General features: G+C 46.4%; 1 protein-coding gene and 1 long non-coding RNA gene across 3 annotated transcripts; both read left to right on the forward strand.

The window, feature by feature from the left end:
- The first annotated feature begins 225 nt into the window (after positions 1-225).
- Positions 226-35,817, forward strand: VAPA (VAMP associated protein A). Of its 2 annotated transcripts, XM_015103658.4 has the most exons (7): positions 226-555; positions 18,831-18,983; positions 22,048-22,151; positions 22,566-22,646; positions 29,169-29,303; positions 33,054-33,227; positions 35,038-35,817. In XM_015103658.4, exons 1-7 carry the CDS (start codon positions 477-479, stop codon positions 35,194-35,196), a joined length of 885 nt encoding a protein of 294 aa, XP_014959144.1. In that variant the 5' UTR covers positions 226-476; the 3' UTR covers positions 35,197-35,817. The 2 variants fall into 2 exon arrangements, with proteins under 2 accessions (XP_014959144.1, XP_014959145.1); XM_015103659.4 differs by lacking the exon at positions 29,169-29,303.
- Positions 35,818-44,566: 8,749 nt separating this feature from the next.
- On the forward strand, positions 44,567-61,206 carry LOC114110457 (uncharacterized). Its single transcript, XR_009598158.1, has 2 exons — positions 44,567-47,120; positions 48,370-61,206. It is a non-coding gene; the product is annotated as an uncharacterized LOC114110457 (long non-coding RNA).
- The last annotated feature ends 9,611 nt before the right edge of the window (positions 61,207-70,817 follow it).

Raw genomic sequence — 70,817 nt, forward strand, 5'->3', positions numbered from 1 at the left:
CTAAACGTGACCGAGGATTGCGCCCTCCCGCTCTGCGGTGCGCGCCGCGTCAGTCCCAGGGAGCTGAGCTCCGCCCCGTCCACGCCCGCTCCCTTGACAGCTGGGCTAGGCTCAGAGCGCGGCGGGCCAGGGACGCGCAGGCGCAGCAGCCGGTCGCGCCTGGCGGCGTGGAGGGCGGGCCAGGCGCGAGAAATCGCGGCCGCCGGGGCGCGCACGTAGGCACGCAGAGGCGTCACGTGGGGCGCCGAAGATCGCAGTGCGCGTGGCCGCGGCGGCTGGTGTGGGGTTGAGTCAGTTGTGAGACCCGGGGCTGCGGACCGGCGAGCGGCCCAGCTAGTCGCCGACAGAGCGGCGGGTGTCGGGTTCGGGAGCCGAGCGCTGGCCCTGCGTCGAGCCGGGCCGACCCGCGCCGCCGCCGCCCCCCGCCCTCAGCCAGCGACCCGCCGCGGGCGCGCCCCCGCTCTGCGCTGTCTCCGATGGCGTCCGCCTCCGGGACCATGGCGAAGCACGAGCAGATCCTGGTCCTCGACCCGCCCACAGACCTCAAATTCAAAGGTGGGCCGGGGCGGCCTGCGGGAGCGGCGGGCTTGGGGTGGCGACCGCGCCCGGTGGGCCCCCTCCCCCGCCGCCCGCGCCCGACCCGGCCCCGCCCGCGCGGGCGCGCGCGCCCCTCCCGCCGCCATCTTGCGGCCCGCGGGCGCCTCGCTGCGGCGGCGGCCTCGTCCTTGGCCCGCGGGCCGGGGCGGGGTCCGGGCGTGGGCGGCTGGCCGGGGACTCGGGGCAGGCTGGGCGGTCGTCGGTCTGGCGCGGGCGCGGGCCGGGCTTTGCGTCAGTGGGCCGGAGGCGGCGGGCGACACCTGCGCGGGGCGTCACCTGCGCCGGGACCCGGGGGCCGCGGGAGCGACTCGGGCAGTTCTGCTGGGGATGCTGCGGGCGCGGGGAGCTTGCGGAGCCCGTGACTCGTCCTTGATTCCCGGGGCCCCACGAGCACAGGGGCTTGGGACTGTGAGGCCGCTCCAGTGCTTTAGAGAATCAAACCGAAAGAAGTGGAGTGCGAAAGAAAACACCTTGGTTTCCGTAGGACAGGTTTTAAATAGTTTTAGGAGCTTTAAGATGTTGTATTCTGCCGCTATGAGAGTAGTGTTGTATAAACCCTGTATTTTGCAAGGTCTTCAGTTCATTTGCGAGTTTCTTTGAATGGACATGTCAGTGAGCCGCGTGTTAGGTGAGAATTCGGCTTTTTAGACGACTCCACGAAATACTTAGAGAGGCTTCCTAAGTGCATTTTATTGTAGCAAGTTTATGGGCGTAACGTGAGTTTACAAAGTTTTCGCTGAAAGGGGGAAATAAAAGACTTAGGGGAATCATGAATACCAAAGTTCAGGTAATACCTAACTCTAGCTGTTACCTGAGAATGGAAGAATTTAATGTAAACCTTTATGGTAGGTAGGTCTTCTGAGAATTTAAGTGTTTTGTACTTATTTTGGGGGAGGCTGATTTTACAGAGGAAGTTTTCTCCTTGTTAATCCGTGTGTGTTGCCATTAGGGACTTGGACGCCGTTAAAACTAGTTTTAGGTCAAGAAGTATTTATAAGTCGGACAGTTTCTTCTTAGAGAAGTCAGTGTGAAGTCATACTTCAGTATGTTTCAATGACATGCTTCCTGGCTCAGTCGTCTCTGTCTCTGCTGATTCCATGGACTGTAGCCCGCCAGGCTCGTCTGTCCATGGGATTCTCCAGGCAGGAATACTGCCGTGGGTTGTCATTTCCTTCTCCAGGGGATCTTCCCCACCCCGGAATCGAATCTCCGTTTCTTAAGTCTCTTGAATTGCGGGTGAACTTTTTACCGGCGAAATCTTCCTTGGATTCTTTACCGTTTCAGTAGTAAGAGGCTAATAATAGCAAAGAGGCAAGTTAAAGGAACAACCAAAACCCCGACCCAGAGACTTGCCAGATGCTTATTTTAGGTATTGAAGAATTACTAGCTATGATTACAGAACGGATTCTTGTGTTATGGATGAAAGTAATTCACAAGGCCTATTAAAGTTTGGACATTAGTTGACTTTTTTAAAAAAGGATTTCATGGAAAAGTTTATAGGGACACATAGTCAGCTGGGCCATTTACTTAGCAAACACTATTGAAAGCTTTGTACCATCTCTATATTTGATGAAGAGTATTCAACAATGAATAATTTATTCAGCAAACATCAGCTTATATTTGGGGATTCAGTGCTAAGCAAGGTGGAGAAAAGACCCACAGTTAGTTTGTAGTTTAAGGAGTAAAACATGTTTTTTTCTTAGTGCTTGAACTCCCAGACGGAAGAGGCACTCAGATGCTGTAACAGAGGCAAAACAAGTATGAGGAAAGAAGCCCCTTCTTCCTTCCTCCCCACTTGTTTTCGGAGGAGTTGCTCAGTCGCAAAGTCCTGTATGGCTCTGTGACCCCCATGGGCTGTACTGTAGCGCATTGGGCTCCACCCTCCTGCACTGTCTCCCGGAATTTGCTCATTGTTGGGTGATGCTATTTAACCATCTCATCCTCTGCCACGCCCTTCTTTTTGCCTTGAGTTTTTCCCAACATCAGGATCTTTTCCAATGAGTTGGCTCTTCGCATCAGGTTGCCAAAGTATTGGAGCTTCAGCATCAACATCAGTCCTTCCAATGGCTATTCAGGGTTGATTTTCTTTAGGATTGACCAGTTTGATCTGCTTGAAGTCCAAGGGACTCTGAAGAGTCTTATCCGACATCTTTATTGGCTTGCTTTCAAATGGGGAAGTGGGAGGGCAGGTGATGGGAATGGTTTGCTCCTTTCCTGAGGTGAGAAAAGGTTGGCTTGTGCTTAGGCACCCACGGTGTGCTGTGTGCCTCTGTAAGAGTAGAGGATGGGAAGGATTGGGAAAGCAGAGGGTAGGATGAATTGGGAGGCTACATTTGGTGCCATTTGATTCCTTCCTTCCTTAAAAGTTATTCTTTTAGTCAGAGGTAAATAAGTTCTTGATGGAAACCTCTCTGTATTCCAAAGACCAGTTCAGCATTAAGTGAGGAGACTCATTTGGAATCAGCAATTCTCTTCATACTAATTTGATGATGGTGTGAAAAAAATCTTTAAACTCTACTTTAAATCATCTGTAGTTTTTAGTTGAAGTGGAAGTCTGTTAAAGGATATTTTTTTACAAAATGTCATCTTCTGGTAGATTTATTTGAATTATTTTAACTTTACATTTGATTAAGATAGTTTCTCCAAGAATGAGTCATTTAATCATTCTGAGATTGTATGGTGCATTTTTCTGTTACATGCATAATAAAGTCATCTTGCTATGAATTATTGGCACTTTGCACTATTTTGGAGAAGCAAATAACTGTTTAATACATTTCCTACATTAATATTTTATTCTAGTTTGTTTTATACGATTGTTTATATGAAAGTACTTTTATAATGTCATGAACTCTGAAGTAGTTTTTTCGTTGCATTAGTAAAGAAAAAGATGTAGATATTTTAAAATTCTGTTTTTTGAGCTTTGGCAGTAATTTGACCTAGAATTCAGGTGTGAAATTTGGTATTACATGTGAGACTTTTTTGGGGTGGCGGTCTTTAAAGTGTTTATTTACTCTTGTAAAAATTTTTCCTTTGTATTATACAACATTTTATTTTTCTAGCCTGTTCATTTTGGAGGAAAGTTTGGAGAAGAAAGTTTAGAAAGTGCTGAAATAACTTGTGAATATATTCTTCCTGGCCATGATCAGAGAAAGGAAAATAGATGAAAATCATTGTGTTGAAGGTGGCCCATAGTAATAGCATCAGTAAAGAAAACTAAGCGCTCTGAGTGACCAGGGACCAGTGATGTTCAGACGAAGCATCTTTGGATAGCAGCACATCAGGAGAAAAAGATCCAAGAGAGGATGGAGACTGCGCCTCCTCTTGGTGGGCATGTGGCACAGGTGTAGGTGTTCCAGCTCACTCACATTTCATAGCGGCTACATCAGACCCCTGGCGTGATTCCCCACACCCTGGACATGGATGTCATATCTTCCTTAGCAGTTTTCAGGGAGCTCTCGATTGCCCTCTGGGTGAGAGTGTAACTCTTAGTGTGGCATACACGCCCTCTGGGATGTGCTGTCCCCTCTTGTAACACCTGTTCGTCGGCACACGTCCACACTTCCCTGAGAAGGCAGAGCCCTTCTCATGTCCAAGCTTGTTGGTTCTGCTGGTTTTGCTGGTTAAGGTAGAGATGCTCATGACTCAGACCCTGTTCCAACAGGTATTTTCTCTGTCACATTTTCAACCACTGGCTTCTTCCTTTAAACATACGAACACATACACCTAAGTCTTTCCTTTTAAAAACAAACAAACCAGCAAAATATTGTACTTCCTTGACTCCCAGCTCCCCGTGCTCTCGTGTCTCCTGGGCTTTGTTTCCTTTGCGCTCAGGCTTCTTGGAAAAGCAGTTGGAGTGCCGGGTCTCTTCTGATGGCCCCTGTGGTGGCCACGGTGCTCTCTCTCTCCCTGGCCCTGCCTTTGGCCCTTGCCAGGGTTGACAGCTCACTTTTTAATAATGCGATTCTTCTGACTCCTGTGACACAGTTGTTCTCCCGCCTTCGTTTTGCCTGCATCATTTGTGACCTCCTTTTTCTTAAATGCTCATGTTTTTGAGATTCTGATTTGGTTTCAATTTTATCTCACTCTGAACTTCCCTCGTTCAGTCTTCCTTGTTTTGAGGGCTTCTCTGTCTCCTTCATGCTCTTTTCACACATTGCTACACACCCAAATCTGTGTTGAGTTCAGAGTTAAAATCAGCTTTGGAGGATTCCTAGTGGTACAGTGGTTAAGACTCTGTGCTTTGACTGCAGGGGGCATGGGTTTGATCCCAGGTTGGGAAATTCCTCATGTTGCCAGTGGAGGCGGGGATCCGCTTTGGAGTACATACTGATTGGGTGCATGCATGCTAAGTTGCTTCAGTCATGTCCGACTCTTTGCAACCCCATGGACTGTGGCCCACCGCACTCCTGTCCATGGAATTCTCCAGGCAAGAATGCTGGAGTGGGTCCCCATGTCCCCTCCAGGGGGACCTCCCCACCCAGGGGTCGAGCCTGTGCCTCTTTTCTGTCTCGCTCATTGGCAGGTGGGTTCTGTACCACATACTTATTACTTCTTGACTGTCCTGGACTTGAATGTTGCTCAGGTGGCTCCCTCGGAGAAGTCAGTGGCACCCCACTCCAGTACTCTTGCCTGGAAAATCCCATGGATGGAGGAGCCTGGAAGGCTGCAGTCTGTGGGATCGCTAAGAGTGGGATGCGACTTAACGACTTCACTTTCACGTATTGGAGAAGGAAATGGCAGTCCACTCCAGTGTTCTTGCCTGGAGAATCCCAGGGACAGGGGAGCCTGGTGGGCTGCCGTCTCTGGGGTTGCACAGAGTCGGACACGACTAAAGCGACTTAGTAGCAGCAGCAGCAGCAGCAGGTGGCTCCCTGGTAGCTCACCTGGTAAAGAAACTACCTGCAACGCAGGAGACTGGTTTGATTCCTGGTTTGGCACGGTCCCCTGGAGAAGGGATAGCCTACCCGCTCCATTGTTCTTGCCTGGAGAATCCCCATGGATAGAGGAACTTGGCAGGCAACGGCCCATGAGGTCGTAAAGAGTCAGACACGACTGAGTGACTAAGCACAGCACAAGTGGTGGCTCAGTGGTAAAGAATCCACCTGCAATGAGGGGGACCTGGGTTTGATCCCTGGGTTGCAGGCCCCTTGGAAAAGGAAATGGCAACCGCTCTAGTATTCTTGCCTGGGAAATCCATGGACAGAGGAGCCTGGCGGGCTGCAGTCCATGGGGTCACAATGAGTAGGACTCGACTCAGACATGCACAGACATCTCAAACTCTGCGTATCCTGAACTGTGCTTTTTATGTGCACGCCTGCTTCTCTTCCTATGTTATTAATTTCTTTTTTGTGGCATCTTGATTACTCATTCCAGAAATGCTGTGCACATCTAATGATTAAAATCTGTATTTTTGCATTCAAAAGATAACTTGACTCTCTCCTGTTAAATGCAGCTCAGTTTCTCAATTCATTCAGCTATATAAGAAAGAGTTGAATTTCTGCTATATGTGATACACGTTGGATTAAGTGTTGGAAATACAGTTTTGAGTAAAAGAATCTTTATTTTTAAGAGGTGATTGTCATGGGAGCAGTGGAAGCTAATCAGATCATCAGAAGACAAATAAGCTTTGAAGAGTCTGTGGTGCTGTGAGAACGTGGAATAGGGGTCTTTGATGTGGTCAAGGAAGGCTGCCACAGATTGACTAAGATTCCAAGAGTGAGTGGAAGTTACCTGGGTGAAGAGAAAAGGAGCACTCTCCTGGAGCGGCAGGTGCAAGCATTCTGAGGCAGGAGGGTGTGGTGTTTGGCGTGTTAAATAACCTCTCCTGTGTTTACAAGGCTGCGGGGTCAATACCCCAGTCGCTTGGTCAGCCAGGATGCATGGGTGTTGGCTTAGTAGTTCTGTTTTTATCCTGACCCACTGTTGATCTTCAGTGGGTAGAAGGCAGAGGTGTGGAGGTAGTGGGCTGACACCACGTTTGTGTTGACAGGAGTGTTGTAATCTGGTCATAGTGTGGACTTGTGTTGGAGGGAGCTAGAGATGACCCAGGCTGTGGTTGCCGTCCACGCAGGTGCTGACTGCTGGAGGGGCAGTGGTGGGGATGGTGAGAAGTTTGATGGGGTCTGTTGGGTGTGTGCACGGGGGGAGAGTGTCCAGATAGCGCTGCGGTCTCTGGCTGCACAGCTGGAGAGGGCAGCTGGCAGATGCTGGCCGAATTCAGGGGCGTTGGAGAGCACCTGCGGGAAGGTCGTGACCTCATCAGATAGGGTAGCTGCCTTTAGGTCCTCCAGCTGGACTTACGGAGGGAACCCAGGGGCATTTGGGGGTCCATGTGCCTGACTTGGGAGGGATCTGGACTTGGCTTGTTTCTTCGCTTCAGGTGATTCTCTTTCCTCTATCGGTCAGCAGGCTGGTCTCCTTTCTCCTTGTGTCCCACTTCCTCCAGCCTGTCGTCCTCACGGATGCTGAAAGAACTGCCCTTTGAAAAGTGCACACCTGATCCCATTGCTTCCCTGGTTGAAGAACCTGCAGCATCTTCCTGTTATGCACTTACTGGAGCCGAGATCCAGCCTGCCTCTTCAGTTCACCTCTGCTGTAGCTTTGCTTGCATGCAGCGGTTTCACCAGACACTGTCGGTGCTGCGGACCTCTGCATGCTCTTTTCCGAATGTCGTCCCCTCCTGTCCGGAGGGCTGTCTCCCCTGCAGGAGCCCTACCTCCAGTGCCGTCTCTGGCTCTCCAGGCCCTGGGCCACTGCTGTTTTCTTGACCCTGTCCTCATTGCTGCTCACTGGCAATTACCGCACTCACCACATGGCACAGTACTGATGTTTGCATACTTTTCTCTCACAAGCTGTTTGTGAAGCGCTTGAGGATATGCCCATTTATTTTTATATCTGTGATAACAAGATCTGGCCTGGGGTGATTGCCCAGTCAGTGTTGATGGCGTTAATAAGACTCAGACCATCTCTCTGTCCTGTAGTTGTCGTTGTTTTAGCCTTGCATCTTTCAGCAGATGCTTCATCTGTCTTTGCAGGGAGTGTTTTCAGAGCTTTGTAGTTCCAGAAAAGGGTATTTTGTTAAGAGCTGACTACTGTGCTTCACTTTTTTCATTTGTGAAGTGAGAAGCAGGGGTGGGTGATTTCTCGGTGGTGGTCTGACTGTAAAGGTTTGTGAATGCATAGGATGGTTGCGTGCAGAACGGAAACACAATTCTTGTATGAAATGGAAGAACATAAGAATTGGGAGACCTTGATGAGGTTCTTCTGAGTTTGGTATTTTGTGATTGTTAGTATTGGTAATTTTGTTGTTGTTTTTGTATTGTAATAGTTACCTGTTACTTTTTCTTTCAATAAAGTTTTCCTTAACCATGTGAGGCAAGTCTGTTAGCAAGGACCCCTTTATCATTGCTTTCAGAGGTGCTTGCTAACTCTTTTTCTTGTTGCTTCTGTTATTTTTACTGACCCTGCAGTGAACTCCTGTCTTTTAGAGGATATAGTAGTTAATATAGCATGGATCTTGCTTTCCATAATAAAAAATTGGTTTAAAAGAAAATAATATTTGCCAGTTTATTAAACTTTACAGACCACAAAATGTAATACTGTGTGAGCACTAAAGAAACTTCTTGATTAAGAAAAATTAAAGGTAAAGGGAGGGTTAGTTATTTTTGCAAATGCTTGTTTACTGGGTTTATTATGCTTAAAGTATGACTCAGATTACTCTAAAATTCCTTATGAAAACTTGCAAAACATCCATAAAAAACTTTCTATATACTTAATGAACCTCTGTACTCTTTAATAGCTTCATATAATCTTAAGTTTAATGATTATTAGTATTTTACTGTTTTGGAGAGTAGGATTACTGCAGTATTTTAAACAAATTCTGGCTATCATAACATCTCAAGCCTGAATATTTGAGCTTACATTTCTAATAAAAAAAAGAGGCTTTTTCTTTACATAATCATGACACCATTGTCACTTAATAAAACCAAAAGTAATTCTTCAGTAATCTGATGTCTGGTCTGTTGAAATCTCCCTATAGTGCTAATTTTTGGTTGCTGGGTGTCACGTTGTCCTAATCTTTGGCAGTGCCTTGTCCACCTGCTTTTTATCACACCATTCACTTGTTGAAAAGACCCCGTCGTTGTCCAGTGGAGTGTCCCAGACTTGCGGTATTTCTGGTATGTATTTCCTGTAAGTTTGGAGTTGGGTTTAAGGGCTTGAAGATTCAGGTTTCAGTATTTTTTTGGTGCAGATACTTCATCGATGGAATTGTATCACATCAGGTGATGATGGCTGCTTGTCCCCCTTCTAGTGATGCCGAGTTGATTGGGGATGACACCCTTATCCCGCCTGTGAGAAGTTGCATAAATATGAGTGCATTTATGGTAATATGTGTGAGGAAAAAGATCAGAAAGAAAAGGACGTTAGCAGTCCTCAGATCTACTTTAGGATGCTTTTGTTTTTACTTTTCTGTGTTTTTCAAGATTTCTGCATAAACATTCAGTGCTTTTCATAGTAAGTAAGAGAAAAAATTATTTTATTAGACTTGATACTTTGGGAGATTATATCCAAAGTTTCAGTTGTCCTACAATGAGGTGACTATGTAAGGTCAATAGAAAACAAATCTGTAACCATCCAGTAACAGTTAAAATTAAGGCCTATGAAGACAAGTAGAAAACCATGTTTGTTTGAAAGTGAACCTAATTTATAAATTATAGCTGTCCTGTGACAGCTGACAAATTGAGCTCCCACTGCCAGCATCAGTTGGTGGTCCCTGGTGAGAAGCGTGGCAGATTGTTGAGGGTGTTTATTTCTCAGAGAATCGGCCCTACCCGCAGACTATTTAAGAGCAGTGTGGACGCTCACAGGAGCCCTCCCTCTATGTCCAGACTACTGAACTCATTGGTCTCGTGGTGGGCATCTCCCCCAGGCTGGACCGTGTATGTATGGATGGCTGACAGTCAATATTTTGATGTCTCCTCTTTAAACTTCAGACTTTTGAGGTCACAGAGGCTAGGAGACAGTGGCTGGAGAGGGCCCTGTGCATGCAGAAGAAGCTAGCTGAGAGGAAGGGGAGAGCAGATGACACAGAGCTTGTGGATCCAGGTGGCAGTTTCTCTTGGAAGTAGCCTTTTGTGAGGCCAGCTGTACTTCATTTCCTGTGCCATAGATTGAGTGCATCTTTAGAATCAACTCTTGATATGATTGTATTCTTCCTAGTAAAACTCCTTGCTTAAATAAAATTAGACTACAGAACTTCTGAGAATATGTTCAACTTGATGACTGTGACACGTTTCACTTTACAAAAATAATCTCCACCAACGTCTTAAATTTTATAGCTGCCATCTTTGATGCTGTGTTATTAATATGCTATAGTTTGCTTAGCTGCTTTTCTCTGACATTTGGGATGTTCACTGTGGTAGAGTTACTGCCAACATTTGGTACTGTTTTCAAAATTCATGTTTAAATTAATGAGATGTTTAGTTATTTGTATTTCAACTTTTAAAGGATATGATTGGATTCAGTTGCCATTTTAAAAAATAGATATGTTAAAGAATTGTTAATATGAGAGGACTTTAAAGTACTAGTTTGCAGTATAATTCGACAAGTTTCTTATGGGCTACATTTTGACAGCCTTTTATTTTGTAGTTCTATGTTTCATATATATGTATTTATACACATATATTTGTTTTGGTGCTTGGACAGTCTGACATAAATTGGAGTGACGGGTATACCTTTGAAGGTATAGAGTACCTTTGCGTCAACAGTGTGTGTTTTCTGTTTGTTTTTCTCCGTGAACAGATTTTACTTACATAGCTTATAGGGGAAGATGAATTCCTTGGTTTTGTTTTCTGAGTACGGTTCATACTGCCAAACATCTCAATAACCACATCTTCCAAAGATAGCTTTTTTTGTATCATCTCAGTACCCCCACCCTGACTTTAAAAGCTTTTATGAATAAGCTAATATGAATTCATGTTTAAAAATGCCTTCTGACTGTAAAATCAGTGCTTAATGTCAAAAGTTGAGAAAGTATAGAACAGTATAAAGCAAATTCTCAATCCTACCACGTAATAACACCTGTTGCTGCTGCTGCTAAGTCGCTTCAGTTGTGTCCGACTCTGTGCGACCCCATAGACTGCAGCCCACCAGGCTCCCCTGTCCCTGGGATTCTCCAGGCAAGAACACTGGAGTGGGTTGCCATTTCCTTCTCCAATACGTGAAAGTGAAGTCGCTCAGTCGCATCCCACTCTTAGCGACCCCATGGACTGCAGCCTTCCAGGCTCCTCTGTCCATGGGATTTTCTAGGCAAGAGTACTGGAGTGGGGTGCCATTGCCTTCTCCATAAAATTTATAGTATTGTGATAATTTTTTTAATAACTGTTTTGCTTCTAGTCTAACAAGAGCTTTAGATTTATAAGTGGTGCTAAAAAAACATTTATTTCAAGTTCTCCCCAAAGTATCCATTTCTCTTTTATTCTTTCCCATCCTGCCTACCTAGGTTTTAAAAAGTAGTCTAAACTCTTAAGATATGAAGCACTTATTTCTGTTTTAATGAAGGTGTTCACTTAAGCAGCCTCCACATTTAATATTTAATTGCAAGCATTAAATTTTATGTGTGGGTACATATGATTTTTCTTTATAATGTTGCACCGTGGAAGAACATAAAAATATAAAAATGTTACAAGTCAGATTGTTTTATTTCTTTGTGAAGACAGTGCAGTTGTGTATTCTCTCCCATTCGTTTTCAGTACAGTGTCACAAAGATTGTTTACCTCAGAGTGAGCAGTCACTGTGTCAGAAGGTTAGAAAGAGTACTCCTAAAATGTTTAGTAGCTTTATGCTGAATGTCAGTAAGGCTGTGATCATCTGAGATTGGATTATCTGCCTTGCTTCCCTGGAGTAGTAGGTGTTTTCTGATTAAGGCAGTAAAGTTGTTCCTAAATGTCATGTAGTTTTAGGACTGAGAGGAGTTTAGGAATTGGAGCTGGTTTTGTCTGCTGAGCTGGAGTAGGGGGTTAGGCTGTGCTGGAGAAGTGACAGGATTTGTTCAGGGGCACTCCCGCCACCCCCCGCCGCCCTACCTCCCACAGGGAGGGTGAGAGTCAGCGCTTTGGCTTCATGGTGCCCATGCTGCTTCACTGGCAGGTGATGGGTGAGCACTTGCCTGTGTGCTCAGAACACTGCTACGTTAACTGACAGCACTGCCAGCTAAAGAAAGGACATGGTTCCTGCCTGCTGGTCACTTGTAACCCTGACTCCAAGCCCCTAGAAATGACCCCACACTGCTACCTTAAAGTGGATTTTGGAGATTTTTCATGATGAATTCTGAAGGTTTTTTTGCTGATTATGTAATATGTATAAACAAGGGCTGTGACGCAGTTTAAGAAATCAAAGACTTAATAGTTCAGTTGAGTCACACAGTCATGTCTGACTCTTTGCGACCCCGTGGACTGCAGCACTCCAGGCTTCCCTGTCCATCACCAACTCCTGGAGTTTACTCAGACTCCTGTTCATTGAGTCGGTGATGCCATCCAACCACCTCATCCTCTGTCATCCGCTTCTGCTCCTCAGGGTCTTTTCCCGTGAGTCGGTTCTTCCCATCAGGTGGCCCAAAGTATTGGAGTTTCAGCTTCAACGTCAGTCCTTCCAGTGAACACCCAGGACTGATCTCCTTTAGGATGGGCTGGTTGGATCTCCTTGCAGTCCAAGGGACTCTCAAGAGTCTACTCCAACACCACAGTTCAAAAGCATCAATTCTTCAGCGCTCAGCTTTCTTTATAGTCCAACTCTCATATCCATACATGATTGCTGGAAAAACTGTAGCTTTGCCTAGACAGACCTTTGTTGGCAAAGTAATGTCTCTGCTTTTAAATATGCTATTTAGGTTGGTCATAGCTTTTCTTCAAGGAGCAAGGGTCTTTTAATTTCATGGCTGCAATCACCATCTGCAGTGATTTTGGAGTCCAAGAAAATAGTCTCTCACTGTTTCTACTGTTTCCCCATCTGTTTGCCATGAAGTGATGGGACCGGATGCCATGATCTTAGTTTTCTGAGTGTTGAGTTTTAAGCCAACTTTTTCATTCTCTTCTTTCACTTTCATCAAGAGGCTCTTTAGCGCTTCACTTTCTGCCATAGGGTGGTGTGTTTAAATAAAATAGTGAAATTTGGCTTCTGTATTAATCTCGCGTCCATACTTTTGTAATAATGAAACCTTATGAAAAGATATGCCTTAGTATCTTAATAACTACAAACCATCTTGAATTGATTCATTTTGTTTCCTGAAGTGGTCCTCTGTTTGTTTTTACACTAATGCTTGTATGATGACATTCATTCAGTACCTGCTGTGCCAGGGATTGTCCTAGCAGCTGAGGGCAAGCTGCACATGAGACTCGTCTTCACAGAGCTCACATTCTCTCTGGTCTGAGATTTCAGTATGTTTTCAGGAAAATGGAGTAAAGGTAAATATAGTTAGGTAACTTAATGTTTTAGGGCATTCTTTGGTGTAAAAGAGAAAAACTGTTTTCTTGGTGTTTGAAACTTATTTCTGGAAATGTTTTTCCTGTGGAACAAAGGGAAATACAGTAACCATTAAAAATCTTTTCCCTGTATTACTGATTTGACTTCAGTTTCATGCCTTAATGCTGCAGAAGTCAACCTAGAATGGCTTATGAATTAGGAAATAAATACAGCCAGGTAGTTCACATAGACTATGTAGAGAATTTATGAGAATTCAGGCCCTGGAGACCTGCTTTGACTTCCCACTTTCACGGTTCTGTGCTTGTCTGACCTTGGACAAGTGTTCTCATGTCTGAGTCACAGTTGTCTCATCTGTAAAATGAGAATAATAAGTAATAAAAGTATCAGCCTTGTGGCTTATTAGGGTTAGATGACATAATTCATGCAGAGTTCTTGATACTTGGTGAATGTCCAGTAAAGGCTAGACTGTGAAAGCTGCTGTGATCACTTCAGGACGTTGAGTCTGCTTCAGCGTTCTGGGTGCTGTGGAAGGCATGGGACTCCTGGGTTTAGAGACCAGGGTGTGTGATGGTCAGGGCACTACAGGCAGCATCTTCATAGCTGTGTTGGTTTCCTTTGCCCCTTCATTCCGTGGGGTGACACAGGGCTTCAGTGTAGGCGGGTGCTGCCCATGTGGTGGATTTGTCATAGCTGAGAAACTTTGAGCCTGGGGTGCTGAATCTTTCATGATGGGCTGCACAGAAACCTGCCTGACCTTTTTCCAGAGGAAGACCTGAGCTTTATCACCCTGGATAGTAGAGAAGCCTGCTCTCTCCGGGAGGAGGTACTGTCTTCCAGGGCTGTTGACTCTGCTGCACATCCTTGGAAAGACCGACTGTGTGAAAGCCCCCAGGGCCTGCACTGGCCAAGCTGCAGAAATGCCAGGACCCATGGAGACGGGTCTGCCAGCAGGCCTCCGAGTCCCTGGTCTAAAGGACGCCACAGCCTTCTCGGGGCACCGTTCATGCACACAGCCGTTTATTCTGGAGCCGCATCCCAGAGACCTTTTCTGTTTCTGTAATACTCCATGCTGTGTTCAGGACCACGTATCCTGAAATAACGTTTGAGTCTCTTCTCAGCAAACAGATACTATTGAACTCAAGTTGGTATACATGATGAGGTGTTCAGTTTTTAGAACCTTGGAATGTAGGAAGATAAGATGGATGGACACAGACGGCTAGGTAGGTTGCTAGGTCTTACGGTAACAGCAGGTGTCAGTTGTGGAGTCTAGGTGAGGCATATACAGTTCCTATTCACAGTTGAGTTATTTTGATTTCTCTGAAATTCTTCCAAAGGCTGGGAGAAAAGGCAACTAGTCTCTCCGCGCGGCCCGCCCCCCCCCCCCATTAGTTTTCTTTGTTACTAAACAAAGCCTGGTATCTAAAGAAAACTTTTAACAGCAATTTACATAAAAATATGGACAGATGATAACCATTTTAAAGATTTGTTTGGTTAAAGTGGTTCTACTTTTAGCTGTTTTTAGCTTAATTGGGTTCCTTTTAAGATAGGATGGTTTGGAGAACTATTTAAAAGAAAATCATTGCTCTGTATTTTAGATAGCCAGTGTTTTGTGCCTGGAATACATTTTTAGGTAAAGGAGTCAGGCAAGTCTCCCTAAGGACAGCCTTCCAGGTGGGTGGCCCTAAGCTTTTCCTACATTTCTGAAGTCTGAGGGTGCAAGTTTTTCCAGGCTTTTAAACACTGAGCCCACATTGAAGTATGTTACATTTCTGTCAGTTTGGGGCTGAGGCTAGGGTGCCGGTTTACAGGGAATGGTAACTGGTTAGAGTTAGGGTGGAGTACCTGGTGACCCCAAGTGACCCGGCTGCTTGAGAGGAGAGGAGGGCAGCCCGTGTGATGAAAAGGTAGATTTTAATAAAATTAATTTTTGTTTTGTTTCTTTTCGGGAAAAGAGTTTAAATGTAATCTGTATTGTGTGGAATTTTGTTTTATGTGGAACACTTTTACGTGTAAACAGTGAAATTTCATCTCTCAAGTAGGGAATACCAGATGGTATCTGTGGTTGGTGATTAGTTTACTACCAAGTAATCTTAAATGGACTGTTGTAGTAATTGTGTTTCTAAATGTTAAACTAAGCATTTATGTTGGTCACATGGCTGGGTTTCTCTCAGTTACAGGGATTGTTTTAGAAATCCTCAAAACATGAGTTTATTTCCTATGTAGTTTGCTTGAAATGTTTCACTTTTTTATCAGAAGTGCTTTTCACAGGTTTTTTCATTTTTTTTAAGGTTATACCAGGAGTCGTCTTTTCTTAAACAACAACAACAACAAACCTTTACTGTTTTTCATAAAAGAAAAACCATGTGCAGTTGATAGAATTATCAGAGTCAATAGCCCTGTAGTCACAGCCCAGGCTCAGAAATGGAACTTGGCTTCAGCAGAGCCCTCCTCCTTTCACTGCACAGCTAACTCCTCTTTTTTAAGGTGACCATTTACATGCTTTTCTAAACAGTTTAAACACCAAAGCATTGCATGAGATATTAGTAAAGCTGGAGCGTATGGATAGAATGCAGTAGTTTTTAACCTTATTTGACACAATATCCCATTTTAACATTTTATATTTTGTAGTGCCCAGTTTTGCATTCTGAGATGAAATTCATGTATGAATTACCCACCAATGTACATAGTTTAAAATCTTAATATATGCCCTAACTATAACATACAGGAGAAGAAACTGGATTTGTAATAAAATAGGCATTTCGATGTGTAAGTGTTGGGCATGACTGTATTGGAACTAGTAGAATATCTATCCTATATAGACTATACTAGCTGTAGTGTATCTGTATATAGGTAGATAGATAGTATATCTATATAGACTGTACTGGAAGACTAGTGAAGTAGCCGGATGCCTGTGACCTCCTTCAACAAGTGAGCTTCGGTTTAAGGGAAGTGAGGCAAGAGTTGCCTGGTGGAGGCTGACTGCTTTTCTCTGACGTCTTGAAATCAGGGTGAGAGCATCCTTTGCAGTGGGTGCGCTCACATGACTGTCACGCACACACGTGTGCTGACTGTCCCAGACGTGTTGCAGGATTCACATGTCCTGAGTGGCATTGCTGTTGGTAGAATAATCTTCTGTATTGGTGAACTCAGGTTTTAGATTTTTGGAGAAAGAGAACAGAGTTTTTGCAATAGATGTATTTTTGGAAATACATAAGATGGATGGACACAGATGCAGTGTGGCTGTCTGGAGGGGTGTGGGAAGGTTTGGTGGGCCCTTGACTGCGCGGGTCTGCCTGGGCGCCGCAGGACACTGCTGTCCTGTTCCTCCCCCCAGCAGCAGCTCCTCCAGACCTCACGTCAGACAGAACACCCACATTTAATTTTGTGAGATTCTCAGAGTTTCTGTGACCTGTGAAGTGTAACATATCCCTGCCTGACGCTGCTTCCAGCTGTAAATCTGGTTCTTATGCTTGTGGTCATTAGTACTTGGTTATTTTGCATTTTAACCCGGAAAATGGCTTTGGACTCTGAACTGTCTGTTGGAAGCAACCCTTATTGAGAGACCTGGGAGGGACACAGTGGTGCAGAAAACCTCAAATTGATTTGTTAGGTGGGTTTATTACAGGTAATTTTACATTTGACTGAGAGGGTTAACCTATTCAGGTAAGAATTTGGTTTTAGTGAAATTTTTTTCTTTTGACATATTATTTTCATCTTTAGAGTTTGCATTTTCATGTCTAGAAAGATCACAATTGGTTAATTTAAGATTTATATTCCTTGATGTGCAATCTAAAATGTGAGTACTGTTTCAGAATTCATATGTTGATGAAAATTGACGCATGGTCATTTAAAAAATCAGTTTAAAAAACCAGTTATTTTACCTTATTTTGAATAGTTGGCACTTTTCTCTAAAATTGGGGAGATTTTAGAACTTGAATTTAAAATGACAAGGTTACATAATTATGTTATGAAAATACAGGATTGTTCTAAATTAAGATTCATAAAATTTTAGCTATTTTACTGAGAAACTTCTGAAAACAAACTTTTAAAAATTATACTTAGCGCTAATGTTAAAATCCTAGTTGAAATAATAACATAAAAATTGACATGTTCTCAGTTACTTGTAGTAACTTGTGGATTTTGAGAATGTTAGGAAATGGGACCTGTCTCTCTTAAGATTCATAGTTTTGCCAGTGGATTCACTTGGCAGAATGCACCGCTGACGGCTTTCCCCTTGCTCCTTGGGTGGGGGTGTGGGGATGGGGTGTCAGCTGCTTGTCAAACGTGCAAGCAGCAGCAGTGCTGGGAGGAGCAGCAAGGATGAGAGATAATATGCAAATGCAGTGGGGGACTCGACTGTGAAATTAAAGTGGGCTGCCCAAGAAGTTGTAGTTCTTGTGTGTAAAAAAAAAAGCCCACTTGTTGATTTAAATACCTATTTCATGTTAAAATTTTTTCTGTAACTGCTTCTCTGCCTTTGTGTTTTCTTCTAATGTTCTCTTATTTCTAGCTCCTCCCTCTCATCCCAGTTTCAAATCTTTGTTAGAAAATATAACTCAAAAACTTTTAAGCACAGATTAGAATTAATTTCTCTCCTTGGATTTGAAGTAAGTGCTTTTCCCTGGCCTTTGATTTGAAGTCTCTCTTTTCCTCTCATCAGTTTGGCCTGCTTTCCACTGCCCTCTGCACACTTGTCCATTCGCCTGTGTGTGTGGTTCCCCTTCAAGCCTTTGTCTTAGATAATTTCCCACTACTCAGCAAAATGGGAGACTTTTGTTTGGCAGAGTTGGGGAATTTTCTCAGTCTGGGATCCTTACTAAAAACATTTTAAAGCATACTAGAAACATTTTAAAGTTCTAAATATTCCGGTTTATTTAATTTCAGCCTTGAAATTTGATTTCAGACTTCTAAAGGTTTTTTTTTTTCCTTGTTTAGAGACCACTTAAAATTGCTTTTGGGTTAGTGAGAAGTGTGTGGTTGTTGCTTCTCATGGGGACATATTTTTCAAGTTTTATCTTCTGTCTCCAAATTAACCGGTATTCAGTTTATTGTCTAAACCTGCGTACAGTGTCTTTAGGCTTTTCTTGAACCAAGAACTGTACTGTTTCTCCGCACCCCACTCTCCCGCTTTTTTAAAAACAAAAAATGGTTTTAGATTTACTTAATTCAGGCAGGACTGCATCGCCGTTTGGTTTCTTTGTTTTGCAGTTTTATGTTTGGGTGTTGAACCAAAGTTTAAAAAAACCTTTGTATGTAGACCATTTGACACAGTTATCTTAGTAAACCTGTGATGAACATGAGTGAAAGAAGGAGCGAGTGAGGGGGTCAAGGCTGATGGAGGTGGGACGGGACCACTTGATCTGGGCCTGCTGGCTTTAGGTGGAGAGACTTTGCCCTCAGCTCGGTCAGGTAAGCCTGAAGACGGGCTCTGGTTTGCAGAGCACTGGGGGACCGATCTTTTCAGTAATGTGGTAAGCATGTACTGGGAGAATACAGTTTGGGGCTTATTTCGTAAGTTGTGAAATTTTCAGAACACATTTTACTTGATGGAAACAAGAAAAGTTCAAGTAGGGATTTTATGGGTTGGTTAATAACAAAGGAGAGAGCACAGCCCCTTTGTGAGTCCCCACCTGTACACGGACTTCAGTACATACTCTACATAAGAGGTTATGTTTGTCCAGTTTTGAATTCTGTTTTTATGTGGTTGTGAATCCAATTACATTTTCCCCCGTTTTTGTTTTTTTAACTTACAGGCCCCTTCACAGATGTAGTCACTACAAACCTTAAGTTGCGAAATCCTTCAGATCGAAAGGTGTGTTTCAAAGTGAAGACGACAGCGCCTCGTCGGTACTGTGTGCGGCCCAACAGTGGGATCATTGACCCCGGGTTGACTGTGACCGTTTCAGGTAGCAAATGTTCATGCTGTCCTCCCTGTGTGCAGACTGCTGTAGAAACTGTCTGCCCCTTCTGGTGGGGTGGAGTGGGGGTGTGTTTGGGGATGGGGTGGGCTGAAAGCCCTGTGCAGTCTAAAATGTTACGCTGTTCTTTATTTCTGCAGCTTACTACCACCACATCCTCTGCCCTTATTATTTGGTCTTTGAAATTTTGTATCATTTTTGGCTTTGCTCATTCTCTCCCATAGATCACTAGCTGTTACGCTTTACATGCAGCTTCATGCATTGGAGAAGGAAATGGCAACCCACTCCAGTGTTCTTGCCTGGAGAATCCCAGGGATGGCAGAGCCTGATGGGCTGCCGTCTATGGGGTCGCACAGAGTTGGACACGACTGAAGCCACTTAGCAGCAGCAGCATGGAGGGATTATTCTCAGTCTTTTGCTTAAGAATGTACGGTGTATATCTTTGGGCAGTAGCTTTGAATAGTTGGTGAGGCTTCTGTCTTTACTGTGAATGCTGTGTCTGTTTTGATCCCCTTCTGTGTTTACTTGAAGTCCGCGTGCGCTTGGCTCCTTCCTCACACGGATTACTTGCTCCTGCCGTGCAGCACAGTCAGTGCCCCAGGACTGTTCCTTCTTCCCTCATGGCACTGGCTCACAGTGGAGGCAGGAAGGTAGTCGAGGGTACAGTTTACTTAATGGCAGCGCCTCTCAGGCCCCACACCAAGACCAGTTACTCCCGTTTTCTGGCCGTGGTTCTCACCTTTGTGAAGGCCTGTTGTAGCAGCACGGGCTTCTCCAGATTAGAGTCTCTGCGGATACAGCCCAGACGTGTGTGTTAAAGCACACAGAGTATGCCTGGGTAACCCTGACAGGTATTACTAAGATAGTAAACAATTCTGTGTCAGTGTTCCAATTTTCAGGCCCACAGAGCCGGCTGGGGGCTGGCTCCTTGAGATGTTTCACGGTGGAACCTGACGCGCGGCAGTTGAGGCCAGACTGCAGTTAGGGTTTGTGGGGCACTGAATCCTCCCTCGGTCACTAGCCCCGGATGCAGAGCCTGGAGGCCCTGCAAAAGGAGTTTTATGGTGTGGTGGCCGGGCAGGCTTGCTGTCGTGTTTGTCTGAGCTGTCAGTTCTTGGGAAAGGTGGCGGGCAGTGAGAAGAGTGAGCAGTGGGCACGTGTGTTCTGGAAGTTGCTCTCTAAGGCCACAAGCCTGCAGCCCAGTTGGAAGAAGATAAAATAATTTCTATCCACATGGTTAAAAATGGATTTTGGCGCAAGGAGCTGTACCCCTAGGATTCCATGGAACTATTCAGAGTGACTTTCTTGGAGTGTTCTAATTCACTGTGCTCTTCCGGTATTAGTGTTTTTTAAGAATGTGTATATACTTCTCAAAGCACTTTCTCCCACATAAGCTCCCCTTGTATTGAGCATCTGAGTTAACTAAGACCTCCAGACACACTGGTTCCTGTGTCCACACGCATCCTTGACGCCTTTCCTCCACTTGGAGCTTGGCACTCCAGCTTAGTGCAGCACCTCAGTGGGTGAGGGGTTCTCCAATCACACTTTCTCCAGCAGCCCTCCTTGATTGTCTGCATATTCACTCTAGCACGTACTAGATTAAGATTGTCTTTCTCTTGTTATGAGGTCTATCAGCAAGTCAAAGTCACATCTTTGTTTGAAGTTTTCTTTTTATTCAGTTTCTAGTGAATATCCTGGGGTGGTTGTTCAGTGAAAGGTGTTCCTGGAGATACATTGTGCGTTATCTGGATAAACACACATTTATCCTGTGCGTTTCTTTTCTTTCTCCACAATTTTGCTGATTCATGTTTTTATGGGTGCTGGTTCTTTGTTGCTGGGTGGGCATTCTCTAGCTGTGGTGCACAAGCTTCTCATTGCAGTGGCTTCTCTTGCGCAGGTCACAGGCTTTAGGTACTTGGGCTTAGTAGTTGTGTTTCCTGGGCTCCAGAGCACAGGCTCAGTAGTTGTGGCGCAAGGGCTTATTAGTTGCCCTGTGGCCTGTGGAATCTTCCCGGATCAAGGATTGAACCCACGTCTCCTGCATTGGCAGGCAGATTCTTTGCCACTGAACCACCAGGGACTCCCCCTGTCTTGTGCATTTTCTACTGTTGTATATTTGGCTGTTAAATTTTTTTTTACCATGATGGGAGTTAAGGATCTCTCAGACCTACCTTATAAAGAAGAAGTTCTTATATAATTGCTATTTCTTGCATTTGCTTAATTTCATCTGAGTTTTTGAAAATGTTGACATCTGTCTTAGAAATAATCTAAATATTAGCAGGAAAGTTAACTCCACAGTATTGTGTACATATTTTGTGGAATTGCTGATTCATTCTTTATAATCTCTTATTAGATTTATATTACATAATTTAAACCATACAGAGCCTCTAAAAAACCTCTTGTAGGCCATTGAAAACCATAAATGCTTGGTAAAAAATTTTAAATATAATTAGTAGGACAGTGGAAAAAGTTCAGAAATCATGAGGCTGTATGGTCTCCTTCTACACTTTGTTGTCTTAGGCTCATTTAAACACACTGATAAACTCTTGAATAGGTGTTTATTTAAAATCTATTTTAGAAAAAGCTAGTTATATTGAAGCACTAATGAATGGTAGTGAGTTTTAAGTTACCTAGAATTTCTCCTATAAATATTCTAGTTGTCTGATTTTAAGAGCTGTTATCACTAAATACTAATGTGAAAACTAAATTTATAAGTGGTTTTAAATACAAATTTACTAGATTTTGAGTTTATAGGCATTGTAATAGTTAATGTTAGCAAAGTTTTGAAAATTTTCCAAACTTAAGTTTAGAGAGGGCACTTATAGATACTTATTTTTTAAAATAGTCATTTGTTTATTTTGTGGGTTGTTAAAGATGTAGCAACTTAAAAACGTAGACAAGGTAAAAATAATTGAAAATCATAAAATTGATTCTGAATCAACTTCAATAATCCAGTGTTTCTTGCAGCTTTGCTGGTTTTCTTTAAATTTTCAAATTAGAGAGTGAGTGCTGGGAATGGTCAAAAGTCAGTGATATGTCCTTTCTTCTTCAGTAATGCTGCAGCCTTTTGACTATGACCCCAATGAGAAGAGTAAACACAAGTTTATGGTACAGACCATCTTTGCTCCACCAAACATTTCAGACATGGAAGCTGTGGTGAGTAGAAAAATTGAACAGAAATCTTTTGGGGGAATGTTGTTTAAACTTGGGTTTTGTTTAGTTCTTCGTTGAGAAACCTACTTTTTAAAATTAAAAAAATATGTACATCTCTTTACTATGGATAATCCTAACTCATGTCAAGAATGAAGGAATTTTGAAGTCATATTTGTTAGAGACGGATTAGAAGTCCAGTGCTAACAGTGAAGCCCGGTCATCTCTAGGGATGTCAGTGAGGTTTTAATGGTGGTGACAGTAGCTCTTATAAGGTTCTGTAGAAAGTTCTGTGGCACCTGGAAACCCCCCAACCCCTGCCTCCAGGCAGCTACTCTAACCCTTTAGTCCCTCGAGAGGAAACCTAGTTGTCGCAACTGTATTTCCTCTGTCTCATTGTTTGGTTTCCTTTGTTTTTAGTGGAAAGAAGCAAAACCCGATGAATTAATGGATTCTAAATTGAGATGTGTATTTGAAATGCCCAATGAAAACGATAAATTGGTAAGTAGGAAAATTTAAGAAACTTGGAAGCTGCTCAGCTCTTACACTGAGACTTAACTTCTGCTGCTGGTTTCGGCCTTGGTGGGTGTGTGATGTAGGATACAGCTGTTCCAGATTCGGTGCTCAGGCTTTTTCTAAAAACATGGTGTGGACGTGCTCTTTTTGTGTTATAACATTTTATTTGTTCAAGAGGAAAAGTACTTTTAAGGTAACTTTTGATTAAAAGTATGATTAAAAAAGAAATAGTTTAAAAAGCTGCATGATGGAGAAGAACCATCTCTTCCTACCAAAATCTTACCACTTAAACCACTTCAAGTTCTTCGTTAGAATAAGATGTGTGTATACATAAATATAATTAAGTTACAGACATAAACTCCCTTTTAGCAGCTATATACCTGCAGTCTGCGGGTAAGATTTAATTTACATGGACATTTAATTTACATTTATTCCAGATTTGGCTATTCCCAGGTATTTTGTTCACTATTGTTATTTGTCAAAATAACTCTGATTTTATCCCTTAGTAAGTGATTTTCATGTTGCGTTTTGATTAGTGTGAAGCAAATAAAATTTGAGAGAGAGTTTGAAAAATAGCCTTAGAGAATGGGTTGTGGTCACTTTCTCTGTTCCTTTTGTGAAATTCAAATTTAAATGTTTTCTGTGGTTTTAGGAGGACTTCAGGGGTCTTTAGATTTGTGTGCATGTGATTTAACGTAAAGTAATATGAACACATAGCATGGTTTGGCACAATTAGGTTATAATCTGACATGACTGTTGTCTTTGCTCTGGAAGCCGTTTCCCCTGTTGAAAAGTAAACTTGCAAGTTAAATACATGGGCTCCATTATTGTGTTTCTCTTTGAGGATAAGCTGAAATAAAAAAGTGCCTGAGTGGCAATTAGGTGTTGACCAAATCATTTATTGTGTTTTTAATGCCTTTTTAAGGTGGTTTTGAAATATTTGCCAAAGATAGAGAATGTGAACACATGTTCTTACTGGAGAGCGAGGTTCTGATGGTGTAGTAGCACTGATGAAGTTTTGACACTTCCCACATAGAGTTCACTTTCTTTTTTGCTGAGGCTGCCAGGAGGCTAAGAGCTTGTGTAGTTCTTACCGGAACCAAGAAAGCACAGTAGCACATTGTCTGGGTTGACTTGTTTTATTTCTAGTTTTATTGAGCTGTAGTTGACATGCTGTATAAGTTTAAGGTGTCAGCATAAAGATTAGTCTTCCATACATTGTGAAACGATTACTGCAGTAAGTTTAGTTAACACTCATTGTCTCATACAGCTACCAAAAAAACACTGTTTTCCCCTGTGATCAGAACTCTTAGGATCTGCTCTCTTAACAGGTGTTGAGTGTACCGCACAGCAGTGTTAACTGTAGTCACCATGCTGTATGTTACATCCCCAGTTCTTGTTTATCTTGTTTATATGGAAGTGTGTACCTTCTGACCACCTTCATCCAGTCGCTCCTCCCCATACCCGACTCTTCTAGCCACAGACCTGATCTCTGTTTCTGAGAGTTTGGGACTTTGTTGTTGTTTTAAGATTCCGTGTATAAGTGAGCTCATCATACAGTATTTGTCTTTCTCTCACTTCGCTTGGTGTAATGCCCCTAAGGTTCATCCATGTTGTCACAAATGGCCGGGTTTCCTTTTTAATGGCTGGGTAACATTCCATTGTATACACGCATTCCGGTCCTTGCATGTACACCACAGCTGCTTCACCTGTTCTCTTGGTGGACACTTAGGTTGTCCCCATGTCTTGTCTGTCGTAGATGATGCTACTGTGTGAACATGGAGCTGCAGATATCTCTTCCACACAGGCTGTCCTTCCCTTCAGATGTGTTCCAAGAAGTAGAGTTCACTGGAATAGGGTTAACTTATTTTAAAAACACATTTGGGTATTTTCTCACTTTTATGAATTTTATGATTTTTACAATTGTTTAATAAGCACAGAGCTGTCTTTGAACTGGGCTTCTCTTATGCTCTGGATTGGAGACCATTTGAGATTATAGTCTGAAAAGGGCCGGGACCCAAGTAGTATTGGAAACCAAACCAGAGATTGAGGGAAATGACATGACTATGATAGATGGGCCCAGCCATCTTCCACCTTACACAAGGAAGGAAGTAGCAGGTGCCCCAGACAGAGGTGTGGCCCAGATTATCCAGCAGAGTGGCTCTGGATCTGCGAAAGGCTTGAGCAGATACTGCGTGGTGAGCTCAGGACCCCGTACCATGGAGCTAAAGCCAAAGTAGTTTGGTCCTAAAAGTTTTTCAGAGTAGGTTGTTAGTAACCTGGAGTGTGTTCAGCAGTTTCGAAGTTCTCCAGAGAGTAGCTGATCCTGAGCTTGATATACTGGCTGCAGAAGGATATGCGCTTATTGAACTACTTGGACTTGCAGTATAGTTTTTACTGACCGATTAGATTATAGGGAATACTTGCTAAAGGTAATGATTTTTTAAAAGCGATTGATTATGAAAAACTTGAAATACCTAGAAAAATGAACAGTAAGTTAACCCCTGTGAACCAGCTTTATAAATAATGACCAGTTTGATTTTATCTCATCTCCATCACTTCCCATCTCATTTACTGTTTGAAGTCACGTCTCAGACATAATTTCAATCCGTTATTGTTTCAGTATATATTGTTCAGAGCTAAGGATGTTAAGAAAAGTAGAAGAGTGAAGACAACACTGTCATTAGTCTTTGAAAGTTTAATGTATCATTAGCATCACACTGCCAAGCAGAGTCACACGTGTCATCTGGACATTTGTAGTTTGTTTGATTTGAAATCAAACATACTGCTCTTGGACGATATGTTTCTTAAGACTCTTAAACTGTAGATTCCCTTGTTTTCCTCTTGAAAATTGTTTAGTAAATCAGGTTTGTCCTGTAGAGCTTCCTGTAGCTTGGGTTTTGTTGGTTGCATCCTTCAGGTGTCATTTAGCTTTTCTGCTGTTTTTGGTATTTCCCATAATCGAATCTAGAGACTGGATTAAATTGAGGCTTATTTTTTGCTGGTGAGGGAGAGGGCAGGACTGCTGTATAGATGCTTATCTGTTCTTTCAGGAGGCACATAGTGTCTTCTTTGCTTTGAAGCTAGCAGCTGTCGGTGTGTAGACAGTGGCTCCCAGCCAGGGGACATCTGTCCGTGTCTGGAGGCATTTTTGGTTGTCACAGCCATTGGGGTTGGGGGGAGGTGCCTACAGACAGCTAGTGGGTAGAGGCCAGGGACGCTGCTTGCAGAACCATTCCCAGAGCAGAGATTCTCTAGCCCTAAATGTCAGTAAAGTCAAAAGTGAGAAAGCTTGGTTCAGGCCCATTAATTCACGGAAGGTTGCGTAGTGGTGATTCTGTGATTCCTGCTTCATTGTGTTAGAAGTATGTGGCGCTCGTTTGATACTTGCTGATACCGGCAGGGCTGGAGTTCTCAGTCTTTCTCTTGGTTAGAAGCACCCACTCACTGTGTCCTGGGGGCGGTACCCGGTAGCTTTGCACCTCCTTCCTTTTCTCCTCTTTGCTGTCTTCTGTGGACTCACAGACTTAAACTCATTTGTGTTTCAGCCCCTCAGAGGTGCCATGATGGTACCAGGTGTTCTGTAAAATACTCTCTTGGAAACTGTTTCTGCTTAAACTCATTCTTGTGATGCTGCTAACCTGCAGGTTCTACAAAAAACCTCTGTGACACAGGGGTCACTGAAGTGGGCGCTGCCTGCTCCAGACCTGCCGTCTGAATTGTTAAGTAGTGACTTCCTGTTGAGTCGTCAGCTTTCCGTTGTGTCAGAATCTTTATAGAAAATGTGAAGCATCAAAGTAACCAAACCTGGAGTGTTTATAATATAAAAAATACAAAGTTTTTGTGTATTTGTTATAATGGTTAAGGATGAAACCTTATATATATGTATGGATACACACATGCGCGTGTAAAAATACATTTGAAACACCTCTTTTCTAATGCTTTATTCATGTAGTGATAAGACCCTGTTGGTAAGACCCTAATGGAATCTTGCCACTTCCAGTTCAGTGTTAACTACAGACAATGTTAATGAAATGGCTCTAAGATCATAGTGTCTTTGACATACTGCTTTCTTTCTAACATCCATAGGTAGAGCTATGAAATTACGTAATACCCCATTTCTGTATATGTGTCTTCACTTTAGTGAGAACTTTGTTTATTAGGGAATTAGGGCATCGTTGAGTCGTGTTTTGCATAGATAAAGTTTGTCAGTTTACTACAGATAAATTGGTTAGGTGCCATATGAAGCTGAATGCTGCCTACACAAACTGATTAAAGAGGACACTCCCTTATTCAAGGAAAACATACTTCTAAACAGTTAGTAGCATGTATTTTTAGAAGTAAAGTATGAAACATTTTTTAGTATATAGTTACGATTATTGTGTAGTAAATTCCTATGGTGACATGGTTTGACCTCTTATTTGTTTAGTTTGTTCGTTTATATGTTTTTTAAAGTGTGTTAATTTCAGTAAAATTCAATTTAGTCTTGACCAAGTTGCTGGTGACAGCCTGTGGTTTAATACACAGCTCCGTCCAGACGGCACTCGCATTGTGTTCAGCTGAAGAGAAGCCCATGCCAGTTAGCGGTCCCTTCCACATTCACTCTGAAGAGTTGCCCATCTGAATTTAGGACCTTTAGTAATCATTTGGAAAGCTTTAGTTAATATCCAAAGCTGATAGATGGTGCAGTAGCTGTCATAGTTGTTTTACTTTGGTCTCAGGGTTGGTGTAGGCAGCAAGTCTCAGCGTTGTGATGTTGACTCAGTGTTTCTTAATGTTTGGTACCCCATCCCCTTCTCACCCCTGCCCGCAGCCCCTCACCCACCTCCCTGAGCCACCACAAAGAAGTAGACAGTCAGTGAAGCGTATTAGGAAGGCGCCCAGTGTGACCTGTGTTTGTTTAGGTGTGCTGTTATTTCTTGGCGTTTACTGTTCCTAAAGACAGTTGGAAGAGAGTGTGTTATTATGTTGTTGATTTCCTTAGGGATTTTAGAACCTTGATGACAAATATATAACTAAGAAAATGAAGGTGTTGGTTATCTTGTAGGAAAGGTGCTAGTATAGTGGTTGAGTCCATTTTTTTTTTGTTGTTGTTTATCGTTTAAGGAAGTCATTTTTGTGATGAAACAGTCATAATGTATTTGAACCATCATTAGAATATGGGCTTCTTTTTGGGAAATAGGTCTCTGATTTGGATCGTACATAGAATGGCCTAGGAGTCGAAGAAACCTTTCATTTTAGAATGAAAAGAGGTCCTGTTACTAACACTTTCTGGGCAGCTCTGCCTTTAGGTACTGAGACTTGTGGCCCCCAGTCCTCGGGGCTGTGAGCATGTTGTTGGTGCGTTTTAGTAAGTTCATGGCAAGCGCAGTTCTCTGAGTTATTAACTCTTGTTAGTTACGATTATCTCTGTATTATGAAATCTGACGTCCAGTTAGTGTTCGTGGTTTTTTTAGAATGAGTGTGGTTTCAAATTAACTTGTTAGTAATGGTATTTGATCACTTACTCAATTCTGTTGAAATAAAATTTTTTTGTGTTTTTTTTAGGCCACCAACTCTACTTGACATTTTCCAAATTTTAAAAAAGTATTACATTTCATTTATAAGCCCTCCATTTAACATCTGTTAATGACTTTTGCTTTATGATATAATGTTATTTTCAAGGAAAAAATACTTATCGTAATGAAGAATGAAGGGCAGTCAAGAAAGGGAACCTTAGGGGTCCTGTGTATAAAGATTTTCTGTGATTACGTGTGCATTATTTTCTGTTGAGATAAAGAACAGATTGACAGCAGTGCATTATCAGATAAGATGGAGAGGTCTTATCATAGTTATGTTTAGTGACCTGGATATCAGTAAGTATTATTTGATCTGCTACAACATTTTTTATGGTATTATCTTTAAGTGTGTTAAAGGAATTTGAGAAGATAGAGAACTGTGGAGATACAGTGGTGTACTAGAATGTTCTGTGTGTCTGTGTCTTGATCCTGGGAGGTAGGTAGGGGGGTGTGTGCGCATGTTTGTGTTTGTGGGAGGGGTGTCTGTGCTGAATACAGAAGTGTATAAATTATTGTAATTTTTGAACCCTTGAAAAAATTCATTTAATTTAAACATTATTCGAGTGTTTTCAAAGGTAAGAAAATGGAAGTGCTTGTTCTTCAGGTATTGACAAGTATTCATTAGTAACAAAAATTAGGAGCCATGCAGGTAGAAGGTCCTCATTCTAGGACACCATGAGGCTGGCCTAAGGTTAATAAGGTTTATACATTTAGTTTAGTGAATGTAATGCAAGATGATTGTAGCTAATTCATAGAAAAAAAACTTCAAAAAGGTAGTTTTTGCTCTAACATAACTATTATTTATTACTATTTCTTATGTGTGACACATCTTTATAGAATAAGTTGAATGTTGAGAGCCTAATGATCTCTGTGTTAGTCATCCCCAGTCCCTCGCAGGAGTGGTCAGAGCTCGGTGTGAATCTGAGACTGTGTTTCCCCTGCACCTCAGGGTCTCGCTCCTCCAGGGCCCGCCGTGGCCGTCGCTCCGCTGAGCAGCATCAACAGCACAGGCACAGCACCTACCACTTATAGTGCGAAGAATGAGCCCAGGGGCTTCAGTGTGTTCAAACAGGAGAAGCAGAAGGTTTGTTTCAGGGAGCTGACAGATAGACGGGTCTGCCAGTGTCACTGATCACGGTGACATAGTCACTGAGCACGTGCGAGGTATTTATTGTGAGTGTTTTATGTGCAGTAACTAGAACTGAAAATTTCAGCTGTTTAAAATGACAGCAGAACCACAGTCACTTAAAAACCATGCATACAAATTCTTCTGTTTAAACAGCAAACACAGCACTCGATAACATCCCAGTCGTGAGCAGAACAGTGTAAATGGGAGCATTATTATGAAATGGGCGGCTTTTTCACTGTCACTGAGAGGTTTGGGGAGCATCTTCTGGGAAAAATCTGACGGGGGCAGCAGGTGTCAGTCAAGGGGGAGGAGCTGGTGGATGTCACTCTCCAGGCAGGTGTTTATGTTTATACATAAGAAAGATCAATGAGATTTCTGCCTTACATCTTCTGTCCCATGCAGCTGACAGTCACTGTCTTTAATTGTCTGTGCCCCCCAGGGAGAATGGTAGCAGGAGCCCTACAGATCTGAGGTCACATTTGAGTTTATTAGTGTCTCCGTGTGTGTGCCTGTGTGTATGCTTGTGTGCACCTAACATCCATTGAGTCACTGTCGATGACCTTGACCTCCTGGGGGTGTCCTGGATGCTGTAGGCTGCCTCTCTTTCACACGTCCTGCTTCTGGGGAGCTCTAGCTTTCAGAGAACATGGACACTAAGGCTTCAAAAACCTACTCCTTTCTCTAAAGGCCTGATACTTCTAACAGTTTTGTGATTTTAGTTTAGACTGCAGATGTATTGATACTTTGGTCACTTTATATTCAAACACCGCCTCCTCTCAGCTGAGGTCTTATTTGAGCCTCCTGCGGTTCTCTGGGCTTTGCCCTTTACCCTCTGCACATGCCCTGGACCCCTCACTCCCCCAAGAGCCACGAGTGTTGCCCCGGTGTGCGTTCTTTCCCTCCTCTGTCCGTCCCAGGGCTTCAGTGCAGAAACCAAATTTGCCTTTTATCTCACCTTTCCTTTTCTGGCAGCCCCTAAGCCCTTGCTTTTTCTAATTATCCCTAAAGGGAATAATTCAGAGTATTGGAACTGAAATTCTAAAGGAGGCTTTCTAAAAAGTACAGCAGTAAACTCATCTCCTAGGTGGAGGGGCTTGCTGCTGATAGGCTGAGTCATGTGGAGCAGGGCAGCGTGGCCTTGACTGCCGAGTCTCTTCCGAGTTGCCGTGTTAGATGTGCGCAGCGTCACTGCTCCTTGACTGCTCGGTGTCACAGCTTGTTGAATGCCTCCAGTTGGTGTCCATGGCTCTTAGAAGAACCTGTCTCCTCTTTGGGAAGCGTCTGAAGCAACTTTGGAGGAGGGACCATGCAGTGGAGCCTGTAGTTAGGTCCCAGCAGCCTTGGGGTCTCCAGCTTGTCCTGCACCAGTGACGCCCCCACTCAGCCCTTCTTTAGCCACCCCGAGTTAGGTTCTGTATGCTTCCACTATAAAGTAGTTGATGAGTAAATTGGATTTCCTTGCCCCTGCTGTGTGTGCCAACTGGTTTGCAGGGACCTGAATGCTTGTGAGCACAGGGTGTGTATGCACTCACTCAGTGTGACCATCTCATGACCTGTTGGGCTCACTTCTGACAAGTGTTAGGCTTCACTGTTATCCTGTGCATCCTAGTCTTAACGTGTATGCACCACAGATTGGTCATGACATTTCTTTTCCTTTTCCTTATAAAGGCAATATAACTATATTAAGGAAAATTTTCACTTAAAAGATCTCATTCTGTCACTGTGAGATGCTGTTAGTTGACGTGGTATTTAAAATCCCAGAGTGGTAGCTTCCCATCAGATGTTAATAAGAGTGAAATGTTTAAGTAACTTAGGTAAGGCACAGAATAGTATTTAGTGACATCATGTCGTTTAGAATGACACTTAAAAGATGTACATATAAATGAATAAAGAAAGATTTAAAAGTTACATGTATGCTGAGTTTATAAAACATGCATATGAAAGAATATTGGAAGATAATATGGGAATAATAGTTATGTTGAATTAATGAGAGAATGGGAGGTAATTTCCTCTCTCATATTCTCAATTTTCTAGAATTTCAAAAATTTGTTCAAAAATAAAAAGCCATTTGGGAAGAATTTGATGAGTCCTCGTGCTCATTTTGTCTTTGCTTGGTTGACCTTTTGTATCTCCTCTTAATTTCTTAGTCAGTTTTCTGGCACGAGGGTGATACTCTTTCCCCAGACCGGGAGTGTGCAGAGTTGTGGTATTGTGGACCGTTTGTCTTCACGAAGGAAAGAAGGCCGTGTGCCATCCTGGTTCCCAGACGCTGGGCTGCTTCTAGGTGGAAAGTGAGAAGTCACTTGGGAAGCCGTGCCGAAGTGAACTCTAGTGACTGTGAAGGAAAGGAAGAGAGAAGCTATTGGTGGAGGGTACCAGCATCTGAAACAGGATTTTTAGCAGACCTGAGGGGCTTGGCTGGGAAGGAAGAGAGGGGAGAAGGAGGCTCGCACGGAAGCAGAGAGGATCATGAAGCAAGCTTCTTGTACCCGGCCTGGCGGGGATGCTTTGGAGAGAGATGGGGATCTGAGTGTTGACTGGGACCTCAGTATGATCAGTGGTGTTCATTTTTACATGGATCTAGACATAGCAATCAGAGCACAACCCCTTCATAGGAAGTACATCTTGTCCCCATTTGTACTCAGTGTGAATTCCAGAACTGGGATGCTGTGGCAGGTGTTGACTGTAATTAAATCCTCTGATGAGTACTGTGGAACCTGCCATAAAGTTGATTTTGAAAATGTTTTTGGTAGAATTTTATATCTGAAGCAGTTTATACCTTGCTATCTGAAAAGTTAAATTTTTAGCAAGTAAAATTTTAATTGAAGACAAGACTTGCTGTGCTAGTCCTGTTGGGGTGCTTGAAGGTGGAGAGGAGGTTCAGGGCACCTGGGGGCCCGCCGGGTCACATGGGTCAATGCTGGCCGGACTTAAGACATGGGGCTTGTAATTTAAAGTGCCAGAGCACCACGTTGGCTCTGCACTGAATTTCATGACTGACAGCAGGGAGTGTTACTTCATAAACGGGGGGGTCACTCATGTTTGAGCGCAGTTGTCAGGTGGACTCTCCCTGCCTGCTTTTTCCCCATGACATGTGTTTGTGCTCATTATCTCCCCTTCAGGCTCCAGGTCCTCCAATGACTTTTCTGTGAACAGAACTTGGGTTTTCTCTCATGCATTTCTCTTAGGTGGTCTGATTTCATTTGAGTGGTTTCGACCGTGTCCCCCTGCCCTCCGGCACCTTGCTTGGGCTGCAGAATCAGCACTGACTGTGAACTTTATGGATCCGGGCAGGCATCCCTCAGTGTCCTTGTTGAGTGACCACTGGCTGGGGTGCTGGGTTTTAGGGGTGAACGCACAGACGAGTGACTCTTGCTCTCCCAGACTTTGAGGTGTTGTAGGGAAGAATCTTGGAGGACGATGTGAGCTGCATGCTCGCTGCTCTGGGGTGGGAGGTGGATGCAGAGCAGGGAACCATGTGTTCGGACCTTGGTGACCACTCATGCTCACTGTTGTCCTGTAGAGCTGGTCACTGGGGACCAGATGTTGGACATTTTAAAAACTTTAATAATGAAATTGAAACCTGTCAGAACTTTCTGTGTAAATAATTTCTTGGACAGGGATGTGGAGTTTTAAGTTTTGTTTAAAACTATTAAGGAGAGTTGTCAGTTGACGAACTCCCTGCCTGCTACCTTTGTGATGCAGAACGACATGGAACCCAGCAAAGCCATTCCGCTGAACGCTGCGAAGCAGGACGGGCCCGCGCCAAAGCCGCACAGTGTCTCCCTCAGTGACACCGAGACGAGGAAGCTCGTGGAGGAGTGCAAGCGGCTGCAGGGGGAGATGATGAAGCTGTCAGAAGAGAACCGACTCCTGAGGGTGAGTGCCCGCCTGGCCCCACTGTGCAGCGGCCTCGGCGCCCCTCTCGCCCTTGGCCTGGACGCTGGGGGCTGGCGTGCCCTGGCTGCTTCCTCACTCGCTGGTGCAGCCTCCGCGCCCGGGCCTGGCATTATCGGCTGCAGCAGCAGTGCAGTCCCTGCGAGGGGGCCCCCGTTGTCCAGGGCGGGCCACCAAGGTGTGCTTAGTCAGAATTAAGATGTGCTGTGAGTCACATAGTGCAAGAAAAATCCCTGTTTTGTATTGTTATGTTGAAATAATATTGAATTCTATTAGATTCAGTAAAAGATACATTATTAAAGCTAATTTTATCAAGTTTAGTACCTTTTTAATGGGCTTAGAAAATTTTAAATTTCGTGCATGGCTCCCATTGAAGGCCCCTGTGAGGTGGCTTGACCTGTGCTGAGATGGTTTTTCTGGCTGTTTCTTCCTCTCCCAAGCCCCTCTCCAAGGCCCCTGCCCTGAACACCTACCTGGAGGGTGGAGAGATGCCCTCTGTTTCACAACCACACACAGCTCCATCCAGTTGTAAGGGGGCTGCTGTTTGCCCTTTTCCTTTACCTGCCATGACCTCAGTTCTGTGTTTGGTGGACGGTGTGCTCCCTGGCTGCTGAGCCCAGGTGTTCAGAGAGCTGAGGCCTGAATGCCAGGAACTGCCAGGCTGGGAGACAGGTGATGGAATTGACTGATGTTCTCTAGGAGATGCTGTTTGAAGAAGCATCCTACTTTTTAAAAGATGAAAGAACCCTGAAGACCGCTGGTGCACTGAGTTGACCTCTGGCCCTTTAACAGCTCACATCGAGGCTGGCGTTGCGGCAGCCTTCCTGGGCAGGATCTCCCCACTGCCCTTCACCTCCCCACCCCCGCTTCCTCATCCAGCCTGTTCATCGAGTGTGCTGTGAACTCTTACCCCATGTCCGGGCCACACTCCAGACCCAGGGAGGCAGAGTCATCTGGAGTGCCTTTTACAGTTCTCTCTGGGACCGAGAGTCATTGTGTCCACATAGGACTAACCAGAACAAGACCCAAACCCACAGCCCCTCCGAGCAGCCGGTCATGCAGGCAGACAGCGTGGCGCCCAGTGCATGTGGTGTTACTGGAGAACGCACCGGGGGTGCAGTGCGAGAAGTGAGACCGGCCTGTGCTGAGGAGGTGAAGTGGTGCCCCCGCTCTGGTCACGGTGGCAGGCCAGGTGGAGCCGGCTGCCTTGGCGCACAGGTCATTCTGAAGCTGGTGAAGTGTCGTAACAGCCTCCTGCTTTGAGTGACTGCTGTCATGTTACTGAGAACCTTGTCCCCTAAAGTCCCAGACTGACTGTCAGAAACTACTGTGTGAGACAGCATCAGTCAGGATGGAGCGGCCGCTCTGGTCTGGAAGTGGAGATCACCTTGCAGAAAAGCGGTCTCCAGTCCAGGCGCAGAGCCTTGGGGCGGGGTCCTGCGAGCAGCTCTCCCCCTCTGTTGGGTCCCGCCTTTCTCACAAAACAGGGTCCTGTGTCTCCTCCGTGGTCCAGGCCGGGTGCCAGCCCTTTACTCACACCCTCCCTCTCCCTCAGTCCCGCAGGGTCCCGGCTCTTCCTGTGTGGGGCTGGCTTGCCATGTGTCTGTAAGCTGGACTCTGACTAGCACTGACCTGTTTCTGGTCGTCTGTGGCTGAAGGGCCCGTTGTGAGGACACTGTGGGCCCCCCAGGTCACCTGCATATGGCTCTGTTGTCTGCCTGTGGGTTTGTAGCTTGTGGTCTGATGCACATTTGTCTTTGAAACCTCTTTTTGTGCCTGTGTTTTTTCCTAGGATGAAGGCTTACGGCTCAGGAAGGTAGCACATTCGGATAAACCTGGATCCACCTCAGCTGTGTCCTTCAGAGAGAACGTCACCAGTCCTCTTCCTTCACTCCTTGTTGTCATTGCAGCCATTTTCATTGGATTCTTTCTAGGGAAGTTCATCTTGTAGAGTGGAGCATGCAGAGTGCTATTTCTTTTTTTCCTCTTGACCAGAAAAGATTCGTTTACCTGCCATCTCACTGGTAGTGTGGCCCACGGTGACCATGTGGCCCACGGTGGCCATGCTTTGTGTGTACAGCGTCATGTAGGCCTCGCCCGTAACGGTCTCACGGTTAGAAAGAAACGCGTAAGAGCAGAGTGCTGGGCTCCGGACAGCGCCACCGCCATCAGACCGTCCCTAGCAGGCGTCATTGCACATTCAGTCCTTTATGAAATTCATAAATAAAGAATTGTTCTTTCTTTGTGGTTTTAATAAGAGTTCAAGAATTGTTCAGAGTCTTGTAAATGTTATTTTAATAATCCCTTTAAATTTTATCTGTTGCTGTTACCTCTTGAAATATGATTTATTTAGATTGCTAATCCCACTCATTCAGGAAATGCCAAGAGGTATTCTGTGGGGAAATGGTGCCTCGTACAGTGTAAATTTTCTCCTTCACCTTTGCTAATATCATGGCAGAATTTTTCTTATCCCTTGTGAGGCAGTTGTTGACTGAGTTTTTCATCCTTCCAATCCTGTCCAATGGTATTTAACACAAAAATAATAAAACTGTTAACAGATTCTTGCTCGATAGCTTGTTGTGTCTGTCGTGTCCTGAGGCGGGTGTCAGGGAGCACGCTGTGTGGCGATGTGGGTTATGAAATGCATGACTTACGGAAACCCCTGCAGGTGTCATGGTGTTTGTGGTTCAAAGGCCTCATTCCTTTAAGGAAAGGAATTGATAAGATTTCAGGACATTTTTGGTATTTTGGAAGGTCATAATCCGCTTGTCTTCAAGATAATACAAAATAAGCAAATACCATGAGAATTTTAAAAAAGTGCTGTAATGTCAGTTTACGTGTCTGCCCTGTGGCATGATTCTGTTTACTTTATCCTGTTCTTAGGTTCTTTGAGTATCTATCTTCTCAAGAAAGACTAATTTTCCTTGGTTCTAATCACTGCTTTTTGACCAGCCTAGTGATTTTGTAGCATCTCAGAATAATACTTAAACGTACCCCCGCAGCTCCCCCCAGCCCCGGTCCAATTTGACATGTGAGGTAACTTCCATTATGGAATTTTGGTATTACCGAGTAAGCCTGGGGAATTCCTTTGTGAAAAATGACCGTCTCTGCAGGTCTCTGTGTCAACCACGTGAAGTGGGTTTTTGGTGTAACTGCGTGGCAGGGTCTGGTGTACTTCCCTGCACTTAAGTCTCACTTAGTTACTTCTGTGTTGGCATAGAAAATTGTGAAACTAGAAAAAATAGATTCACTTTTTCTACTGAGTACAATCTAATCCAAGCAAATGTTGATTTTTGAAAATAGGTGTTGGTTTTGTAAAAGAAGCACTGATATCTGAAAGGGAAGTTGGACTTGGGGACCTGGCATGCAGTGAAGGATGTTGGCCCCGCATATGTGTGCATTTCATGAAGGAGAGAAACGGTCTGAAGTATTTGGTTGCATTTTCACTTCATATGTGTTTTGGGCTTGCCAGATCCATGTGCTGTATGGTGTCTTCTAGAAAACCCCTTGCCTGTGTGCATGAGTTATGAGAACATACGCATGTCTCTGGAGCCACCCGCCTGCCCGGGGCCCAGGGTGGGCGCTCCTTCTACTTGGAACCTGGGAACACATGCCAGCAGCACCCTTGCCATCCCACCCCGTCAGTGCAGAAGCAGGCACTCCCTGGCCTAAATCTCTCCTGTGATCAGTGTTACTGGTGATGAGCATCAGGCCGGCAGTTTCAGAGCTGTCAGTTTTCAAGCTAAATTTAGCAGAATCCCATTTGATGGGAATCCTGTGTAGTTAGGGTTCATTTTGTTCAGCCCCCTTGTTTTCTGGTTGAGGGCTCTGAGGCCTTTTGAGGGGCTGAGAACTTCCCTCGTGTCTCATGGGAGGTGGAGGCAGGGCCGGACCAGGAAGCCTGCTCTCCGGACTCCAGCTTCCTGTCTGTTTCTGATAACTTTGACATGACAGGAATAGTGGACATTAATACGCTGTTTAATAACAGTGTGAAACTTCCTGGCCTAAGATGAAACCACAGGCCGCCATGGATAGTCTCACCTACATGTCTGGCTTTAATGTTTAGGCTAGGATTACCCCCTCCCAACTGGTAAGAAGTAAATGCATTTTCTGGTAGGCATTTCACAGACTGTGTGATACAGTGGTTGGTCTTAGCTGGGAACCATCTACGACATAAAAGTCCACGTGGGCTGCTCCTCCGCTTTACATTCCAGGAAGCGCTCTGACTGTATGGGAGGCGCCTCATTGCCGTATGAAGTGTGATTTGGTTGCTTTATGACAGTTACTTGAGAAGAGTCCCACTGTATTAATTGACTGGTAATATAGAGGTTAAACTGTCTTTAACCCTTACACGTTTAGAAATCTTTGCTTTGCCTGCCTGCTTACTTGGAATGTAAGTGTGAGGGGAACGCTCTGCTGACATCACCGAAGCCACAGCCACGTAACTAAGGCCTTAACGTTCCTACGTGATGCTAAGTGCACCGCCTTCCTACGTTCTTTCTGTAACTAATGTACGTAATTTTGCCCATTCTTGTATTTACAAGAGACAGATTTAAGAGTTTCATTCTGAGTGTGTCGTATGTCACCTTAAATGATATTTGGAAAACAGTATGTATCAAAGTTGGAAATTCTCATCAGGGAAAAGTAATATTCTTAATTTCTCTTTCTGTTATCTTAGCTCAGAAGTTTCCCTGAAACGGATGTTGTCTGCCATGGGATTTAGTTCTGGGTTGTAATCACCGAAAATATACCACTTTGAAAACAAGTTTTACACATAAGGTAAAAAATATAGTTCCTTACAGGGTTTATCCCTGAATTGTGATCTTCTGCCACTTTAAAAGCATTCAAGCACTAGTTTTCCCGGAGCTTTGCACATTGCTTTCGGTGATTCTGGTATGTGCATAAATTTTAAAACATTGACCTTTATGAGAATTAGGGGACGATCAAGGTTTTACCATGTGGAAAAACAACAAAACAAGGTAAATAAGTGATCTCCATATGCTAGCTTTCAAAGGAAGATAAACTATTGTGTGAATAAATAAACTGTTCAAAAATGTGGCAAAGTGTCATTTTCCTTTCTAAAAAACAGCAACGGGATTTGGTCTCCACGGAGTAGGGCCATGCTGTGCTCATGCTGCGTCAGGGAGTGATGGCCTGTCACTCACTGGGACTTGAGTCTGCTGTCAGGTGGTCTTCTCAGTGACCTTGACCTGGAGGTCAAGGGCTTTTGGGTAGGAGATGGGGACAGCTGCACTCCAGTCCCTCCCTGAGAGCTGAGCTTCTGGAGAGCTCTGGGCAGCCGTGGCCTCTTGGGAACTCCTAGCCTGTGGGGTGGGCGCAGATAAGTGAGAACATCACCCTTGAAGGCAGAGTTTAGTTTTCCTGCATTTCTGATTGTAGAAGTCATGAGGTGCATTTTAGGCAATTTGGAAAATATATTAAAAAACTAATGCTGAGTTCTGCCATCCAATATCAGTTTCTGCGAATATTTCCCTACAATAGTACTGATCAAGCACAACCATAAATTGCATACAACTTTTCATCTTTTTTTTAACTTAATCTACTTTCTCAGGTTTACTGAAAACCAAGTGACTACAAAAATGCTTTTTGTGATCCTAAAGTATCTTTATGATCACGTTCTTGACTATAAGGTTTTGAGCGTTAAAATTACAGTGTAAAGGTCGACTGGCCAGGTAAATTCCCTTTCTAATTCCCTATTACCACATTGCTCTCCTTTTAAAACTGATTTTCTTGTTTTCCAGTTGTTTGGTGTGTATTAATAACACCTACCTTTGAAAAGGTGTAGGAAACTATGAAGATAGCTATTCATTATGTTAGATTTCAGTGGTGGGTGACCAGACCCATGCATTAGCAGGTGTGATGCACTTCAGAAAGTGTCCTGACACTTGACTGGTACCTGCGGAGATACCCCTTAATTGGTGGGGAATGGAGACCTGGCATGGTCTTTTATTTTTAAGCTCCAGTGATTTTAATCTGCAGCCAGAAAACTGCTTTAGAGGCTTTAAAATGCCAAAGCAAGGTACAAAACTGGTTTTAAGTAAGACTGAAGTCTTAACAATATAGGTAACCTGCATTTTCAGAATTCTTAGTATGTTAACCTTTATTAAGTTTCAGGCATCACCTTTAGGGATTGCTACTGCATGAGCTGTCTTTGTGAAGTTAGGTTGGTTTAGAACACCAGTAAATTTTTTTAGCTTGCAAAAGGATCAAAATTGTCCAAAAATGAATGATTTGACTAATGTTTTGAAGTTCAGCTTTAATAAGCACTTTGCTAGCAGACGCCCAAAGTGATTACCCACCTGAGAATTGTGTTTCACCTGTCAAGTTTCTCAAAGCATGGAGTCGTTTTCAAGATCTTCATCACAGTGTGCCAGGTGTTATTAGGTCAGCTTGTAGTCCTCACCCCGGTCCCGGGATACAGGTACTGTTCTTTGCACCTTTGTTGGGGAGGGCCAGACAGGCTTAGGGAAGTGAAGGATGCTCAGGCTTACGGGCTCTAGGTAACAGGTCAGGCCTTGGGTCCTGGTGATGTGGTCCTAGAGCCCAGGCTCTGGCCCACTGAGGTCCACCTCGTGGAGGGGGTGCCTCGTGTCCTGTCCTAGTCAGCGCCGTCTCTGGTGGTGTCCTTCTGTGGTGCCTGTGGCTGACTGCACAAACAATGCAGCCCTCCCTTTGTGCCCGAGGATGGATGGGTTCCAAGATTCCCCCAGGAAACCGTGACCCAGGGGTGTCCGACAGTCAGTTGTATGAAATGACTGAGTCCTGTCAGCTCTTTTGTATCCGTGATGCGCAGCCCACACATGCAGAGGGCAGACTGGAACCTTGGAACCTCGTGGTCCTGAATTTTCTAAGACCTTTTTTGTTGCCTTTATTTCCCGTAGAATTGAAAAGAAATAGCTGGCCACTAGCAATCTCAGCTCTTAAAGCCAGGATGAGCATAGCCAAACACGTTTATCAATGTCACATAAACAGGAGACGGTGGGACTCAGAAACTGGTTTATGTGTGACCTTCACAGCTGGAGGAACAGAGTGTGACCTCAGTCTTTAATCTACAGGGTCCTTAAATACTTAATGATTAAACCAAGTATATGGATTGTGATCATTCATAGTCTAAAACTGTGATGCTGTGTATAATCCTGGAGAAGGAAATGGCAACCCACTCCAGTATTCTTGCCTAGAGAACCCCATGGACAGAGGAGCCTGATGGGCTACAGACCGTGGTGTCGCAGAGTTGGACATGACTGAGCGACTTCACTTTCACTTTATAATCCTACAAAGAACAAAAGAGATCAAGTGATGTACACGCTTAAGGAATTTGAGGGAAAATGTAGATTTTGGAGGGGAAAGAGGACAACTGAGTTACAAAAAAAGTTATGAGGAATTGCAAGTACTTGTCCACTGGACATTTCTAGCGGTATGAATTCCTCATTTTAGTGAATTCCTTGTTTTAAGAAGTAGAGGTTTGTCAGGAGTTACACGAAGAATTTAATGTAGTTTTGGGGGCAAACTTGCTTTTTCATCGTGTGCTGTTTTAATCCTGTGTATCCTTAAATGTGCAGTTTGTAGATAAATATACAAGGGTGTGTAGCAAGCTACTTTGATTTAAATTTAGGGAAATACTTGATTTGAAAAATCCAACTTTAACTTTTGAGAAGCAAAGGGAAGCTTTGTTGCAAAGTATTTCTTCGAATGCCCTTCTGTACTTTGCCATCAATTAAGTTTTGTGAAATAAATAAAAATCAGAATTTCTTGTAAAAGTTTAATGATCATGTTTAATTTATCAAATTGAATTCTCATCTTCTCAAGGGAAAAATGCTCTTAGACCCTGAGCACTGCCCCACCCCCATGGAATTTGTTAACTGGGGAATTTCCTTACACATTTTAAGAAATTAGTTTCTTACCAAGATCCTACATTCTACAATGAGGAAATGGCTTAAGAATCTTAATTTTTAATTGGATAAAGTGTTCCTTTGTCAGACAAGTGGTGGGTGGAATTTTAGGGCGGTAAGTACATCTGAATATGTGCTTAGGTTCTTGACAGTGAACTTTATAAAGTGCTCAAAATTTGTGTGTGTGTCCTTTTAGTGTTTGCACGGAGAGACCATAGGAGGGACATGCTGTTCCAAGTTTTTAACAATGTAACATGGCTGTATCTGTTTGAGGCAGTAAAGGTACAAATGTTTCCAAGAAGTAGGTTTCAAGCTATGTAAATAAACATTTCTTTCCATCCGATACTTAGATCCCTTAACTCTAAAAAGTACCTTGCGGAGAGAGGCCTGGTTAGATTGCACCGCTGACTCAATGGACATGACTTTGAGCAAACTGGGAGGTAGCCAAGGACGGAAGCCTGGCACGCTGCAGTCCGCGGGGTCAGAGTCAGGCACGCCTGAGTGAGTGAGCAGCAACAGAGGCCAGTGGGAGACAAGGTGTCCGTGTGCCTGTGTCCCCACCCCAGGGTCGCGGGACTGGGATGGGCATGCCTGCAGGATGGGGTCGCCTTTCCCCTGGGCCTTTGTTGTGTTCACTGTGAACTCTTCCTCAGCTTTGGCATTTCATTTCCCCATGATTTCCTTTGATTTCTTGGTTTCTTTTAAAAATAAATCATCTACAACAGAAACTAGCACGTCAGTGGTAAAGCAACTGTATTCCAACAGAAAGGAAAAGAGCAAAGGAGCTCATCAGAGAAGGACTGACACCCCCTCTGTGCCCTCTCCTGAAAACAGGTCCCTCAGGCAGACTGCTGGCCCGCGGAGTCCAGGGATCCTCCTCATCCTTGCATCCAGATGTCGCTCCTCTAGGACGTCACCATTAGCACGTAGTGTATTTGCCTGTTATAATCTGTGACATAAATGCCATCCTTTACTCAGCGTGCTATGTCGAGTTCTCCCGCCCCAGAAGTTCTTGGAGGCGTGCACACGTCCGGGAATCTCCCTGGGCATGTCTCACACTAGTTCCAGGGCCTGACACACCACGTCCTCCTCTTCCCTGCCAGCTTGCACTCATCACAGGGATGTTTTGCTGCCAAGGCTGGCACTGAAATTGTCACAGCAAGACCCTGAAGGTCCTGGCCCTTCTGCTAAAGCCGCATCTCTCATGGTTTCATTGTAGGAGGGAGATAGGAAGGTGGGCAAACACTGTCTTACAAGCTGCCTGTGTGATGTGTATACATGGCCGCACAGAACCTGAGCTGTAAGGAGTGAGTCTATGGGGAGGGAGGTGAGAACGCAGGTCTGCAGGTGGGACCCTCGTGTGGCCACACTGCCTTGCTATCTGCTTAACGCACATGCTGCGGACTGTGTGTTTGTACGTGTGTTGGATGGAGGTGGTTTTTCTTGCATGTTTTGAAAATGGAGGAATGTAAACACTGGGGCTTCTCACTTTGGGGAAACGCGAGGCGTGGACTTGGTTCCCCCATGTGATTCACTTCTGTTTGAAGGCTCTGTCTGCCTTCTGGGTTGGTGGGACGAGTCCTGGACTCACCTGGCCCGGTGAGCCAGCTCAGGTCCTCATCTCGTGGGACTGGCGGTGGCCACTCCCCTGAGCTGGGCACTGGCGGGTGTGGGCTGAGGTATGATGACACCAGGTTGGGATTGAGTTCTGGGTGGTGGGATCCAGGGGAATCTTATTCTCAGGGGACAAAAGATCCCTAAAGACACTTGACCTTTGTCAACAGGTGGTTGGGCCCAGACGGTCCAAAGTGTCATCAGCTGAAACACCCTTAAAGTCTGAGGATCAATGGAAGCCACTTCTAGGAGGAACCGTTGTAGGTCAGAGCTTCCATAACTCCTCTCTGGAGCACCTTTTAACAGAGGAGAACTGGGAGGACTGGCTTTTCCAGGCTAGTGTGTTGAGCCGAGTCCTGGTCCCAGGCGTGGGTCTGCATGGGCCCCACTGTCTTTGAGACGAAGGTGGATGAAGCTGCAAAATTGGCTTTTGTTGTTTAGTCACTAAGTCGTGTCCAACTCTTTGTGACCCCAGGCGGTGTAGCCCGTTGTCCACGGGATTTCCCAGGCAAGAAGACTGCAGTGGGCTGCCGTTTCCGCCTCCAGATCTTCCTGACCCAGGGATTGAACCCAGGTCTCTTGCATTGGCAGGTGGGCTCTTGATCGCTGAGTCACCCGGGAGGCCCCCATATTGGCTTAATGACGTTCAGTTCAGTACAAATGAGAGCACGCTTTGGTCTCAGTCTCTCAGTACTGGATGTATTAAGTAATTTTCTGCTTTTGAAAATCTTGGCGTCAAGACAATATTCCACACTTATTACACACTGCATTAGTGGCTAGAAGCTTGTGGCCACGATACGGTTTCAGAGTTTGAGCATTTTGCAACCCAGGCTCTTTACAGCTGGCCTTTCAACCAGTTAACTCAGATGACTAGCTATATATATGGTGTTTAGTGTTACAGTTTCGAGTATGAAGCATGAGCTGCTTGGGAAGGAAGCATGTCAAGGGTTTACTAGCCTGGGACCTGGGCTGCTGTGGCGTGGGTTATGTTCTGAGTTTGGTCACATCCCTGGTTATGACCTGGGGTGTTTTTTCTCTGCGCCCCATTTTTTCTGCTTGTAAGAGGGCATCCTACCCACGCCTGCTTCACTGAGCATGAAGGGGGTGGGAAAGCAGAGCCTGGTGCCAAGCATATGCTCAGCAGACGGAAGCAGATGTTGTCCACATACAAGCGAGGCAGAAAGTGGGCCATTGTCTGATTATTTGGGTCAAGAATTAAAGTGCAATACCCAGAGAGGGGACTGGCTTGACATTTTGAAGTCGTGAACCAGATCTTCTGAATGCAGTGCCTGGTCGAATGCAAACACCTTTAACTGACCCTGGCTTTGGAGAAGAGATGAGCCTGGGTTCAGGTTTCAGCTCTGCCCTTGCACATGGTGCGACCTCCGCAAGGCCCCCTTGGCAGCCACACGCCTGCTGGTCACATTTCCCATTCAATCCAGGGGGTGTGGTAAGGACTGATGGGTACTTTAAAGAACCCAGCATAGTTTGGGGTACATAATAAGCATATTAAAATTGACGTTTGTACTCTGTCCTTTGATCATGTATCGGAAAGAAACAATAAGTATTTAGAAGTTTCTAACAGCTGTGTAATGGAAGTGAGGACCTTGAGTTAGAAAATGTAAAAACACCTTAACATTTAGAGAAGGGGGTTGTTCCTACTGTGTTACACATGATGCATTTTGGTTTTTTATTTCCATTTTTTTTCTGAATATGAGGGTGACACTGGCTTTAGAAGCTTAGAAATTATAGAGATGCATATAGTAGAAAAGAAGTCTGATACTTCTCCCCAGAGATGGTTTATCAGCAGCTTCTTGAATGCTGAGCTAAGTATCAAGTACGTTAGAGTTAGTATAATATTTGATGTAAATATACATTCATTACTGAAGTCCAATACTTTGGCCACCTAATGTGAAGAACCAACTCATTGGAAAAGACCTTGATGCCTGGAAAGATCGAAGGCAGGAGGAGAAGGGGAGGACAGAGGATGAGATGGTTGTATGGCATCACCGACTCTGGACGTGGGTTTGAGGACACTCTGGGAGATAGTGAAGGACAGGGGAGCGTGATGTCCTTGGAGCCCATGGGGTTGCAGAGTCAGACACAACTGAGCGACTGAACAACACGAGTCTAGTTCTGTGTGGTTGTACTGGGCTGCAGCGGGGTCATCCTGGGGAGAGTTTGGGGTCCTGCTGAGCGCACCCCCAAAGCCCTTTGGCTGAGAGGCAGCAACGCATCCTCTTCCTGTCCACAGCTCGTTAGCTATTGTGCTAAACCACTTGGTCTTAGGAAATGCTCCTTAAAATCTCAGCCTCAATATTGTAACTGCTGTGACATGTTTGAAATGAGAATCACCAGAATTCATTGGTTTCAAGTAACACCTGTGCTCGTAGCTTCATTAAGGTTTTCTACAACTAGGTCACTAACTAGTAGGTTTCCTAACCTCCAGAGCCTTGCCATTTGGCTTTGGCCGAGAGGCTCAACTGGGTTTTAAAGCAAACAGGGATATTGGAAGTGTAGTGTGACCTCCACGGGGCACCTGGGGGGATACTCATTGAGTTCCAGGTGTCAGTGGAGTTGGGCTTTGTTCCAGGGGATAGGTGGGGCTAACGGCTTTTAAGAAGATTTGGACATTTGGTTAAATTAGGCACCTTCAACCTCGTGTCCCTCAGACCCTTCCATTTTTTTTTAAAGTTAAATGATAACCACCTTTTCATTTTTAAAAGTAGTAAACCAAAGGCTGTGTGTTTGGGGGTGTGTGTGTGTGGGTGTGGGTGTGTGTTCAGTCACTAAATTGTGTCCATGTCCAACTCTTTGAGACCCCATGGACTGCAGCACACCAGGCTTCTCTGTCCTTCATCATCTTCCAGAGTTTGCTCAGATTGATGTACATTGAGTCAGCGATGCCATCCAACCATCTCATCCTCTGTCACCCTCTTCTCCTTTTGCCTTCAATCTTTACCAGCATATTGGTCTTTCCCATAGGCTGGCAAGCTCACAAATGAATTGTTGTCAAACTTAATTCCGCCACCAGGCGGCAGTGCAGTCTCAAGTCTTGAGGGGGACGGGCCACCCCAGTGAGCTGGTTTATCATCTCAAACAAATCAGACTTTCATGTTTATTATGCAAAGTGTCATTACCAAATGAAGGAAGTGTTTGTCTTGATTCTAAGGATAGATATGAAACTTCTCCCCTCTCCTTCAGAAGATAACAGGTAGCTGATGTAAAGTTTGTTTTTCCATTATAAAATTGGGATAATTATAGCAATAATGTGGGTAAACGCTAGTGATGTCTTTAATGAAAAGATGCTATAGAATAATACCTTTAATTTCATTACTGACTTTCAATGTAAGCTTTAATTTTTTACAATATCTGATAATTGCGTAAGGCGTTATGTGCTTTTTTATCTGATTCTTGATGAGCAGCTTTTTAAGTTAACAGTTGAAGTGGTTGAATTCTGGGTTCCATGTGCACACCCTGCCCACCTGGCTAATGTGTAAGAGGCCTGTGTACTGACTTTCAGGTTGAACCTTGGCAAGGGAAGAGGAAAGCTTCAACATGGGCTTGAAAACAACAGAAATTTAAAAAGTAAATCTCCTAAGCAGAGACATCACTTTGCTGACAAAGGTCTGTATAGTCAAAGCTATGGTTTTTCCAGTAATCATGTAGAATGTGACAGCTGGACCATAAAGGAGGCTGAGTGCTTAAGAATTGATGCTTTTGAACTGTGGTGCTGGAGAGACTCTTGAGAGTCCCTTGGACTACAAGAAGATCAAACCAGTCAATCCTAAAGGAAATCAACCCTGAATATTCATTGGAAAGATTGGTGCTGAAGCTCTAATGCTTTGTCACCTGATGGAAAGAACCGACTCATTGGAAAAGACTCTGATTCTAGGAAAGACTGAAGGTAGGAGGAGAAGGGGGTGACAGAGGATGAGATGGTTGGATGGCATCACTGACTCAATAGACATGAGTTTGAATAAGCTCTGAGATGGTGAAGGACAGGGAAGCCTGTGCTGCGGTCCATCGGTTCACAAGGAGTCAGATACAACTGAAGTGACTTAGCTTGCACACACATCTTCACAGCAGAGTGTTTCCTGACAGTCTCAGTCTATGACAGTGATGCTCCTGGCTAGAGATGCCTGTGGTGCTCACCTTGATCATCCCACCTGCAGTAGCCCTTACAGACATCTCCCTGACCAGGGTCCAAGGATGTGGCTGGATCAGGCCTTGTGGGTCTTATGACTGCAGAACACACCTCAGCAACAAGCACCAGGAAACTTTGGAAATAAGAAGAGTTACGACTCACCAGTCCTGGAGGACGTGCGGCACACCCGGACCACACACCGAGGTCAAGGTTGAGGGAGGGAAGGAGTGAGGACCTGGGGGTCGGCCTTTATTAGGGTCCCGGGTGGGGTGCTCTGTGTTTTGTAGGTTCATTCTTTATTGGCGAATTGAAAGCATAAGGGTAGGAACTGGGGTGCAGGCAGAGAGGAGTGGGTCACTCGACGGGTCAGTTATCTGGGTCACCCAGGGCCTTCTGAAAGGGGACCTTCCTGAGTGGCTGGCTCCTTGCCAAGTTGTATACCTGTTGTCTTTGAAGAGGGTGCCTCCACAGTCACAAGCTGATGGTCAGGAACTTACTGTCCCGGGGGTGGAGCTGGCCTTGAAGCCTGGATCCTGACCTCATCTGTGCAAACCCTCCACCTGGGCAAGTGGGCAGAGGGGATGATGCCTCTGGGTGAGGAGCTCTGGTCCCATGGCCAGTCTGGAAGTGAATGGCAGTGTCTCCCCTGTGATGAAGGGGGCATCTTCCCCTCTGCCTGGCACAGTGCACCAGGACGAAGGGAAGGATTGTCCTGCTCCACAAGCAGCTCCTTCTGAAGCTGCCAGCCTTGAAGGGAAAGGAGAGGGCGGGGGCCACTGGGACCGTCTGCTTCTCGTTAGGCTGTGCAGAGAGTGAGGCGTGGGTGGAGTTCATTATCACCAGTATATGGTTTATCCTAAGGATGAATAAATACACTTCCTCGACCTACCTCAACAGAAAGGAATGATGCCTCAGGACACTTATCAATTAAAAAAGATCTGATTTGAACTTTTGGGGAACAGTTTTAGATTTATTCCTTTGCATACCATTTCTAATGATGTTCTTTGACTTCTAAGAAGACATTTTTGATTGACCGTAAAGAATAAAACAATCTTTGTGGTGTCCAAACCATGTTCCACAAATTCAGCCTGGAAGCATCTGTAAAAAGGAAACAAACAAACCAAAAGATGCCACACAGACTTTCAGAGACTAGAATGTAACCTTTAAGAAAATGTTGACTGCAAAGCAGGCATTCCATTGAGTTTTGACATAGTTTGGATGGTGTATTTCCTGTGAAACTGACTTAGCTGTGAAGGCCCACCTGCCTTTTCTCCACATCACTCCCTTCCTTCTGCCATTGGTTGGGGTGGCATTTGCCAGGTAAAAACATTGACACTGCTTGTTGGGGGGATGATCACGTGATATGAGCAGTCAGAAGTAAGTGGGAGACTGCTGGAACATTTCATTTTCTTATTTTTGCTTATGTCATTTTTTCCTTGATACTGTTTTCCAGATTGAAACGTGAATTTGGTTGGCTTTGGGACCAAAGTGGTCGTCTTGGGACCATGAAGTAAAGACTGAGGATCGTAGACCTTTTCTCCTGCCAGCGTTCCCACCCCTCACAATTGACCAAAGGTGTCCATTCTACTTCCAAAACCAGGCAGAGAGGAACTGGGAAACCTGACTGCCATTGGCAGGGTCTGCTGCTTCCCAATAGCTTCTGCTGTGTTTGAATGGTGTTCCTGAGCTCTGATGTGTCCTAGACTGCCCTTGCTACAGCCTGTCTTTTAAATAATTTATCTGAAAATGTCATCATTTCATCTATATCCTGGGACGAAATTTCTGCTGGGTATACCCTCTAGGTTTGCAGTTATTTTCTTTCAGTCCTTTAAAAATATGCTTCCATTGTCATTGGCTCCCACTGGTCCTGTAAGAAGTCAGCCATCAGTCTATTTATCACTCCTTTAAAGGAATTTTGTTTCAGGTTGTTTGGGACTCTCTGTACTTCCTGGACCTGCAGGTCTCTTTTCTTCAGTAGGTTAGGAATGTTTTCAGCTATTATTTTTCCCACTAGGCTTTCTTTCCCTTCATCTTTCTCTTATCTCTCTGGGACCCTTATATGGCAGTGTTTGTAAGCCTGATGTCTCTTAAACTATCTTCTTCTGTTTTTTCTTTTTTGCTGGTTCTAATGGGAGTGATTTCTACCAGACTGTCTTCCAGATCCCCAGTCTATTCTCCTGTATCATCTAATTTGCTCCTGGTTTCCTCTAATATATTTTTAAATTTTTAGTTATTCTTCAGCTCTGATTCAGTTCTTTTTAATATTTTATCTCTTTGTTGAAGTTCTCAATGTGTTCCTCCATTCTTCTGAGTTCAGTGAGTAATTTTATTACTGTTACTTTTTAACATTTATTTTTATTTATTTGACGGCATTGGATCTTAATCACAGCTTGTGGAATTTAGTTACCTGACTGGGGACTGAAGCCTGGCTCCCCACATTGGAAGCGTGGAGCCCCAGCCTCTGAACCACCAGGGAAGTCCCTACTCTTGACCCTTTACCTGGAAGATTGCTTATCTCTGTTTTGTTTAGTTCTTTTCCTGAAGTTTTTTTCTTGTTCTTTTGTTCGGGACGTATTCCCTTGTCTCCTCATTGTGCCTAACTGTCCAAAACATATGGACACTGGGCTTTTGCAAAAGCTCCTTGTGATTTTAATGAATACTGAGATTGAGATTTTCCCAGCATAAAATATGATAATTGCTAAGTCACTTCAGTCATGTCTGACTCTGTGTGACCCTATAGATGGCAGCCCACCAGGCTCCCCCGTCCCTGAGATTCTCCGGGCAAGAACACTGGAGTGGGTTGCCATAAAAGGGAAAGCAACAGCCTAATCTCACACATGGATATAGCTGCAAAAATAAAATATTAATATATAAAAGTCAACTGTCATAAAAATTTCACTAAATAGACTTTATTACAGCAACACATGAATGGGTCCCCCACAGAAAAGTTATGAGCATAATTTATTACTTTGCATTTCCTATGGAGAAAACCCACAAGAATCTATCAATACATGTTGAAATTTTAACCATCAAATAAAACCTTTTTAATACGAATGGAAAGAAATTACTGAGATGTAATAAAATCTGTTTGGTAGATATTATACTTCCTACCAATACCTGGTTTCTGCCTGCTTCCAGCCATCCTGGTCGGTCGCCCTGAAGCTCTCTGGGTGGAGTCGTGGTGCAGGTGGGGAGGCAAGAACCCTGTGTGTTCTTCTTTACTCGGTGATCCAGGAAGCTTTGTGTTGTGGTGGCAGAGTCATGGGATCGAGACGTTGTGCTTTTCCATGGGGAACAGCATGCCTGGGGTTTATCCAGACCCAGTGTGTGAATCCACTGAGATTTTGGAGTTGTTTGTTACCACAGAGAAGATAACCTCTTTTGACCAGAGGTTTTGGGAAAAGTTTTCCTGCAAAGGGCCCAGATAGTAAATATTTCAGATATTACAGGACGCGTGGTCTCTGTCACAACTACTCAACACATCCGTTGTAGCAAAGAGCCACCATAGATAATATGTAGTTGAGGAAGCGTGCCCTGTTCCAGTGAAACTTAACTTATGAAAGTAGGCAGTGGTTGAAACATAACACATACAGCATTTCTTTCTGGGTCTGACTTACTTAATCAACAGAAGACCCTCCTGGTCCATCCGTGTTGCTGCAAATGGCAATGTTTCTCTCTTCTCTATGGCTGAGTAGTGGTCCATTGTGTGTGTGTGTGTGTTTGTATTCACACGTCCAGTTATCGGTTGATGGACACTGAGGTTATTTCCACGTCTTGGCTATTGTCAGTAATGCTGCTGTGAACGTTGGAGTGCAGGTACCCTTTCTAGTTAGTATTTTCATTTTCTTTGAATACAAACCCAGGAGTGGAATTGTAGGTTCATATGGTAGTTCTGTTTTTAATTTTTTGAGGAACCTCCATACTGTTTTCCACAGAGGCTGCATCAATTTACATTCCCACCACCACTGTATCAGGGTTCCCTTTTCGCCACGCCCTCGCCAGCATTTATTACTGTCTCTCTGGTGGTAGTCTCCTGATAGGTATGAGGTGATATCTCATTGTGGTTTTGATTTTCATTTCACAAGCCTGTTGACCATTTTTGTGTGCCTTCTTTGAGGAAATGTCTATTCCTCTGCTCATTTGAAAACTGAATTGTTTGCTCTTTTCATCAACTCAATGGACAAAAGTTTGAGCAAACTCTGGGAGCTGGTGAAGGACAGGGAAGCTGGAATGCTGTAGTCCATGGGGTTACAAAGAGTCAGATACGGCTGAGTGACTGAACAACAATGTGAAAATATATATGAATATATAGAGATACATATGTACATGCATGTATATTTGGCCATGCCTCGTGGCCTGTGGATCTCGGTTCCCTGACCTGGGTTGAGCCTGGACTGCAGCAGTGAGAGCTCTGAATCCTGGCCACTAGGCCGCCAGGGAGCTCCCTGTGTGTTCGCTTTCCAGTTGTTTGAGGTTTTAAATATTTTTTGGATATTAGCCCCTTATCATATATATGATGTGCAGACATTTTCTCTTATTCCATAGGTTGCCCTTTCATTTTGTTGATGGCTTTCTTTGCTGTGCAGAAGCTTTTCAGCTTGACCCCACGTGATCATTTTCGTGTTTTAGGTGAGCACAGGGGCTCTTGCAGTCAGTTGATTAACAGGGGAGCTGGGCAGTTGGGCGTGCAGACTGCCCTCTGTGCACATCCCGTTAGGTGAGGGCACAGCGCATGAACATAGGAGCTTGGACGTCATGAGAGACAGGAACGAAATAAGGAAGCTTATTCTTCTGGCTCCGCCACGGCTGCTGGAGGAGGTGGGCCGGGAAGCTGCGGCCGACGCCTGCCTGCTGACCTCGAGGGCCAGGCTGCTGCTGGCATTGCCTAACCATGATGCTCGATGAACCTGCCTCCTATAGAGTCTGCAGGTGCTCTCCTGAGAAGCGTGCAGAATGCATACCCAGATGATTTTGTGAAAAAACTAATTAGGTTGTTCGGTACAAAAGCTGCACATGTCGGGAGTTTGTGAAGCTTCTGAGGTCCCAGAGAATCAGGCTTCCTGGTGTCATTATTGAACACCATCAGTTTTCATTTTTTCCTGAGGGGCACTGGTTCTGAATTGAAATCCTTCAATCACCTCAACTCATCGAGATGTGCAGAGCTTGGACTGTTTGCTCCACACCAGGCTTAGAGCCTAGACGACAGGAGCTATGTATGACACAGTCCTGACCTCCGAGGAGTTGAGAGCCCGTGCTTTAAAGAAGAAGTCCAAGTTTCTTAACTTATGTGGGCTTTCACGTCCTGGCCCCGCCTCCTTCTGCCCCCTCTTCTCTGGGGCAGATTTTTACTTTTTAAGCAAATAAAACGTGGGGCGGTCTGAATCTCCCTGTGTCCACGGAATTGGGCCCACGGCATGTTGAGTGACCGTGTCCTTGTGCTGCCTGGGGGTCTTGGGGACGTCACTGTGCTCCTGGAGAGCTGGTGGCAAGCTCCTTATGGCTGGCAAGACCTCCAGGGTCGTCCCGGTTTTCTTGTCATCTTCACCGCTCAACTGAGAAAGCAGGAGGGGAGGAGGGGGTGGAGGCTTCAATATTTGAAAGCACCAAACCCAACAGAATTTATGTGGACATTGTAATTATTACTAGGCTGAATTAATGAACTCTGTCCTCTCCTTTTTTGGCTGGAAGAACATAAAAATCCCAATGAAAGGAAACAGATGTCTTTGCTCTGAGCATTTCCAAAGGAAACTGCAGTTAAAAACTGAGACGTCACAGAAAGGCCTGCTGAATAACGGAGATGCTCCGGTAGTGTTTCTGCTCCCCAGCTGCATGTGAGCGGAGTGGGTGCCTCTGGCCGGCACTGCCCCCCCATCAGAGCAGCCACACCAACAGCGTCGTGGACACGTTTGGGGAAAAGCTTGAGCCGTGTTTCTTGCTGCACTTGGTTTTCCTTTCAACCAAAAGCGGAGTCAAAGAAGTCAGTCCCCAGGAGAACTCGTGGGCTGGTAACGAAGCGTGATTTATGGGCCGGGAGGAGCAAAGACTGCCCGCAGGGAGGGTGATCCTCTGTGCTCAATCTCTAGGCCCGGGGGTAGCTGGTGAGCGCTCAGGGTCCGCCCTCAGTGGACGAGACCCCACATCCCCAGCGGGAAGGGCCTTCGCCCAGGGTCACTGCTGTTAGGGAATTCGAGGCCGGCCCTCCTGCTGGACTCTGTCCAGGGTGCGACCCTGGCTGGTGGCTTGGGTGCACTGGGGAAGCCCCCTTTCTCCATGCAGGCTGGAAGGATGAATTTCTTCTCTCCCCAAGCAGGGAGGTTGGTGCACATTGTCCCTCTTAGAGTCTGCTTTCCTGCAAAACATCAGAGTGCAGAGTTCTGTCCAGGTTTTCAAAGAGGCCCAGGACTCACCTTGTGTCTCCCCATCTTTGCCTTCTTCATGCTCTCTTCTCTTCCTTTCCTTCTACCAGTGCTGTTCAGAGACTGAGGCTCAAGGAAAACAAGAGGGAAGCTTGGCACATCCCGCTACTGTGGTGGGGACCCCAGAGGTGGCACTGGTGCTTGTTGTTGGCGGAGTCTAGTCAGGGCAGCTGGCATGCCAGCCGGCATGATGGGCCAGGTGGGAGAGCACTGGTTTGCTTGGCTCTCTGGCAGCCCCTCTGGGACCAGGAGGCCTCAACTTCGCTGGGCCCCTCTGCTGGCCCCGGCCCCAGGCTGTGTTCCACGGGCTGAAGAGAGAGAAGGGCCCCATGGCTCTCGACATCAGAACATTTGCTTTAATAGATGCCTTTGTCCCTGAGGCCACTGGACCCCGCAGGGCTTAAATGAATCACCGACTAAAATGGATAGGGCATCAATTGTCCAGAGGAGATACGGCCTGGGCTTCAGGTCCGCTCTACCATTCTTGCTCTCCTGTTGGATCTTGTTTGTTGGATGTTCTCAGGCAACTTTCGCAGGATGTGGGTGGGTGTGCCCTAATTTTGATTTGTGGTTTAGCTGTCTACTTCTAAATTAAAATGCCTGGCAAACAAAAGGCCTGGCTCTTGGGTCCAGGAAGTGAATTGTAGAAGCTTGGGGAGGGGTGATGGGAGCCAGTGGACACAGGCTGAGATGGGCTGAGATGGGCTGGGATGGGCTGCAAGCTGGTTGAGGATGAAGTTAATCCTCAGTCCTGGAGGATCGTGTCTGCCAGGAATCTGAGCTGCCACTGCGTTAGTGGAAGTGCGCTGTTGAAGGCACGAGGGCTCATCCCACTCAGGCTTTGCTGGACCACCGAGCAGTGCAACTGGTCCTGCAAGGGGCGCCTCTCTCCACATCAGGGGCACATCTGATGGGGAGCTTTGCCAAGAGGAGAACTGGGGCCTCGTGGGCCCGCAACCATGCTGTATGAGAAATGAGGGAGGGGACACACACCTCGGCTAAGAGAACTGACGAGCCTCTGGACAGTGTAGGTGCTGCTCCCGTGAGTCTGGGCCAGCACACGCTGTGGGGGAGGGGGGCTCAGCATGAAGGGACCCCCCAGTCGAGCCCCTGGGGGGCAAGGACCCCACATTGGGGAGATTGTGTACCTACCTGTGGTGCGAGGGTCCCAAAAAAGTTGAAATAAGTGACTTTAAAGTCTTCTCCAGCTGGGAGATTTTTATGATTTTCAAATGGACAAATTTGTATTTTTCATGAGTTTGAGTGAAATCCGGTAAGTGTGTCAAGAGGAGTCAAGCTCCTGGGTGATCCGTAAGAGCCGCTGGGAACAACTGGAGTGGGATTTGGCTCCGTCTGTGCCCAGAGCCCACATCCTGTGTGACCCTGGATTCTCCCTGTGGTTTGATGCCCTGGAGGCGTGCCTGCCTCAGCGACCCTGTCCATGCCCCTGTCCACGCCCCTGTCCACGTTGAGCGTGTCCCTGGGAGCAGATGGTTAATTGTCCATGACATTTGCTGGTCATCAAGAAGCTGGTAGGGAGCATGGAACACAGGATTCGTTTCCCTCCTCTGACGCTGCCGTGCAAACCCATGCATGTTCCAGGAGAGGCTGAGCCAGCCCTCTGTCTGGGCTGACAGCGAGGAGACAGGTCCAGGCCGCCTCCAAGGAACCCAGCACATGGGAGAAAACTGACAGCCCCGTCATTCTGAGTTTCCCATCTGGGGCCAGAATGCAGGCTATTCAAACCCTGAAGGCAAGTCCTCCTGCTTTTGCTTCTTGCAAGAGGAACAGAGGGTCAGTGCCAGTCACCCTGGTGGGGCTCAGGGCAACCAGTTAGGAATGTCTCTGAAGGCCGTGTGTTAAGGCCATGTTTCTAAAGGCCCCCAGAGAAGAAGGGGTGACAGGGAAACTATAGATCACCCCCCGGACCTGCCTTCCCCCACCTGCTTAAAGCAGGTCTCCAGGCTGCTTGGAGGGGAAGAGTATCAGACACCCAGGGGCCTCCTCACACCACCCTGCTGCTGCTCCGAGGATCATGGCACCCACACTCCCGAGGCTGGATGTCAGCTGCCTCCCTGGGTCCCACCGGGCTCTCGGTGGGCACTGGGACGCCCAAAGGACACTGTTCTGGTCTGAGGGTGAAGATGACACATGAGCCTGCTTGGTACTTACCTTTCTTATTGTTCACCATCCACTTGGGGTGGGCAGGACCTTCTAGAAAGGCTCTGCGACTCTGGTTGGTGTGGACGAGCTGCCAACGAAGGGACAACAGGTGTCTGAAGACCCTCAGCAGGGGTCACTCTCCAGGCTGACATCTGAGACCAGGGTTCCCAGCTGGGTGACAGTCCTGGGGCATGGGTGGCCAGTGAGGGAGACACAGATGCGAAAACAGGGGCATGACCCAAGTGAGCTGAGGGCAGTGTGTGTGCTGTGTGTGCCTGAATGTGCATATGTGTGTGATGGAGCAGACAAGGAGGGGCTGAGGGAGAAATAACTGATGAACTTGGGGAGAAATTGAGCTGGACTTATTCTGACCACATGAGGCCCTAGAGCGGTCATGTTATAAATCATTTTCTTATGAGGAATTCACTTCCTGAGCTTCGCACAACTTCCCAAGCCTGGCCTGTGCATGAGAACAGAACCTAGAAATCCGAGAAAATGATGGTTTGTGCAAATGTGGTTTGAGACCACAGCGGGTGATCCTGCCAGCTTGGGGGAGTGGGGGCTGGATGGGCTTTGGCTCTTGCTCCCAGAGCCTCCAAGGCGGAACTTCCAAGAGTACTGGTGACCACAGGGCCTTGAACACTGGACTGAAAAGGGAATTAAAAGGAATTGGGGCCTGGGGATGTTCCCTGGGTTGGAGCATCAGTATGGCCTCTGTTCCTCAAAACTGAGGTGTCCAAAGCCTGCCCAGTGCTCTCTCTGGTCCCATCTGCAAGCACATCCATGATTCTGACACCCGTGGGCACACACTGTGTGCTCGGAAATCGTGACTGATTTAACTCGTGAAAAACGAAATCCTCGAACAAATGATTGCTCTGGTCCTGAGTCAACAAGAAAGGTTCTTTGTTGAGCGGTGTCTTTTTCCTTCTGCCCCTTAGCTGCTCTATGGCTGCTCTGTGTCGTCCGGAGCTTTCTTTGGGCAGGTTCTGTGATGTCTCAGCCCCTGGAGGGCGCAGCTCAGAGCCTCCCGTATATCCTGCCCAGGTTACAGTAAAGTTGACCTGGGTGGATACCTAAGTGACCGTCTGGTAAGGTGTAGCAGGCAAATGGAGGGAGAGGCTCTGAAACTCTTCTGAGTGAGGTTCTGAGATGTGTCATCGCATCTAAGGCACTACAGTGATCGCACTGTGGAGATTAAAATGAGTTTCACCAGCACCATACGAGTGGGTCCGCTAACCCCGAAGGTCTGAGGGCCCGGGGTCCCCTTTGTGCTGCTCTGCAGCTCAGACCACACCCGCCTGCCCCCTGGGCACTGCTCTCGGATGGCGGGGTGCACCCAGGGTTCTCACCTTCCCCCCACCAACAGCAGGATGGCAGGTGCTGAGCAGACCCTTCCTGGGCGAATGATGACTGCCCCCCTGGGGCCGGGAAACCCCTACTGCCACATGACCCCGTGTGCAGTGCCCTCCCCGAGGTTTCCCCGGATGGAGGCTGCACAAGGGCCATCTCCAGGGCCAGGCTGCAGCTTCCAGTGTCACCATAGTCACTCCATAGTCACCATAGCTCTTCCTCCCAAACTCTGCAGGGAGGCCTTGGTTTCCATGGACAACCCTTTAGGAGTTGTGGCACGTGGGTGCAGTAGTTACGGCTCCCGGGTTCCAGAGCACAGACTCAGTAGTTGCACCTTGAGGGCTTAGTTACTTCACAGTATGTGGCATCTTTCTGAACCAGGGATCAAACCTGCATCTCCTGCATTGGCAGGTGGATTCTTAACCACTGAGGCACCAGGGAGGTCCATGCATAGTATCTTGCACACTGTTGCTGCTGCTAAACTGCTTCAGTCGTGTCCAACTCTGTGCGACCCCATAAACGGCAGCCCACCAGGCCCCCCCATCCCTGGGATTCTCCAGGCAAGAACACTGGAGTGGGTTACCATTTCCTTCTCCAATGCGTGAAAGTGAAAACTGAAAGTGAAGTCACTCAGTCGTGTCCGACTCTTAGCGACCCCATGGACTGCGGCCCACCAGGCTCCTCCGTCCATGGGATTTTCCAGGCAAGAGTACTGGAGTGGGGTGCCATTGCCTTCTCTATCTTGCACACACTGGACACCAAGTCAAGGAAAGCTGTGCTTCTTCTGCACTAGAGACTGAAGGGCGAGGCTGGCTTATGTATTTCATTTCTGTTCACTTTAGGATTTAAAATTCCATTTGACAGTGTGCAACAGAGACCAGTGGGATAAGCACTTACCTCTTGACTGGGTATTTAGGAGTCATCAGCTGGCTGAACAGACAGAGCCCACTCTCAGCTCTCACCGTGGTGGTGGTTTAGTCACTAAGTCGTGTCCGACTCTTTTGTGACACTGTGGACTGTAGCCTGCCAGGCTTCTCTGTCCATGGGATTCTCCAGGCAAGAATACTGGAGTGGGTTGCCATTTCCTTGGTGGATGGATCTTGCCATTTCCAAGATCCAGGGGATCTTTCTCACTCAGGAATCAAATCCTGGTTTCCTGCACTGCAAGCAGATTTTTTACTGACTGGAGCTACCTGGGAAGCCCCACTCTCAAGGCAAGCCCTTTAAGAGAACAAACAGTGTTCTGGGCTCATGTATTATGGCTGGAAAGAGCCACAATAGGAAACCAAGGAAACGTCAGGCTGGATGGTTTGCATCAAAACCGCTAGGCATTTTACAAAGCATCTCAATAGAGCTAATTATAACCCCAGCATCATTCTGCCCGTTCCTGGTCTTCAGAAGGCAAAGCAGGCACTGACATCATGTGCTCCCTTGTTTGTTTAGCTGGTTTCTGAGGCACGGAGGATTTATCCCGCTTAATCTGTGATCCACAAACCCAGCCTGTGATGCCTGCTTGCAGTGGGCAGTGCTGGTGCTACTGGCCAGGTGCTCAGGACCCATGGAAAACACATCTGCTGGGCACCATGCACATTGTTCTCTCTGGGCATTGGGCTACCTTGGCATGATGGGTTCTAAACTCCATGAGACCAATGCAGTGGGAATTTCCCAGCCTCTAGGACTTGTGTTCCCAGCTTGTTCTCTCTGTGACTTTGAATCCACGTGGTGAAGATGCCAAACCCCCTCCAGAGCTTTATGGCCAGCAAAACGCTCTCACACCCGGTGGTCTATTTGTCCTCAGGGCAATCTGTGGGGTGGCCAGGACAGTGTGATCAAATGCAGGGTGATTAAGTGTTCTTTGGTAGCAAGCAACACAAACCAGTTTTGGCTAACGTCAGCCAAAAAAAAAAAAAAAAAAAGAATTTATTGGGAGGCTATAGAGGGGTTTTATTTATAAACTTTCTTACTCCACAGATTATTTTGCATCCATTTATAAACATGGGACAATGCAGAAGAAAAAGCAGTTGAGGGAGTCAGAGTGAATGAAAAATAGAGGGTGGAGTTTGGGCTCCTGAAGCCAGGAAAGGGTCCACATCTGTCCCTTTGATGGGAGAGTCTGAGGTAGCAGCCCTTGGTGGGCATGGGCAACGGGAGGGTGGGACTGTGTTCTGGGCTCTACTGGTGAGGCTCTTGTCCAGCTCTCTGTAGTTTTTTCAGAAAAGAGAAATACCCCCAGCTCTATGCTTATTGCCTCGAGCCACCTCTTTTTCTCTGCCTACTCCCCCGTCCTGGCTGAAAGCAGCCTCGCCGTGGCTTCAGCATCTTTCCTGAGCTCCGGCCTCCAATTTCAGACTCCTCACTGGATGCTCCCACCTCCAGGCCCTACACACGCTCATCCTTATTACGTCCAGAACAGAAGAGGATAGTGTTTCTCCATCTGTATTTTTCTAGCTGGCGCAGGAGTGCATGACATTTCCCATCTGGGATGCCTCAGGCCCTTTCTCTTCTGTCTGGGGAATGACTATTGACCTTTTAAGTCCTGTTCAAAGGTCACCATCTCCAAGGCTCCTGCCAAGTCCTCAGGATAGAGTGGTCGCCGCCTCCTCGGTGTCCTGGCATCTGGCCCCTGGTGGTCATGGGCTATTGCCACCCTCTGTGTGTCTTGTTCTAGGCTCGCTTTGACCAACATGTACACCGGCATCAGCACAGCTTTGTCTGTGGGAATTGCTCCATAAATGCTCCCTGATGAAGACGGCTGGGGTAGCTGAGGTGAACTCTTTCCTGACTGCCAGGAAGACAGTCCGGGTCACTGTATGCGAAGATGCGAGTGCTCAGCCCAGCGATGAAGAGAGACCCTGGAACTTCTCACCTGGTAGGTCAGGGCCTCTGCAGGAGAAAGATGCAAAGAACTCTTGCAGAGGTGACAGTAACGAAAGCATGATACAGTTTTTGGTTTCTGATCTCTGGGAAGAGCTACAGAAAACAGAGATTATGCTATGAAACAGCAGTCAGAAGCATTCGCCTGGCTGCGAAGCCAGAAGCTTTTGCCTGGCTGTGATAAAAAGTTTGCCTGCTGCTGACTTAATGCAAGACTGTCTTCACCTCTAAAACATCCCAGAAATACTTGAAAGTGGCTGTGTTCTGGGAGATTCCTCCAGGCAACATCTCCTTGAGCCTGGGAGACACTAGGGCTTAGTTAAGTCTGGCATCAATAGATAAATCTGTCAAGGAAAAACTGAGAACTTGATGTGAATGATTAGATGTTTCTTTGAAGCTTGCCCCTCTTATGATAATAAGCTATAGTTAGTTACATGCTTGCATCTCAAGAGGATGTGGCCAACGATGAAACAAGTCCCTGAAATAAAAGTATCTAAAGGCAGAATCATCTTGAAAATATCAACTATGACTTAAAATATTTAAGCTGTCTCACAATGTTTATGATGTGATTTTAGACTTTGGGATGGGCAAAGGCGCCAAGATGAGCAAATAAAGCCATTAAGACTTTTGCAGTGTGGAATGAAAAGATGGGAAAGGGTGATATTATATAGTTGATGCAATCATAAGATGCTTCAATCGGCCTAATGCTCAACCTAGAGACCAGAAGGGAAGTTCAGGACTGATCAGATGTTTCAATGTACTGAGCGAAGTAACCTTTTGTAGAATGTGAATCACTATAAATACACAGAAGACTAACTCAGCCAGGAACTGAGCTGTGGGACGCTGGGGTAGGCAGTCCTGTCCCTCTGCGTCACTACTCCTCCTCTGTGGCCAGTGAGCCTTTCCAGTCACTCCTCTGTGGCAGAACCTCAGTGCAGAGAGGCAGATGGGTTTGCTGACCGGCTTGATTTCCTGTCTCAGATCATGGACCCGCAGCACACGCTCCTCTGTTCACTAGCGAGCTCCCTGGTGCGCAGGATTTCCCTTTCTCAGCTCTGAAAGCTCAATCCCAGCACGGTTCCTGTCAGACACAGAGTTCAACATTTTCCGGACTGGATATACATTTATTCAAGCACGACTCAATTTTCACCTTCTCTCCTCATTTATTCTTTCAGAGACCACACCTGCAGGTCTGGTTTGCAGCTAGAATAGGAAAGGATATGGGTTTCCATGGAATGAAGACGTGTCAGAGCGAGCAGCCAGGTGGCAGAGAATAAGGGAAAACAGACAAGGACCTGAGAAGCTCTCTAAGGTAAACCAGCTGAACAGAACACTCAGAGATAAGAGGTGTGGTTAATGCAGAAACTGCTGAGCAACGTGAGAGTGCAAGCCTGCAAGGAGCTGACACTGGCACTTGGACTGTGTCTGTGTTCGTCCATGGGGACTGTAAACACATGATCTTATTAAGAATCTTCCATTTCTAGCCTATTATTTTCTCCCTTGAGTGTCACCTTTTCTCTCTGCCTGGTGTCCCAACTCCTGGGTACCAGCGTCTAGGGCATCTGCAGCTCCTAGCTGGGATGTTTATGGGGTGTCCGACGCCCAGGCACCAAGAGCTCTTCCTGTCTCTAGGGTTAGATACTCAAAGACAGAAAGCCGAGCGCCAAGACCTGTGCATGTGACTGAGTTAGAGCATTCAAGAGCTTTGTGCCTGGACCTTGTTACCTTAGCTCCCCACAGAAAAGCAGTCGCTGAATTAAGATTTAATGTCACATCTTCAGTTTTCACAGAGGGCAGCTGACACAGAAATGCATGTTTGAAGAACAAACCGGGGTCTTTCAGAGAAGCAAAGAGGAGGACTTCATCACATTACCCAAAGTACACGAAGGTTTACTTAAGAACTTGCAGAGCAGAGAAAGCTCTGCTCCCAAGATGAATCTTCTGTTCACCTAACAGTGACAAGTAGATCCTGCATTGTCACAGGGGACTCGGGACTGGGTGCCCAGTGGCTGCATCCCCACGCCCCATGACCTGGTGCTGTCTGTCTGTCTGCTCTTCAATCAGACTTTGACTCTAATTTTACTATTGGTTTTTCTGTTGTATATTGTGTATACATCCAGGAAGATCCCCTGGAGAAGGAAATGGCAACCCTCTCCAGTATTCTTGCCTGGAGAATTCCATGGACAGGGGAGCCTGGAGGGCTATAGTCCCTGGGATCGCAAAGAGTCGGACACGACTAAACAACATGTATTAATGACAAAACAACAAGCAACATATGGTGGTTAATTTTCCAAGTTGTCTCAGATGTTCACGGCTATGTGCGCATGTGTTCTTTTTCCAATTCTCTACCCACCTGCCTACCTGCTTACCTTCTTACTTCCTTACCCACCTGCCTTCCTACTTAACCACCTGCCAACCTGCTTACTTACTATCTACCTTCTTACTCACCTACTCACTATCTTCCTAACCATATGGTGCCCCAGAGGTGCTCAGCTGAATTCAAGGAAGAACATGAAGAGATTGTGCCGTGCTGTGCTCGTTTCATTCGTGTGTGGCTCTTTGCGACCGTACAGACTGTAGCCCATCAGGCTCTGTCCATGGGATTCTCCAGGCAAGAATACGGGAGTGGGTTGCCATGCCCTCCTCCAGGGGATCTTCCCAACCCAGGAATCGAACCCGTCTCCTGCATTGGCAGGCAGATTCTTTACCACCAGCACCACCTGGGAAGCCCTATCCACCTCCAGGTATAGCAGCCCTATTACCTCCAGGTAATTCCAACATGTCTTCCTGGGGGTGGGGGTGGGGCTGCTGATCTGTTTGTCTTCCAGTGCAGAAAGATAATATGACGGAATGCATGGCAGAGGCCTTTGGAAACAAATGTGAGTGTTCTCGCTCTTATCTAGAGGGAAATGCCAGCTCCACAGTGTAATCAGCTTAGAATACAAATCAGATAGTCACAGGCATGCCTGAGCCCTTCTACAAGATTGAGACAAATCAAGGTCAAAGAGAATGAGTAACAGACGTTCGAGAGATGCTGGGGCCCTAAAAGTGCTTTTCATCTCTGACTCAGAAAAAATTATCAGCTGGGATGAGAGAAGTGGCCACTCCCAAGGAAGCTAGTGCCCTTGTCCTAAGGTGACCGCTTGAGCAGAAGGAGCCCCGGGAGCGGCCGCCTCCCACCGGGGGTTCTGAACTCGCTTGCCTTCCCTTGTCAGGACAGGCCCGTCACGTGTCACTGCACGACCGTGCTGCTGGGGGACAGACATGGGGACGGGCGTTTCAGGGAGTGAGTCCTGTTAAGGTGGGGATGCTGACGTGGGGAGAGGGCTACCAGATTTAGAAACAAAGAAACAAACTCCCCAAACCAATAAAGACAAACAAAACTCCCCCAGACCAAATGCCCAGATACATTGATTTCAGATGAATGATGAAAAGTTTTTAGGATAAGTATATCCCGTGAAACATTTGAGATGTGCTTATACCAAAGCACTGTTGGTTGTGAACCTGAGCTCCACTCCCGTGGGTGTCTGCATCCCATCTGGTGGCCCTGTTTGGCGGGGAGCAGGGCAGACTCAGTCTGTGAAGGAACCCCACACTGGCAGGCAGGACCGTGTGCATCTCTGTCTTCCTCACGGAGCGCAGTTCCCGGCAGGGCCTGCCCACCGTGGGAGGGCAGCACCAGTCCCAGCCTTCTGCTCTCCTTCACGGGGAGCTTCCTGGGGAGAAGCAATCAAAGGACCGAGCCTTCGCTGCATGGTGTGTGGTTGTGGGCTTGGCCTGTGGTCTATCCAGGCACAGCTGACCATCTAAAGGGATGCAGACAGTTCAGGGGCAAGTGGGGTCCTGCACTCCAGGGCTCTGCTGTCGGCCGCCTGGGGGCAGCAGAGGGCAGTGGACGCCTGGCATCTGAGTGAGGGGTGGGGTGCCCCCAGGCCTCTGAGTGACCCCGTGGATGCCTGGATGGTTCCAGGCAGCAGGGCAGGCCTGTGAGCCTCTGAAGGACTCAGAGAGCTGGGGGTCTAGTGGACAAATGCAGAGCCCTGGGCCCACGATGGGGCATCTCTGCTTTGACCTGACCCCCTTGGCGCAGAGGAGCCGGAGAGTGCTACCCAGTGTCCAGTGGATGCTACGGGCCCAGGGGGCCCTCTGGGGAACGTGGATGGTGTGTGTGAGGGAGGCAGGGGTGGCCCCATGCAGGGGAAGGAGAGGGGGCAGAGGGGAGAGGGCGGCCCTGGACTCGGCAGGTTTGTAGGGTTAAATCCTGAACTTTGATAACTTTAGGAAATGATGCATTTTATGGACAAGTTAGGGGATATGCATAAGCAAAGGAAGACGGAAGGAAAGTCCATCCAGGCCCTTTTCTCCGTCATGACCACAGCTGTGGCTGGAATCACTAGTCTCAGACTTCCTCTGTGGACTCAACTTGTTTTATTTTTACAAAACTTTAGTCACTCCACCCGTGCTGTTAAGATCCCCGTTTTATCCTCAGTACTACAGGATGGGCGTTTTCCATGGAAGTACTCATCCTAAGATAACTTTCACGGTTATACCCAGTTGCACGGCCACTGTGCTGATTTGTGTCACCCCTGCCGCCATACCCTGCCTTCTCTGGTGTTTGGATGGACCGGGTTTCCTGGGGACTGGGTTTCCTGGAGACCAGGTAGGAGCTTTTTCTGGAGGAGGGGCCGGCAGAGAAGGAGGTCTGGACGCCACGTGGCCACCGTAGGGAGAGAGGATCCTACAGCCAGACCTGGGGCCATGGTCAGCTTCCGCTCAGCGTCCGTGCCTTTAGCTCTGTGGGGCTTGTTCACCTGACCGTGCCCTACAAGCTTAAGGTATGAGTTCACATCCCCACTCAGAGGAACATCTGATGGGGACTCAGGAGGGAAAAGCTGTGTGTGCTGGCCAGGCGGGAGGATGCAGACCTGGAGGAAGAGATAAGGTTACACGCCCCAGGCCCCACCGCTGGCGTGTGGAGCCTTTGATAATCAGCTCCAGCATCTCTTTCATGTCACTGAGCACAGAATGAGGCTCCATCAAAAAGCCTCCTTCAGAGAAGAAACTGGAACAGGCTGGACGGCGGAGCAGAGCTGGGAGGGGCAGGGCTGGGCAGTCAGCACGGGGTCCTGGGCCTCCATGCGGCTTTGGCAGCTGTGCTGGCTGTCCTAGGGTCTCCTTGGGCCCCTCTCCACTCCCTCCAGAGCCCGGCGACCCTGGCCTTGGAGTCCCCGGTGCCCGGGAGCTTCTCAGGCTGAGCCTCGGAGCAGCCACAGAGCATCAGCTCCACAGCCTCTCTCTTTTTCTCCCCAGTCCTGACTTTTCCTTCACATTAATCTGCTCCGAGATATGTGTCCGTTTTTGGAGACACTTGGGCGTCCAACAAAAACAGGCGGAAGAATAGCCCTCTGTTTGCCCGCCTTTAGGAATCCCGAAGGCCTGTGGTGACTCACGGGTCTCTTGGCTGGAGCCTCCCAGCGCCCGGGGCCCCCAGGGCCCACTCAATGCCCAGGGACATGATTTGACTCTCAGGTCACCCATGGGAACCTTGAGCCTCTCCCTGCCAGTCGCCTCCTGACCTGCAGTGTCACCAGCGTTTGTGACAACTTCATTGAGTTTTCCTTTCCCTATAAATGTTTACATTTGACATGATGTAAAGGAGAAGGCAATGGCACCCCACTCCAGTACTGTTGCCTGGAAAATCCCATGGACGGAGGAGCCTGGTAGGCTGCAGTCCATGGGGTCTCACAGAGTCAGACACGACTGAAGCGACTTAGCAGCAAAGTGAAGAAAGTCCTGCTGAGAATTTCCCACCTGAGATGAGCACACATGACGAATGAGCACATGAAATGGATGAACACACGTGATGTGCTTTAAACACAGGATGGGCTTTAAACATGTGAAACCCAGGAGTGAGCCACCAGGAAGCCTCCAGCCGCTTCCCTGGAAGGCAGTTAAACAGGGTGGACAGTCCTTGCTAAAATTCCTGCCCATGGTTTAGAAATGAGCAGACACTTGGCATGAAGGCTCATGGTGGGGAGGTTTACGGCCCTTTGGAGATATTTTAGGATGGTAGGTTCTGACCTCTCCTGACGATGCCACCGCAGCTCCAGCCTTCGTCGTCACTCGCTGGTCTCATTCACTCTTTCCCTTCTCACCGAGTGGTGACACCCGGGCAGGAAGCCATCCTAGAAAGGGTGGGAGTGGCTGTTGGGCTGGGCCAGGCTATGGACCAGCCGCACCTCCTGTGCCATCTGCCCTGCGTGCTCAGTCAGTCTAGACCTGTGCTTGTCACTGGGAAAGAGGGGCTGACCTTCTCTCCACTGAAGCTTGAGAGTCAGAGAGAAGCTGCTTGGAAAGCACGTTCGGGGCTGCTGAGGATTTTGTCAGCTATGATCCATACCTTAGAGTCCAGGTTTACAAATCGGACACATATTGAACATGGCCTGGCCTTCAGCTATCATAGGGTCAACTGCTTGACCGAGGGACTAACCTGGACTGCCGTTTCCAAGCCAGCCGTTTCCAAGCCAGCCGGCCCCAGCCACCTGATGCCAGGCAGGTTTCTGACCTCGGCTTGTCCCCTCGGGGCCAGTCCTGGGCAGCAGCTTTCCTGTTGACCTGGCTCTTCTTTCCCACACTGACCATCGGGTGCCAAGCTGGGCACTGGCCCTCGCCCTGGCCCTGCTTCATCTGTGGGTGTTCTTGAGCCTTGAGTAACAGGCCTGTCCTATGTGGGTTGGAAGAAGTCTGTACCGGGAGTGGAGAGGGGTCTCCCCATTACCTCTTTTTCTTCTTCCCCCTCCTCCCTCCACAGACAGGTCTTTCTCGAGGTTCTGTCCTCATCCTTGTTAATATTAAAAAAATATATATACTTCCCATGTCAATCCTGTGACTGTAACAGTTCCCTTTTATGCATAGTTGTCCTGCAGGAGCTTTAGGATGATCCATGTTTTATTTCACCTTCATACCCCGATGGTGCTTAGCATAGTGCCTAGTACATACATAGCTGGTGCTCAATGAACATCCATTAAATATGTTAATACATGATGGGAAAAGATGACATAGAAATGAAGTTTGCCAGGAGTGTGAGCTCCATCTTGCCTGGTGGTTTTCCCTAAAAGAGCTGTGCCGCTCCAAGGTATCCAGTTCCTGGCCTGGAAATCATTTTTCTCAAGATCCAGACATGTAAAGAGTTGGGCAGTGAGAACAGGAGTGGGCTGTGCTCATTTATTGAACACTTTATTGAAATCAAATATTCATTGTTTCCCCAACCATGAATGGAACGAATGTCATTAAAAAAAAAAAAAATCCTACCGAGGAGGAGAACAAAATCTCTAATTCTAAACCCCGGTGTATCAGTTTGAAACCAAACCTGTGTGTTTTAAATTAATTGAACTAGAAAAAATAAAAGCATCAAAACATTTTAAATTCAAAATATTTTAATTTTGAACGGTTTAGTTGTTAGGGTCCCTGGAAAAGCACATTCTCTGTGCTGGGTGTAGTCCTCCTTGGTCGAATTCAACAAGTGTTTGTTAAGAGCAGGACATTTATGTATAGGTAACATGTAAATATAGTTCACAAACCCAGGATGCTCAAGGCACTGAAGACGTTTCATTTGGTTTCCTGGAAGCCCAGAGGCTAAGAGATGTTATAAGTGGGAAAGAGATAAGAGAACATGCCTGTGAGTGCTAGCAGTGATACCCAGGCTGACTTCCCCTGTTCAGTCTGCTGGGGACTCTGAAAGTCTGCTTGGGACTCTGAGAGGTTGGGCGTCCGCTCTGGCTGTGGACCTGACGAGTCGAGTGGCCGGGGGACAGGCTGTGCGTAGCCTTCACCGTGCGCCTCTCTGACTTTGCCGGGTGCGTCACCCTGTTTGACTGGACCAGGGACCGGTGTCTTTGGCTCCCACGGGAGGACGTCCAGGCCGAGCTCTCCTGGAAACAGACTGGGAGAATTTGCCAGATTCCTCCAGGAAAGCCAAGAAGTCCTAGTTGATTTCGTGGTCATTTCTACACCGTTTATCAAAGATTCTCTGCTTCAATGTAAAGCTCCCAAATATGGTATTTTCATGAGCCAGGCTGGAATGTGGCCGAGTGCCTGAGCATGTAAATATTTACCAAATAAGCAAATACGTTTGGGGATGTGTTTCCAACGTAGCACCAGTGCAGCAGCTGTGGCCGTTAACTCTCAAAGGGAGACCATTTTCTGGATTATTCCCAGCAGGGCCTGAGGAAGTTTATCAACCTACAGATTTTTTAAGGTCCACAGAGCCTGTGGAGGACAGTCTGCGTTTTCCGAGAAAGGTGACGTTTTATGTGCCAAGAGGCTGTGGTGACCGCTTTCTGAGCTGAGAGTTCTGGCAGAGAGAGATGGGGTGAAGGAGAATCCAGAGGCATCAGTTAGACTGGGGTTCATCTGAGTCTGAGCTTGGGTGCACTCTGTGACTTCCTGCAAGCAACTCACCCTCTCTGAGCTCCGTTGCCTTCTCTACAAACAAGGCAAGCAGTCTGTGTTTTGCGGGGGTGTTGAGGGTCAGGGGGTGATGAGTATAGATGACTAGTCAGACCATGCACTCATTAGTACTAGTTTTCCTTTCCTCTGAATTATTGTATTTTTTTTAAACTTTAGGGTTCTCCCCAGCATCACATTCTGCCCCACAAGGATATTTTTTGCAGCCCTAGAGGCAGTGACATTGAATCCACTTGTTCCTCATCTGTGGATACTAAAAACATCAAAATGTTATTCCAGGAGATGGTTTGATGTTCAGAAATCCTAAAGTGGCAGGACTGGGAGGAAGTCTGACAGCTTGAGTTCAAGGCCATGTGAGTCACTGCTGTCCAGGCCCTGTCCACTTAGACAGACCCCGAAGACAACCCATCTGTGTAACAGTAAAGAATGACATGTGATTGCATTTTCTTTGCTCTCTGATATGATCACAAATATCTTCTCATTTAATCATCAAAACAGCCCTGTGTGAGCAAGTGTATGTGTCTGTGTCTGTGTGTGTATGTCTGTTTGGTGATGACATCGTTATATGACTTCACAGATAGGTAAACTGAGTCTCAGAGGGATCGAGCAACTTATCCAAAGGCAAAACCCCCCACTTTTGCCAAAAGTGAGTTTCAGACTGTGTTTTCTGTCTCCACACCTGGAGCCTGGAGCCTGGAGCCTGGAGCCTCCACACCTACCGCAGTCTCGTGGGGCCTGGACACCAGAGTTTGTTAAGCATGATCCATTTCTCCCTTGGCTTAATTTTGCTTGATTTTCTCTGGAGACCACCACAGAGGTCTCAGTACTGAGGCAGACCTTGTGGACTCACTGGGCAGTGAACAAAGTTACCGAGGGTCATGCTCAGAGCAAATTTTGCAGGCTGAGTGATTTGAAAGAAAAGCAACCTGGCAAGAATCAGAGTTCAGAACACAGGGGACTTTTAGAGGTTGTTTTATTTGGGCAGGCATTCCTTAGTTCATTCAGCAATTTTTATCAAGGTCCTGCCATGCAGCAGGCACCATGTGAGGTGCTGGAGGGCCATTGTTAGTTGTGATGGATAGAGGCCTTTTTAAGGGGTGCAGTGTCAGCCCTTCATCCATTGCTCTAAGCTCACAGGTGGAAAATGGGTTCAGCAATGGGAAATCGAGGGCCAGATGGCTGGTCACTGATGGCCCATCCTTGGCCCTACAACTCTTGACTTCAATCCATTGCCCGTGCGGTCACCAACTCAGAGGAGAGCAGGCATCCAACATCCCTCTTCTCTCTCCATCAGCAGGAAGAACATGCACCGTCTTCGTGGAGAGTGGTTCCAAAGCTCTGCTTTATGTCCTATACTTCTGGCCTGGGTGATAGTGTCCATTCGATGGATCCGTTGGGAGGAAAACTGGAATAGAATCCCTGGAGGGGGACCAGCAAGGGCCTGTTGCTGATGCCACGGCCCCCAGACCTGGGTGCCGGGAGAGCAACTCAGGGCTCATGTCCCTGCCTCCCTGTGCTCAGGACCACCAGCCCTGGTCCTGCCTCTGAGGGGAGCACTGCTTCCCACAGGAGGAGGACCAACCCTAGCAGAGCCCAGATTCTTTTCAATGGTGCCTCATAAGCCCAGGAAACAGGCAATCAACCCCAAATACATGGGGGTCTAGTCCTGATGTGTCAGGCCTTGTTCCCCTGAATCAAGACATCCAGTCACTTCGTTTCAGTGGGACAAAGAGTCTTTTATTCTTAAGCCAGGATTTCATGTCTTTAATCTTTTCCAGAAGAAAAGAGTTCTCATTACGTCTGCGTCTTATCATATCTCTGTGTATCATAAAGATGCTGTTATCGCCTCTGCCTTCTGATTAACTGTCCTTGAGTGATTCTGGCCAATGCTGTGAGCTGTGCTCAGAAAACAACAGCTCCAGTATCCCCAGCTGTCAGCAGAAGTCGAGCCATGGGCACTGTTGAGGAACCTACCAGAATTTTCGCAGGGTCTTCATCACGAACACTGACAGCAACAGTTGTTTGTCCAAACCACAGTGAAGAGAGCCTTCCTGGGCAGACACACTGTGGCACCTGCAGCCAGAGCCCGAGCTGTTCCTGTTGTCCAGTCACTAAGTCGTGGCTGACTTTCTGCGACCTCATGAACTGCAGGATGCCACCTTCTCTGTCCTTCACTATCTCCTGGAGTTTGCTCAAACTCATGTCCATTGAGTTGGCGATGCCATCCAACCATCTTATCCTCTGTCCCGCACTTCTCCTCCTGCCCTTAATCTTTCCCAGCATCAGAGTCTTTTCCAGTGAGTTAGCTTTTTGCATCAAGGGATCAAAGTATTGGAGCTTCAGCTTCAGCAGAGAGCAAGACTGGAGCCCTGCAGTCCCAGGAGGCCACGGCTTTGACCCCGTGACAGTAACCAGACCTGAAAAGAGGGGATGGTGGTGGATCCAAATTCTGGAGCTGGCAGAGGTGGTGACTGAGTGGAAGAGAAGGGACGCGGAGGGGCTGAGGGTTCCCTGCTCCTTCCAGCTGACCTGGCTGCACACCCCTCCTCCCAAGCCCAGCAGCTCCAGGCCCCAAAGAGTCCTTTCCTGGCCAGCTGCACAACCACCAGGCCCGGCTGCTCTTGCTCAGCGG

The sequence above is a fragment of the Ovis aries genome, chromosome 23 (genome assembly GCF_016772045.2).
Source record: "Ovis aries strain OAR_USU_Benz2616 breed Rambouillet chromosome 23, ARS-UI_Ramb_v3.0, whole genome shotgun sequence".
In the NCBI taxonomy this organism is placed as follows: domain Eukaryota; kingdom Metazoa; phylum Chordata; class Mammalia; order Artiodactyla; family Bovidae; genus Ovis; species Ovis aries.

What these genes read in the sequence shown, in the direction of transcription:
- VAPA (XM_015103658.4), top strand. Translation starts at nt 477, where the DNA reads ATGGCGTCCGCCTCCGGGACCATGGCGAAGCACGAGCAGATCCTGGTC. An exon ending in GTTGACTGTGACCGTTTCAG is followed by an intron (nt 18,984 to 22,047) that starts GTAGCAAATGTT and finishes TTTCTTCTTCAG; the next exon opens with TAATGCTGCAGCCTTTTGAC. An exon ending in CCAATGAAAACGATAAATTG is followed by an intron (nt 22,647 to 29,168) that starts GTAAGTAGGAAA and finishes CCTGCACCTCAG; the next exon opens with GGTCTCGCTCCTCCAGGGCC.